Source organism: Oncorhynchus nerka, linkage group LG10 (assembly GCF_034236695.1).
Source record: "Oncorhynchus nerka isolate Pitt River linkage group LG10, Oner_Uvic_2.0, whole genome shotgun sequence".
NCBI lineage: Eukaryota > Metazoa > Chordata > Actinopteri > Salmoniformes > Salmonidae > Oncorhynchus > Oncorhynchus nerka.
In genome coordinates, this window is record NC_088405.1 from 36,755,667 (window position 1) to 36,814,597 (window position 58,931).

The window sequence follows — 58,931 nt, forward strand, 5'->3', positions numbered from 1 at the left end:
GCTGTATTGTACTCCACTGTACTCCACTGTACTCTGCTGTATTGTACTCCACTGTGCTCTGCTTTATTGTACTGCACTGTACTCCACTGTGCTCTGCTGTATTATACTGCACTGTACTCCACTGTGCTCTGCTGTATTGTACTGCACTGTACTCCACTGTGCTCTGCTGTACTCTACTGCACTGCACTGTACTCCATTGTGCTCTGCTGTACTCTACTGTACTGCACTGTTCTCCACTGTGCTCTGCTGTACTGCACTGTACTCCACTGTGCTCTGCTGTATTGTACTGCACTGTACTCCACTGTGCTCTGCTGTACTCTACTGTACTGCACTGTACTCCACTGTGCTCTGCTGTACTCTACTGTACTGCACTGTACTCCACTGTGCTCTGCTGTATTGTACTGCACTGTTCTCTGCTGTATTGTACTGCACTGTACTCCACTGTGCTCTGCTGTATTGTACTGCACTGTACTCCACTGTGCTCTGCTGTACTCTACTGTACTGTACTGCACTGCACTCCACTGTGCTCTGCTGTATTGTACTGCACTGTACTCCACTGTGCTCTGCTGTATTGTACTGCACTGTACTCCACTGTGCTCTGCTGTACTCTACTGTACAGCACTGTACTTCACTGTGCTCTGCTGCACTGTAATGTCCAAAGTTGTGAAACATGAGGAGAATGACATTTATTTGCATAATTCATCATTTCTGTGTAGTACAATCAGGCACCCATGATGTAATTTTGTTCCCATAATTCCGTTACCAGGTGTAAATCCACTTCACTTACTGTAGTTCAATAACCAAAATAGATGTTTTCAAACTCAAGATGCCATGTCATAGCTGAATATCTGACCTCCCATTCTTTCTGCAGACATCTGTGAATCTTAATTCAGAGCAGATATTCAACAGTTTTGGGAAAATATGGTCGCATAAAAACCTGAGGGAGATTTTACAATATTTCTCTTACATATGTTCTGTGTTGGACTGTGATGTTATTCCTTTCATAAACTCCTGGTATGTCTGCACCCTGACACAAGGCCATTTTGTTCCTGAACTGTTGCTTGTATAAAATAACAATATGATTGTATGATCACCTCCCACTATATAAGGGACATGTGACCATTTACTCTTGGAGTTCTTCCCTGTGAAACCAGAGATACTGTGGATCTCCCTCGTAGCTGCCTGATTTAAAGAGTTTTCTACTATGCAATTAAATAGTCTCTTCCTTAATCTTTCAAGTTTTTTTTTTTTTGTTAAAAGTAGTCCTTTGTTTGGTGTACATTTTAAATTTGAAGAAAAAAAACGGAGTCAAAGTGTAATTCTGTTACCGTGGAATTGCCCATAAACTTTTCTCTCACATTGCTCTGTTTGACTACCAGTTGTGTCCAGTCCAGCCTAGTCAAGCCAAGCCTTGGAACAGTTGAGGGGTGCCAGATGGGGGAAATACAGTTACAGTTTCAAAACAACAGCTACTCTGTGTCTATCCGTCTCAGCTGCATGCATCTCATCCACCCTCTTATCAGAATTCCCAAGTAACAATACTAAATAGACGTGACCGCACCATTGTCATTCATGTATCTTTCTCTTGTTTTCCACAGGGGCTGGAGGGGGCAGGGACAGGGGCCATGGCAGAGGCAGAGGAGGCTCTGGGACAGGAGGACTGGAAGGAGAAGTGTTTCGTCCTGGAAGCCCTGCTCATGAAGTTCCGGGTGCAGATCATCAAGATCAGAGAGCTAACGGCAGACAAGGTTGGTCCTAAGTAACAAGTTGTATCAAATGAAATGTTAAATGATCCCAAGTAGCCTTACATCCCAGGCTCTCCTATCGGAAGCAAACTAAAGCAAACACACCAGCAGTAACGCATCGGCTAAAGAAGACCGTAACACTCTCAACCCCCCCAAAACAGTCATCTGGAATATCATCCTTTACCATTCCAAGCAGCCAGTCCTTCATCCTTTCTCATTAGCACACTTAACTGACCGTTTCACAGCGTATCTCATGCTGACTGAGCAAAATATTCCATCTCAACCACATTCCCTCATTTGGAGCTGTTATTAACTGTTACTGTTACAGAACAAGGAAGTGGTTTTATCCACGGGTTTCCTCCCACGTTGGAGAGGCACATCCTCTTGCCCGAGGATCTCTGTTCGGAGCCTGACTCTAAATGAACTGCCATCTCTATTAAAGTCAGTCAGACTTGAAGCGTCTGTTGAGTGTCTGCTGTGGGGAAAGGTCAGTTGGGAGAGCTGTTCTTTCCTAGGCTCTCTCTCTCTCTCGTACACAAACACACTCTCTCCATCTCTCTCTCTCTTTGTGTTGAAGTGCAGGATCTTCTTAAACACCAGTCCATGTATGGTGTGGAATAGTGTTCTACTATCTAGGTTATGGAGTGGTGGGGTATGGTTTATGTGTGCTTGTGTGTGTGCAGTAATGTAGAACTGTGAGAAAGGTAGAGGGAGAGAGAGCAAGAATGAGGTAGGATGACGAAGACTTGGCTATGTGACAGGCGGCAAGGCTGCGTGTGTGTGTGTGTGTGTGTGTGTGTGTGTGTGTGTGTGTGTGTGTGTGTGTGTGTGTGTGTGTCATTCCAGGAAGCTATGACAACCACCATCTCAGAATGTTCTGAAATTGTTTCTATAGTTAGAAACAGATAAGATTAGCATTCCTGCGACATTATTTTGTTGAAATATAATTTAATATCTGAGATTGGTTGGAGCCAAATTGGCCATTTTTAATTCATAGGATTCATATTATAGTCAAATATTTTAACATCTGATTTGGACCAAACTTTTTCTTACAATGAGTAAGACACAAGGAATTCAAAGAAGTTGTAAAAAGCCACCCACGGAAACCCCCCACGTCAAACCAACAGCAACCTCCCAAACCAACAGCAACAGCAACCTCCCAAACCAACAGCAACTAGACCGCATCAATTCTCTATGTCTGACTAGTAGTATGGAGCTGTGTCTCGGAATATTGTTTGTTCATCCTATGTAATGTAGTGAATTTGGTGATGTTTTTTTCCCCCACCTGTTCAGAGAAATTTGTCATTGAGGTTGTTAGGTTTATGTCCCATTCTACATGCTGATATTACCAGGTTCTGAGCACTAAATGGTGATGTTCCTGCTATTATGTGTTTATTTGTTTTAAGAAACCCCCCCCAACGTTAAAGGGATAGTGTACCCAAATTGGTTTCCTTCAAATGCTAACCTTTTAGCCTTTATCTAATCTAATTGTATTTGTCACATGCTTCATTAACAACAGACGGTAACAGTGAAATGCTTACTTACTGGTCCTTTTCCAAAAATGGGGTCACTTAGAAATGTCCTTGTTTTTGAAAGAGAAGCACATTTTTTGTCCATTAAAATAACATAAAATTGATCCAAAATACAGTGTAAACATTGTTAATGTTGTAAATGACTATTGTAGCTGGAAACTGCAGATTTAAAAAAATATATGGAATATCTACATGGGCGTACAGAGGCCCATTATCAGCAACCATCACTCCTGTGTTCCAATGGCATGTAGTGTCCAAGTTGATCATTTTAAAAGGATAATTGATCATTAGAAAACCCTTTTGCAATTATGTTAGCACAGCTGAAAACGGTTGTTCTGATTAAAGAAGCAATAAAACTGTCCTTCTTTAGACTAGTTGAGTATCTGGAGCATCAGCATTTGTGGGTTCGATTTCAGGCTCAAAATGGCCAGATACAAATTACTTTCTTCTGAAACTCGTCAGTCTATTCTTGTTCTGAGAAATGAAGGCAATTCCATGCCAGAAATTGCCAAGAAACTGAAGATCTCGTACAATGTTGTGTACTACTCCCTTCACAGAACAGCACAAACTGGCTCTAACCAGAATAAAAATGGGAGTGGGAGGCCCCGGTGCACAACTGAGAAAGAGGACAAGTACATTAGAGTGTCTAGTTTGAGAAACAGACGCCTCACATGTCCTCAACTGGCAGCTTCATTAAGTAGTATCCGCAAAACACCAGTCTCAACGTCAACAGTGAAGAGGCGACTCTGGGATGCTGGCCTTCTAGGCAGAGTTGCAAAGAAAAAGTTGTATCTCTGTCTAGTGTCTGTTCTTTTGCCCATCTTAATCTTTTATTTTTATTGGCCAGTCTGAGATATGGCTTTTTCTTTGCAGCTCTGCCTATAAGGACATAAACCTATCAACTTCAATGAGTAATTTTTCTGAACAAAAAACATGACCAAATTCACTGAGAATACATTACAGAGGATAAGGAAACAATACTCTGAGCTGCATCTCCATACTACTTGTCAGACAGAGAACTGATACTATATACTTGTTGTTGGGGTGGGATATGCGTGGGGGGGGGTCAGTGTTTTTTTTTTTGACCATTCCTTATGTCTAACTCATTGTTAGAAAAATGTTAGGAACATTAGGAACACCTGGGTCCAGGTGAAAGCTATGATCCCTTATTTGATGTTGCTTGTTGAATCCACTTTAATCAGTGTAGAGCAGGGTTGCCCAACCCTCTTCCTGGAGATCTAAAGTCTTGTGGGTTTTCAGCGCAACCCTCTTCTTTGAGATCTACTGTCCTGTGGGTTTTCAGTGCAATCCTCTTCTTTGAGATCTACTGTCCTGTGGGTTTTCAGTGCAACCCTCTTCCTGGAGATCTACTGTCCTGTGGGTTTTCAGTGCAACCCTCTTCTTTGAGATCTACTGTCCTGTGGGTTTTCAGTGCAACCCTCTTCCTGGAAATCTACTGTCCTGTGGGTTTTCAGTGCAACCCTCTTCTTGGAGATCTACTGTCCTGTGGGTTTTCAGTGCAACCCTCTTCCTGGAGATCTACTGTCCTGTGGGTTTTCAGTGCAACCCTCTTCCTGGAAATCTACTGTCCTGTGGGTTTTCAGTGCAACCCTCTTCTTGGAGATCTACTGTCCTGTGGGTTTTCAGTGCAACCCTCTTCCTGGAGATCTACTGTCCTGTGGGTTTTCAGTGCAACCCTCTTCTTGGAGATCTACTGTCCTGTGGGTTTTCAGTGCAACCCTCTTCCTGGAGATCTACTGTCCTGTGGGTTTTCAGTGCAACCCTCTTCCTGGAGATCTACTGTCCTGTGGGTTTTCAGTGCAACCCTCTTCCTGGAGATCTACCGTCCTGTGGGTTTTCAGTCCAACCCTAATTTAGCACACCCGATTCTACTAATTAGCTACTCAATAAGACGTTAACTAGCTGAATCAAATATGCTAAATTAGGGTTGAACTGAAAACCTACAGGACAGTAGATCTCCAGGAAGAGGGTTGGGCAGCCCTGGTGTATATGAAGGGGAGGATGCAGTTTGAAGAAGGTTTTTTTTTTTTTTTACGTTACAGCCTTATTCTAAAATTGATTAAATCGTTTTTTCCCTCGTCAATCTACACACAATACCCCATAATGACAAAGCAAAAACAGGTTTTTATTTTTGGGGGCATATTTATAAAAAATTAAAAATGAAATATTACCTTTACATAAGTATTCAGACCCTTTACTCAGTACTTTGTTGAAGCACCTTTGGCAACGATTACAGCCTCAAGTCTTCTTGGGTATGACACTACAAACTTGGCACACATGTATTTGGGGAGTTTCTCCCATTCTTCTCTGCAGATCCTCTCAAGGTCTGTCAGGTTGGATGGGGAACGTGGCTGCACAGCTATTTTCAGGTCTCTTCAGATATGTTAGATCGGGTTTAAGTCCGGGCTCTGGCTGGGCCACTCAAGGACATTCAGAGACTTGTCCCAAAGCCACTCCTGCATTGTCTTGGCTGTGTGCTTAGGGTCGTTGTCCTGTTGGAAGGTGAACCTTCGCCCCAGTCAGAGGTCCTGAGCACTCTGGAGCCGGGTTTTCATCAAGGGTCTCTGTACTTTTCTCCGTTCATCTTTCCCTCGATCCTGACTGGTCTTCACCGTAGGAATGGTGCCAGGTTTCCTCCCGACGCTTGGAATTCAGGCCTCAGTTTGTCCGGGCGGCCAGCTCTAGGAAGAGTCTTGTTGGTTCCAAACTTCTTCCATTTAAGAATGATGGAGGCCATTGTGCTCTTGGGAACCTTCAATGCTGCAGAAATGTTTTGGTACCCTTCCCCAGATCTGTGTCTCGACACAATCCTGTCTCAGATCTCTAAGGACAATTCCTTCGACCTCAGGGCTTGGTTTTTGCTCTGACACTGTCAACTGTGGGAGCTTATCTAGACAGATACGTGCTTTTCCAAATCATGTCCAATCAATTTAATTTACCACAGGTGGACTCCAATCAAGTTGTAGAAACATCTCAAGGATGACAAATGGATGGAAACAGGATGCACCTGAGCTCAATTCCGAGTCTCATAGCAAAGGGACTAAATACTTATGTGAATAAGGACTCTGTTTTTTTTATTTGAAAAAATTCTAAAAACCTGTTTTCGCTTTGTCATTATGGGGTAGATTGATGAGGAAAACATTTAATCTAATCAATTTTAGAATAAGGCTGTAACTTAGCAAAATGTGGGAAAAGGGAAGGGGTCTGAATACTTTCCGAATGCACTGTAAGTGCCTTTTGAACTGGGAATGGTAGTAGCTGCCAGGCCCACTGGTTTGAGTGTGGGTTTTTCACACTCAACAGTTTCCCGTGTGTATCAAGACTGGTCCACCACCCAAAGGACATCCAGCCAACTTGACACAACTGTGGGAAGCGTTGGAGTCGACATGGGCCAGCATCCCTGTGGAACGCTTTAGACACCTTGTAGAGTCCACGCCCTGACGAAATGAGGCTGTTCTGAGGGCAAAAGAGGGTGCAACACAATATTAGGACACTCAGTGTACTTATTGAATAACCTGTAAATTAAAATGGCCAATTTGGATGCAATCTATTTGCTTCATTTCTCAGAGATCAAATTATATTTCAACAAAATAATGTTGAAGGAATGCTAGCTAATCTTATCCGTTTCTAAGAACAGAAACTATTTCAGAACAATAGATGGTAGAGATGGTGGGTGTCGAAATTCTCTTTCTTGTGCTTTTGAGGTGGAACGACCCAGAGAGATACAGAGTGAGCGAAAGAGAGAGACGGCCCAAGACATGGTCTGGTCTGGCCTGCATGGTGGGGTGGGCCAGCTTGGCCCCTGTAGTTCGCTGGCCTAGTTCTGAGGCCTGAGGTCTCCAGGGAGGCCTGATTAGAGGTTAATGTAAACAGCAGCCTGACCACAGGGCTCCATCACGCAATGCATTCTGGGATGCCACTGACTTTATTGAATTACAGTTACCGCTCAGTTGTTGAGCCAAACAATCTTTAGGAAAATGATTGTGCTTTTGTTTAGGCCTGGTGTATTGAAGTTGATTGGGTGCATTTTGAACAATTTAACTATTTGAAAGAATGATATGTTTCCCATATTTCATCATTAACCATGTAATATACAGTGGCCTGCGAAAGTATTCACCCCCTTGGCATTTTTCCTATTTTGTTGCCTTACAACCTGGAATTAAAATTAAGGGGGGTTTGTATAATTTGATTTACACAACATGCCTACCACTTTGAAGATGCTTTGTGACATTTTTTAAGATTTTAAGATTTTTAGTGAAAACAGACAAGAAATAAAAAGGTTAAAAAAAAGAACATTTTAACCTTCATAACTATTCACCCCCCCAAAGTCAATAGTTTGTAGAGCCACCTTTTGCAGCAATTACAGCTGCAAGTTTCTTGGGCTATGTCTCTATAAGCTTGGCACATCTAGCCACTGGGATCTTTGCCCATTTTTCAAGGCAAAACTGCTCCAGTTGGATGCGTCCTGGTGATGTACAGCAATTTTAAGTGATACCACAGATTCTCAATTGGATTGAGGTCTGGGCTTTGACTAGGCCATTCCAAGACATTTAAATGTTTCCCCTTAAACCACTTGAGTGTTGCTTTAGCAGTATGCTTAGGGTCATAGTCCTGCTGGAAGGTGAACCTCCGTCCCAGTCTCAAATCTCTGGAAGACTGAAACAGGTTTCCCTCAAGATTTTCCCTTTATTTAGCGCCATCCATCATTCCTTCAATTCTGACCAGTTTCCCAGTCCCTGCCGATGAAAAACATCCCCATAGCATGATGCTGCCACCACCATGCTTCCCTTTGGGCATGGTCTTCTCGGGGTGATGAGAGGTGTTGGGTTAATGCCAGACATAGTGTTTTCCTTGATTGCCAAAAGCTCAATTTTAGTCTCATCTGATCAGAGTACCTTCTTCCATATGTTTGGGGAGTCTCCCACATGCCTTTTGGCAAACACCAAACGTGTTAGCTTTTTTTTTCTTGAAGCAATTACTTTTTTTCTGGACACTCTTCCGTAAAGCCCAACTCTGTGGAGTGTACGGCTTAAAGTGATCCTATGGACAGAAACTCCAATCTCCGCTGTGGAGCTTTGCAGCTCCTTCAGGGTTATCTTTGGTCTCTTTGTTGCCTCTTTGATTAATGCCCTCCTTGCCTGATCCATGAGTTTTGGTGGGCGACCCTCTCTTGGTAGGTTTGTTGTGATGCCATATTCTTTCAATTTTTTAATAATGGATTTAATGGTGCTCTGTGGGATGTTCAAAGTTTCTGATACTTTTTTATAATCCAACCCTGATCTGTACTTCTCCACAACTTTGTCCCTGACTTATATGGCAAGCTCCTTGGTCTTCGTGGTACCCCTTGCTTAGTGGTGTTGCAGACTTTGGGGGCCTTTCAGAACAGGTGTATATATACTGAGATCATGTGACAGATCATGTGACACTTAGATTGCACACAGGTGGACTTTAACTAATTATGTGACTTCTGAAGGTAATTGGCTGCACCAGATCTTATTTAGGAGCTTCATAACACCACTTTTCCGTTAGATTATTTTTTTGAAGTTATTTTTTTTATTTCGCCAATTTGGACTATTTTGTATGTCATGAAATCCTAATAAAAATCCATTTAAATTACAGGTGCAACAATTGCATTACAATGCAACAAAATATGAAAAACGCCAAGGGGGATGAATACTTTTGCAAGGCACTGTACATGTAATGTAGGCCTCATAACAATGTAGGCCTCATAACTTCTAAATTGTAAATAAGATTATTTTTTTAACTGACTTGCCTAGTTAAGTAAAGGTTAAATAAAAATGTAAAATGAAAACACCATAAACGTACGCCAGGGTTCAGGGGTAGGGTTGAATAATATCGGATAACAGGTTAACGAGATATATCAATATTTCCCGCCCAAAACCCACTCCCCTTTCCCCGGGATAAATAACAGCGAGAAACTGGTAAATTACAATAAATTATTTCTATGAACAGCATGATGTGAAATGGAACTGTTAAATTATATAAAATGTCTAAATCTGGCCTCTCTACAGCCTTCTCTCTGCATGATCAATCACAACGCTGAGGGCGGGACAGACTGCTCATCTCAGGCGGAGCGCAGTTCACAATGCATGTTTCATCTCATGTTTTTTTCTTGTGACAGGTGGGCCTATATTTGCTGCAGCATAGCCTATGATACCGTAATATAATGACTGAATGCGCGTCTAATTTACACATCTCCATCTGCTTATCGGGAGCCAAGTACTTTTTTTTTTTTTTTCACTCGAATATAGTTGCTTTAAATCAGTGCATACGGTATTTGGTATTTTATTAGGGGGTCCACACAAAACATGACATAATACAGAACATTAATAGACAACAACAGCTCAAGGACAAAACTACGTAGATTTACGGGAGCACGCTCTTGCAGTCTCTCTCTCACTCCAACAATTCCATTCAAAATAGATCATGCTTTTCATATAGATGTCCTAGCCTACCCCTTTCAGGTAATTCATTCAATGCGGTATTAGCCATATATCGAATGAATTATGGGCTATGCATAGGTGTATAGCCTCTGTCTCTTGTGCAATACGCATCTGTGCACCGCTGGCCTTAAAAAAAATGCTCCTTAGCTCTTAGTTCCACGACAAGCTAGACGAGAATAGTTTGCTGGAATTTGTTTGTGTGCCTTTCTTATATCCTACTAAAATGCTATTCGAAAAAGGATGCAAGCTCTTGTTTTCAGCAGCCAGTAGAACTCATCGGGAGAAGAGCGAATGCGTGATGGCTGTGTCAGTTATTTATTTAGACCCGTCACCCATAAAAATGCAATCTTCGTGAAGAGAAGTGAAAGCCGTCTGCATCTGGTTCTAGTCCTTAATTATTCAAGCATGTCATTACGACGATGAAGATGAGGACCACGAAACTTATTTCATTTAACTGTTAAAAGCGATGTCGCACAGTAGGGGAAATATTATGAAAGGTGCCCTGGATATGCGTCAGCCTACTAATTATACAAATGTAAAATAGGCCCTATTATATTTCCAAATGAAATCACATTTTCTAGCCTTATAATTGTAACTTTGTAGGCTGCATGTCCTGCGCCATCTTTGCATGTTCTCTCCCAGCTTGATGGTTTGGACAAGGTAGTAATTTCAGTCATATAATACAGCACAGTAATACAGTTCACCTTCAAAAAGATTAGCCTACTGGAGCTTGTATCATTTATTTACCCAAGAGAGCATAGCTACATCTATGGGCTTCTATGTTTTTCTGTTGTATCTTGTGTGTGAAGTGTGGTAGCCTACATATTATAGGCAATGTAGGCCTATTGGATAATGGCACAATCTTTTGGGCTTGGGCTCCTAAAATGTCTTTCATGTAGGGCTCATAAAACGTATTTAAATGTATGGCTCATCAGGATCCGGTAGCATCAGGCTTGAATTTTCAAGCCGACAAAAGCTCAAATCAAAACCCATATATTTATATGCTTTAGAATGACACTTGTGGTTTTGGTGGGAAATACCGGGTTACCCGGGGGGAGTGATTTATTCTCGGGATGGAACATTTGTAAATTATCAGGGAAATATTCAATCAGCCCTAGTCAGGGCTGACAGGTCACTCTCACTAGTAGAGTCTGACCTCATTATCCTCCTTCCCTCCCTCTGTGGTCTGGCCCTGAGTGGAGTCAGCCTGGTTTTCCTCTTGTGACCTTTGACCCCAGTCCTACTGGATTTCCTACTGTGGCGAGATGAGCTCATCAAGTGAAAATCCCCATGCAGTCATCCCAGTGTGTTTTTGTTCCTCTGTACTGGGCTCGCGGTGCGTCAGCGCCTGTTGTTTTAAACCATGCATCAGTGTGTGGGGGTGCACGTATACCTCAAAGAATCTCATTAATCTCCCACTTTCTCATCTGTTTGGTGAATTGCAGGCACCTAAATGGTGTGTGTGTGGATCTACATTTTTATATTTAGCAGACACTCTTATCCAGAGCGACTTACAGGAACAATTAGGGTTAAGTGCCTTGCTCAAGGGCACATCGACAGATTTTTTTCACCTTGTCAGCTCGGAGACTCTTATCCTGTGACCTTTCGGTTACTGGCTCTAACCGCTAGACAAGGACAGGTTGTGTGTGTGTGGGGGGGGGTGGGAGCTAGTTTGCTGAGTGGGCAGTGCAGTATTAATGTGACCCAGGCCGAAGGTGTGTTTCTTTTTGTGGTACAGTGCTCTACAGTTGTGTTAGCGAGACGCGAGTAGAGTGGAGCTTTTCTCTCGTTTAATAGAGGACTTGAGATCCGGAGTGGTGTGCTGGGTAGGTGAAACGAGATGAAGCATCAAGATAAAGAAAGACCACCAACCACACTGATGTCATCACCGCTACCAGAAAGCTCTGAGTATCTCACTAAGGGAATAGAGAGAAGGTACAAATGTGTAGGAAAACCTGGGACATTGGTCAAGTAGTAGAGAGTGAAGGTAAAGAAAGAGGGAACGGAGAGACGGAGTAGAAATAAACGCTCTTGTAATCATTTGGCGGCCCAGGGGAGGAAATTCCTGGGTTTGTAAACAGAGAGCGTGTTGCACAGGAAGTGACCGAGGCAGAGAGAGAGAGACAGTCTACACTTCTCCATGTTTGGAACGATGGAAGGATGTGGGTCACAACTAGTTTTTCTCTCTCTGTCTCTCTCTCTCACCCTCGCACACTTATGTTTTCTTCTCACTCTATTTTGACTCAACTTTCCCTCACTCTCTCCCTTCTCTCACTCTCTGTAATGGTTTCCTTTCACCCACACCTTGCCTGTGGTATTTTGGGGAGGTAGTGGAGGGCTAGGTGGGGCGTTGGTTTTGGCCCCTGAACTAGCCAGCTGGAACAGTGGTCCACACAGCTCATACTGGAGACAAAGAGACCATGTGTGTTTTATTTTCCCAGGATGCTGCTTTGCACCCTCTCTCCCTACCCCCTTCAGTCTCTCTCGCTCTCCGCTTCTCTCTTGCTCTCTCTCTGTTCCAGACTATTTTCCTCTCATTCTCTCGCTCTCTGTCTCCTATACTCAGTCTCACTCTCACTCACAGGCCCTTTTAATACTACTGCTGTCGCCTTTTTACTGAGTAAATCCACTCACCACTACAGTAGAACCCTGAGCAGTAGAGTCGACACAGAAAGGGAGGATGAAGTATTTGGGACCTGGACGTTCAGTGGCCTACTTTTATGGTCCAGATCCCCACACACACATGTTAAAAGACAGGAACCACATTTGGGGTGGAGAAATGTGCTCTGGTTTTAGCGTTCCCCCCACTTCCTGCCTTTCACTCCCAGATTGATTCCACATTTATGTGGGTGGTGGCCTCCTGTGGGGGTGTTGGGGTTAAATGTCACGTGGACCAATCATCTCTCTGACAAGGGCATGTCAATCACACTCAAGGCTGTGAAGTAAGTAGAGTGGACCACCATAGTTTTACCTTACCGATGGCCAGACTGTTGTACTTACAGTAGGATGGCAATAGCATCCGCAAACTCAGTGGCAAAAGAGTAGTCTGTTATCGTAGGCACACACATACACACACACACATATAAACAAACACTCAGAGAGAAAAGCCAGTTGTATCTCTTTAGTAAGACTGTGCTGCCTCTCCACACCCCCTGCAGTGTTCACACAGACATATGCTTCTGATTTCAGAGCAGGCCCAGCCGCCACCAATCTCAAGATGGGATTCCGCCTACGTCTCTAACCTTGAGATATTTGCTTGGTTCTCCACCGGTTTCCTCCCCATGACAGACGTGTGTGTGTGTGTGCGTGTCTATGCATGTGTGTATGTCTATGCATGTGTGTGTGTGTGTGTGCTCGAATGTGTGCGTGTGCAGGCATATACTGCATGTGAGCGCGGGCGAATATATGAGCGTGTGTGTGCAAGTGTGTTTGTGTGAGCATATGACGTGTGTGTTTGTGTAGGTGACTCAAAGGGGCTCTGTGTCTGCTGTAATCACTGAGATGTGTGTGAGGGCTACAGTTCTATCCCCTCAGCACAAGTCTCCCTCTCACCAGTAGTCAAGTGTCTGCTGTGTGGAAGGACTCTGATGGAGCCACTGCACGGAAATCAGTTATTACCATTGCTTTACTGTAGTGTTCAGCTGCTATGATGTTGAGCTACTGCGGAGTAAATATGTAGGCCTGGTGTCTACAGAGGGAGGCTTTGTGAGCTGGCTAGGCTGTGGATGGAGGGTTGTGTGTGTGTGTGTGTGTGTGTGTGTGAGTGGGGAGGGTGTGTGGGGTGCTGGTTGGCTGGCCACAATGAGGCAGTCCCGGAATTCCAGGAATGGTAGGCAAACTGGAGTTTGGATCCAGTGAGGATGTAGAAGGGTGGAATGATGGAGAGATGTTAGGGGTTATGTGCATTGACATGGCTTCTGTTGAGTCCTTTTTTGTGTGTGTGTTTCAAGTGTGTAAACATTGTGTGTTCATGTTATTTCGACGTTGTCATTCTAGCTGTCTGACTGGGAGTTTATTTCAGGGACTTGGTAATGGACCATAACACAGATTACCACAGTGTAAATTCCAGTAACAAAGTCCCATTAGAGCTGCTCAGGAAATGATGGACAGTGATGTATCCTTACACACAAGTTTGTGTGTGTGTGTGTGTGTGTGTGTGTGTGTGTGTGTGTGTGTGTGTGTGTGTGTGTGTGTGTGTGTGTGTGTGTGTGCGTATATGTGTGTGCGTATATGTGTGTACAGCTGTACTCGCTATATGGCCTGGGCACATGAAATTTTGTGTCAATCAAAAAAAAACACACAGAAAAGAAGCTAAGAATATATATTTTTTAAGGCATATATAAACCATGTTCCAACCATGTTCCATCCTACAGAAATCTGTAACAGAGTGACTGCAACTGAATTGACTACAATGGGGAGTCATAGTAGTCACAAACCAAAGTTAGTTCACCTGCTACCAGTGTTGTAGGAGTCCGGTCTCGAGACCACTTTTGAGGGTCTTGTCTGGGAGCCATGCGTGTTGGGGCAGCCCAACCAACCCACAGAGAAAAGGAGTCACCATCGTATGTTCGAGTCTAGGGTGAGATGGTGGGTGGAAGAGCGCGCTTTTTTTTTAAATGGAAAAGCGTCGCAGTAGCTTCTGGAAAAAGAAGAACCTCAAGACAAAGCATCTGCGTTATAAGTGGGATGCCCTGTTGAGCGCTATATCCCAAAGGGTTCGTTCTGATTGTACAGAGATTGTGACAAGCCGGTTAAATGGTGTCCCTTGAGAAGCCCAGAACAAGATTTATCACAGGAGAGGTGCAGTATTATCATAAGGAGATGTGTACATGGAGTACAGTGGAGGAATGGACGGGTAAAAGAGAGGCAGAGGAGGTCTAAGAGAGAGAGGGAGGAAGAGAGAGTGAGCTTGAGTCGGTTCAAAATGGTGGGGGGAAAAAGCTAGGTGTTTGTTAAAGAGGAATGGTAGAAAGTGTAAGCTGAGTGAGTGAAGACAGGAGGAGAAATGGAAGTGAATGAGGTTTAAGTATCGGACGTGGTAGGTGTGAGGAAGTTCTCGAGCACGAGGCTTGTACCGAGGGTCAGGATAAAGATGAGTCAGTGACAGTAGGAGTGAAGTTTTTTGGAAAAAGTGGACTCTTGGCTTTTGGCTGATCCATTTGTGGTTTCAGGGTGGGTGAAAACAGAGTTGGACGCTGTGGAATCGGGGACGGTAACCAGAAGTGGTCTTGTAATAATTGTTTGCGTTTCTGCTGGTCAGAGGAAGAAGGCGCTCTGCGTTAAACGAATGCGGGCAAGAAATGTGAATTGTTTTGCGCTCAAGAAAATGGCACCATTGAAAGAAGTGATTACTGGGGGTAGCGGTAAATGTAGAAGTTGACCAACTGAAGGAGAAGATTCCCTGTGTTTGTTTTGCTCGTTGTTTGGTGTGGAGCAGACAGGATGGCGTGAGTGGTGAAACAGAAGAGTCATTGTCTGTTCTTTTGAGTTTTGATGTTCTTAGGATATATAAGTTATCCTGTACGAGCTTTTGTGCCGAATACATTACATTGTTACAGGTGTCAAGCTTATGTAGGAGGGAGGTTCCTAGGTGTGAGAAGTGTGCAGAAGGGCATGAGACAAAGGAATGTGTAGCATTGGGGAAAATAGTGGTGTGTTAATTGTAGAGGTGCCCATGTGGCTGGTGATCAGATATGTTCCGTGTGAGAGAGGCAGGTTGAGGTTTCCACGGTTAGAGCAGTGCAGAAGTTGTCATATGCTGAGGCAGTGAATTTAAAAATAATAATAATTGTACCTTTTATTTAGGCAAGTCAGTTAAGAACAAATTTTTATTTACAATGACAGCCTACCGAAAGGCAAAAGGCCTCCTGCGGGGACGGGGGCCTGGGAATACAAATACAATATAAATATAGGTCAAAACACACATCACAACAATAGATACAACACAACATAAAGAGAGACCTAAGACCGCAACACAACATTTTTTTAACCTTTATTTAACTAGGCAAGTCAGTTAAGTGTTAAGAACAAATTCTTATTTTCAATGACGGCCTAAGAACAGTGGGTTAACTGCCTGTTCAGGGGCAGAATGACAGATTTGTACCTTGTCAGCTCGGGGATTAGAACTTGCAACCTTCCCGGTTACTAGTCCAACACTCTAACCACTAGGCTACGCTGCTGCCCCATAACAACAACATGGTAGCAGCACAAACATTATTAGGCACAGTCAACAGCACAAAGGGCAAGAAGGTAGAGACAACAGTACAACACACAAAGCAGCCACAACTGTCAGTAAGAGTGTCCATGATTAAGTCTTTGAATGAAGAGATTGAGATAAAACTGTCCAGTTTATTGAAGAAAGTAGAGGAAGATGGGTCAAGGGGGAGGGATCCTGAGAGGAGTGGTGTGAGAAGTAGATCTGTACCAGTACAGCGGGATAAACCAACAAGTGATAGATGTTCCAATAAGATTGGATTTTTAGCATTTATAGCAATGGTTATCAACTGTACTGCAGGGATGGAATGTAGATCGCAGAAAGTTTAGGTTGTGGTGGCAGCAGCAGAGAGATATTTGGGTGTGCGAGACTTAGAATAGTTACAGGGTGTGTTGAGTGGTGGTGTCCCTTCCTTTCAGGTTGTTGGCCTGTGGTAGGTCTACGTAGATTTAAATAGTGGAGTAGGATGGTGTTATTTTCTATTATTTAAATGTTTTTGAGAGTGTGTTGTTAGATGGTAGTAGTATTTGTACAAAATAAAAATAAAAATTGTATAATGGAGTTGTACTCCAGGCTAGTAGGTGGCGGTAATGCAACATCTATTGGATGTTAACCGCCGTTAAAACTCATCGAAGAAGAAGATGTCCGCGTGTCAGATACATTTTTACTTGGTCTTGACTCGGCATCGGACAGTGAGGACTCCTAACATCTTCCCGAGACCAGCGGATTAAAAAACTCAATTTTATCAGCTTCCAAGCGCATAAAAGAGCATCACCAGGACAAATATATACACTCCTTTCTTGAAACATTCATGTGTTATGGCCTATTGAAACCTGGGATTCCTACTTTACTCGTAACATTACTGTCCTTTACTTTCATTGAAAAATATCCTCTTTGTCCGAATTTCCTTGACTTGCTGAAAGGGAAGAGTGGGGGAAAGTTGCACGCTTACTAACAGTAAACGGGGAAATTGTAGCTCTTTATATCTATTATAGACATGTATTGTTATGCAGGTGAGTGAGGACCCAAAAGCGATTTAGCAGAAACAGAGTCTTTTAATGTCCAAACAGGGAAAACATAAATCCTCAATCTTTACAGGAGATGTCCAAACAGGGAAAACATAAATCCTCTATCTTTACAGGAGAGTCCCACTTCTAGTAGTCGAGGAGAATAGCAGGGCTAGCGGCAACAGACTGCTGGTACCTCCGGGTAGGCGCGGGCCGTAGAGGACAGAGACACCTGCTCACACGCAGTATCTGATGAAGAGGCAGATTAGGACAGGACGGGACAAGGGCAAAGCAAACAAGAATCCGATAAGGACAGAAGCAGAAACAGAGAGAGAAATAGAGACTTAATCAGAGGGCAAAAGAGGGGACAGGTGTGAGAGAGTAAACGAGGTCGTTAGGAGAATGAGGAACAGCTGGGAGCAGGAACGGAACGATAGAGAGAGAGATAGAGAGAGAGAAAGTAACCTAATACGACCAGCAGGGGGAAACGAAGAGAAGGGAAAGCACAGGGACAAGACATAACATGACAATACATGACATGTATGTGCAGTGGCGAACCTATTGGACATCGGCCTTCAGCGTGTGATGCTAAAAGGACACCAACCGTAAAAACCAGCGCACTCTTGTAGTGAGGACTGGCCACACTTCAGAGCCTGGTTCCTCTCTAGGTTTCTTCCTAGGTTCCTGCCTTTCTGAAGAGTTTTTCCTAGCCACCGTGCTTCTACATCTACATTGCTTGCTGTTTGGGATATTAGGCTGGGTTTCTGTATGGCACTTTGTGACATCGGCTGATGTATAAAGGGCTTTATAAATGTGATTGATTGATGTAGGAGAGTGCACTTATTTGTAAAACAAAGGAAGTGGAGGCTATACACAGGTATACACCGTATACCCACTTTTTTTCAGTGGGGATTGCTATACTCACTTCTTAATCCCTTATGTTGCGTATCAAAGTAGTGTAGTGGAGGCATACAACTTATTAATTATGTAGTATAATTAGGGTTGGAAACTTTATGGTAAATCTACAGTTTTTTCAGAGATTTTCCATGGGAAGTTAAGCCCTGGAATTTGGGGAATTTAGCTTAAATTCATCAAATAAATTAGCTTAACAGTGAACCTTTTTTGTGGGATACACAAATGGCAATTCTAGGTTTTGTGGCATATTTTGGTTAAACTATCCCCAATTCAACGGAATTGCAAATGCAAAGTGCATTCGTCCATCGCATGAGCAGTGCACTCTTTCATCACATGTACAGCTGATTCTCAAGATCTTGCACATTAATGAGATGCTATTGAGCCAACACTACTACACTGTCTGAGCCAAGGACGACATGCTTTCTGGTAAGATTGGATTACAATACTGGGTGGGGTGAATATATTTTATATGACAATATTTTTTGTTAACTAGTAAATAGTAGCCTACAGCAAAGTGTGTTTAATGTCTAACTTGTTAACAGTTTCTGCTAGTTAGTTTTTGCTACCATGTTGGTTTTAGCTTGCTTGAGCCTGCTAACTGAGGAGTGTTAATTCACCTGTTTCCAAACATGTTTCATTTAAAAAAATCTATCTTACAAATGAGTTGATTAATCTAACTGCTTAACTATTTATTTGTACATGGGATTGTATTTAATTTTGTTTTACAAAATTGTTTCTAATCTTTACAGAAAAATGCCACGGGTATTATCTGATGTGTGGAGACATTTCACTGCAACTAATGTAGAAGGAAATGCTGTGCACCTTTGCAAATACTGCGCCAAATCGCATGTGAAGAATGCAAAGACGCAGAATCATCTGGCCAAGTGCACAAAGTTCCCTCAGTGCTCACAACAAGCAACCCCTGACAAAAGTCCCTCTACTTCTATTCGAGGTGAAAATGATGAATCAGACACCTTATCGATAGCAACAGCTCATGGTCCTCCTGGAATCAGAAGTTTTTTTGACACAATGGAGGAACGTAGTCAGAGAAATGCTGATGAATGTCTTGCTCGAGCTGTGCATGCAACTGGTTCACCTCTGATGCTCACAGGCAATGTGTATTGGAAGAGATTTCTGAATGTTCTTCTCCCAGCATACACCCCTCCAACCAGTCATGCTTTATCTACTCATTTGCAGGATGCAGAGTTCAAGTGAAGGTCAAGCAAATCATAGAGAAAGCAGACTGTATTGGAATCATCTGATGAGTGGTCGAATGTTTCGTGAGCAAGGAATAATTAACTACATCATCTCCACCCCTCAACCAGTACTCTACAAGAGCACAGACACAAGGGACAACAGACACACCGGTCTCTACATTGCAGATGAGCTGAAGGCAGTCATCAATTACCTTGGACAACAGAAGGTATTTGCACTGGTGACAGACAATGTTGAGAACATGAAGGCTGCTTGGTCTAAAGTGGAGGAGTCCTACCCTCACATCACACCCATTGGCTGTGCTGCTCATGCCTTGAATCTGCTCCTCAAGGACATCATGCAACTGAAAACAATGGATACACTCTACAATAGAGCCAAGGAAATGGTTAGGTTTGTGAAGGATCATCAAGTTATAGCAGCAATCTACCTCACCAAGCAAAGTGAGAAGAATAAGAGCACCACATTGAAGCTGACCAGCAGCACCCGTTGGGGTGGTGTTATCATCATGTTTGACAGTCTCCTGGAGGGGAAGGAGTCTCTCCAAGAAATGGCCATATCACAGTCTGCCCCATCAAGAGGATCCTCCTGGATGATGTATTTTGGGAGAGAGTGGTAAGCAGCCTGACACTCCTGAAACCTATAGCTGTGGCCATTGCACAGATTGAGGGAAACAATGCCATCCTGTCTGATGTTCCCACTTACACGCCGCAGCGTACATGTTGGACCCCAAGTATGCTGGCAAGATCATCCTGTCTGGTGCAGAGATCAACAAGGCCTATGGTATCATCACTACCGTGTCTCGCCACCTTGGCCTGGATGAGGGCAAGGTTCTTGGCAGTCTGGCGAAGTACACTTCCAAGCAAGGGCTTTGGGATGGAGATGCAATATGGCAGTCGTGCCAACATGTCTCATCAGCCACCTGGTGGAAGGGACTTTGTGGATCTGAGGCTCTTTCCCATGTTGCCTTCATCATCCTCCAAATCCCACCAACATCAGCCCCCTCAGAACGCAACTGGTCCTTGTTTGGGAACACACACACCAAAGCACGCAACAGGCTGACCAATACAAGGGTGGAAAATTGATGGCCATCCGGGCTAATTTGAGGCTTTTTGAGCGTGACAATGAGCCATCCTCAACAAGGTTGGAAAGTGACAGTGAAGATGAGGCCTCAGAGTCTGTTGTTTAAGAGGTGGACATTGAGGAGGAATCATAGAATCCTGAGAGGGAGACAACCAAAAGCTTTAGTTTTTTAGACTATCATATTGCAGATGTATGTTGAAAACATTTTTGAGAGTTGCGATGGATCATTGGGGATCATTCAATATTCTCTTTCTTTTGTTGTTCAGTGAAATCATCCCATGTGAAGAGTCAACTCATTTAATTAAAGATCAATTCATAAATAATTCTTAACTTTTTTTTCTTTTGGAAGGATTTAATAATTTGCAATGATCTACTTATGAGAAGGTGAAATGTTTATGTTTGTCTCCATATGATATGGTAAATATATCCAATGCAAATAAAATCTACATTTAAAATGGTATTACTATTCATGTGCATATATTTCCGTTAATTCCCATATATTCCCGTTAATTCCCACGGAAAGTTTCCACCTCTGAATATTCCCCAAAATGTACAACCCTAAGTATAATAGAGAAATCATGCACAAAGTAGCCTACACAATCGCAAAGCACGTGAAATATATTCAAATGCGTTCAGCACACACAGTCTAGTTTCAGCGGCATGTCATCTGCCGGCAGCAATAGTGCGCAGCGCTCAACTGTTTTGTCGAATTTAGCAGCTCACAGAAGAATGACATCGGTAGGAAAGACGTTTCACCCTATGATATCTACCAGTAAATGCTAACTAAGGCAACAATGGCTATGCAAACCAGGTATTGAAAAATATTAGTCCTTAGTCTTGGCTGGTAGGCTATTTGCAATGTGCAATCCAGTCATCATGCCCTGTTTGCATGAACATTTCTAAAAGCTTTCCCAAAAAACCTTCCCAATGAAATGTTGACTGCAATGTAGGCCTACCTGTCAGAATGATATAATGCTGATTTGTATCCATGGGGAGGGAATTTGTTTTGCTCAATTGACATTTCTTCTTTTTGTTCTCCCCCAGACGGTCTGCTGATGTGGTTTTAGCATGGTTGTGGACTTAGAACTTAACATTTTAGTATATTTTTTAAAGTGTGATTTTGAGAGTGGAAATCTGACAAATCTAAAGGAAAACAGCATTTTTCACACAGGGTGCCATTCCTTCACACAGGACCCAGTTCCCCAGGCACCACTACAACACTGTATAGGTCCGATGGAAAGACATCAGTCCATTAACTCTGACATAATAAGCCAGTAGGTCCCTATCAGAAGAATACAAAAACACAACCAATAGGCTAAGCATTTCCCAATCGAAATGTACAACTATTACTTCCCGTTGTAAAAAAAAACATTTAACGTTTAGCACACAAAGTAACCGGTGATCTAGAGTTTAAATGCAACAATGTTTCACACACAAGTTATTTTCAAAGAGATGTGAGCTGCAATAAGAAATTACAGTTCTACTCACCAGATGATGATCATTTGAAACGTAACTTTTTGTTGAAAGTTATTCTTGAAAAGGGAGAAGCTAACAAATTAGCAACAAGATCCTCTTCGATAACACCTGCTACAGCCGCTGCAAACTAGCCTACAACAAAAGCTAGCTAGCTGGACCGTGGGAAAACTACTGCTCCCAATTGCACAATGACTTTTTGGCCTTCGACCTGTTGGCCATTAGAAGTCAATGTGATTGGTTGATTCCACTGTCGCTCTAAAATTTTCCCCATATACAGTTGAACGATAGATGCCTTCTATCAAGCTTCTGATGGCCTAGCCAATGGCTAACTTAGCTAGCTAAATGTATCTACCCAGAGACTGCCAAATAAAAATTCTGGTTGAATATTTTTTGTCTTCAACGTTGACCTTTTCCTTTCTAACAAAAACTGAAGAGATTAAATCAGAACATAATTGAAACTAATAATATATAATTCTAATTATTTGTATTATTTTATAAATCCTTAGCCTTTCTCTGAAATTGTAGAAGGCCCTCATTGTTCCCCACTGTGTTTGGGTTTGCATGCACTTTTTACACCATTCTGAATGTCTAGAGAATCCATCTGTTCTTCTGAAATATGAACACAGAAATACCGGTCATGATCTTGAGTTGGACTCGCATTTGTCTGGTATCGGTCTTGACTCTGACACGGTCTCGCCCCCCTCCCCTCCGGTCTTGGTCTTGAATCGGTCTCACTTTAGATGGTCTCGAACACAACACTGCATCCTACTGTCCTGCCTTCCACAGGGATTCTGTTATTTTCAGCTCATAACGGTTTTCTTTCTCTTTCTGTCGCGTGGTGGTCAAAGAAAGTGTGTGAAAACAGTTTGAACAACCCCTCCCTCTCTCTCTCTCCCTGTCTCTCTTCTCTTCAGTTAATGTCACCTCCCCCGGCTCTTACTGGCACCTACCCATGAACCCTCTCTCTTTCCATTCACGGTAACCAGCCCTGTCACCCACTGAGCACCAACCAAAACCAGACGTCCATGGACATTGAAAAGTAGTTGACATTTGGTCAACCCAAATCTGAACCAATCCAAGACTTCTTTTTCACAAGTTTGGACAGCGCAGTACAATAGAGTAAATAAAATGATAGCTTAGTACAGTATAGTACAGTACACTAGAGTAGAGTACAGTATAATTTATTGTACAGTACTGAACTATACTCTACTGTGATGTGCTGTACTGTACTTTACTGTGCTGTACTGTGATGTCCAAGCTTGTGAAACGTAGACGTCTATGATTGGTACAGATTTGATGCCGTCCGGACCAACCAGATTTGGTCTTGTTTTGGGGGAGAATAACACCAAAACATGCAAAGGAGGATATTGCATTTTTCTATGTTTGTGTACCCATTCAGGATACATCACCATGAAGAGACATGAATTGACATTCATAATTATGCATTTGTGTATGGTATAGATCAGGGACCCATGGTGTCATTTTGTTACCAGGTGTTAATCCACTTCTCTTACTGTAGTTCAACCAAAATACATTTTTAGAAACTTATGGTGTCATGTCATAGCTGACACCCCATTCTTTCTGCATCTTTGAATCTTAATTCGGTGTAGATATTTAACAGTTCTTGGAAAACGTGGTCACATAAACAACTGAGGGAGATTTTCACTGGAAATTGTTAAAAGCAGTGCTTGTGCATGGAGTTGTGTGGCTCGTGCATGGAGTTGTGTGGCTCGTGCATGGAGTTGTATGGCTAGTGTAGCCCTTTATACTCATACCCATATACGGCTTGAAAATGGCAGATTTGGGCTCTGATAAACGCCTAAATTAGAACGCAGTGGCTGTACAGTAACCTGCTATACATGACACCAGTGCTCTGATTGCGCTTCACAGCGCTGGATGGGTTTTGACTGACAGCTGTTCTGAACTTGAGCACCTCGCGCGTCAAGACGTTGCCACCATCCCTCCCGCTAATTGGGCAACTTTTGCACGTTTTGTTGTCTGAGTGAGGAAAATGCTGTAAATTATGAGGACTCTATATATTTTAAAAGATGAGACATTGAGGATCAATAAATACCGATTTGAAGTCATGCAAGCAAGCCAAACACCTGTGAGTCCAAATGTGCACTTCACATTTCCATATCATAAAACTAATGTTATATACAGTGTCGACGTTTATAATCACCATGTGTGATGTAGAGTTACAAGATGACATGGCGTCATACCCTGCGTTGTTCTGAACAGAATGAGCCTATGTTTGTCTATTTGCGAAGGACATTTGCTGAATGCAGTCACGTCTTCATTCTATATGCACCAACATGTTGATCTGTTTCCCTGAATTGCATTGTGAAAGCTTAACACTTTGACATAGTTTTTAAAAATAAATTGACAATAGAACAGGCTTTTTGGAGAGGTGTGTGACCACTTGGAGACACCAATTAGTCCTCTCACTGAGAACCCTTGTAATTATTTTGTCTTTTGTTGCACCTACCCCACATTTTCCAGGAATATCCTTATCATGTTACTGAATGTATCCAGATTATTTTCTGATTTCTTTATCAACAAATGCAACGAAGGGTACAGTAAAATTGTCAAATGAACAAAATCAAAAGTGTAATTTTTGGATTCGATCTTGTGTCAGGTGAACTGTTGTGTTCTCACCTTTTGGTCAAATAATTTTCCTATAATCTCGAAACTGTTCCTTTTCAATTGCTACCATGTTTATGCATATGCTTTTTATATTTCTTCTGTAAGAAGCATCTCAATTTAGCCCTTTGCATATCGGCCAATTCCCACGAGTGTAAAGGGTTAACTTTGCAATCGATGGTTTTTGTTTGGCATACTTTTAAAGTGAAAAATCGGAGTCTCGGCCTCATTATGCCATCATGGAATTGCCTGCCTGTAATTACAGTTCTATTCTCTGCCTGATGCTATATCTGTGCATTGAGATAAAGCTGTGGGTTGTCATTTGTGGACGGCCTTGGGCTCTGGAGAATCCTTCCTAAGAAGATGTGTGTGTGTGTGTGTGTGTTCGTGAGTGCTTGCCTGCCTGCCCCTTTGTGTGCATGTGCGTGTGTCCATTTGTATGTGTGTGCAAGGCTGACCCTAAGCGAGATTTGGTTGGGGGGCCCCCACCAAATGTATAACTCATTTCATGCAATCATACTCTCTATATACTTTGCCATGGCGCGGAGAGATAAATTAGCAGTTTTACATCCAATTTCCTGCACATTTTGCCATGGGGTGGGGAGAAACTGTTGAAGTTTTAAAGCTAATTTCCTGAAATTTTGCCATATCTTATGCCATATTAATGTGATATCGGAGTGAGAATGACTAACAAAATCATTCAGGGCCCTTGGAGATCAGGGCCCCTGAGCACGTGCCCGGTCTGTAAATCTGCCATGATTACTTTTAGATAGCTGGCTAGATTAATTTATCTATCTAAAAATGAGTTGAAACCCTGACTGAGTAAAAAATAAGTAACAAAAAAAGGATGTCGCTTATGCCCTGTGTGTGTGTGTATGGTGCCGTATTGGAAAGGGGAAAGGGTTCAGTTGCACAACTCAATGCATTCAACCGAAATGTATCTTCCACATTTAACCCAACCCCTCTGCAGGTTTCATGTGTGTTTTTGATCTGAACACACCCTTTGGTCCAGCTGGCACACCACTGGCCACAGTTAGGGTAGTGTGTGTGTACAATTGTGTACAGTCTGCCCCTGCTGTGAATAGGCTCCAGGCCTTCCTTCCCTCAGCCGGAGTTGGAAGACAGAGCGGACCCGACTGGTTCAGACAGGATTTGCTGTGTACCACTGGCTTCACTGACTGCCCTTTTTAAAATATTTCACTGGGCTTTTAGGTCTACTGAAATATCCATAAAACAACGTCCTTGGTTCTTGCTCCCTATGTACACACACACACACACAAACACACACACACACACACACACACACACACACACAGAAAACCCATACATTACAGTTTTGATCCACATGGCGAGTCTTCCAAACGTATTATTCTCCTGCAATGGAAACTCTGAGTGTGTGTGTGTGTGTGTGTGTGTGTGTGTGTGTGTGTGTGTGTAAGGGCATAGCATCAGCTAACCTCTGGGCACGGCTGGGCTGGGTCCATTTCCCAGTTACTAGAACTAAAGGGAAACACATTGCTGAGTAGAACCAATGCCAGAGCAATGAGAGTCCAGCAGCAACTCTGGAGCCAGCTCTCCAGTCTATACAGGCTCCACTATAGCCTCACCATGATGTCATGATCCCAGAATACTGGACTGTGTGTGTGTGTGTGTGTGTGTGTGTGTGTGTGTGTGTGTGTGTGTGTTTTGGATAGAATGCCGCTGCTGTAATGGGACTTTGTTGCGGCACATTCAAAGGCCGTGTTTGTCAGAGGGCTTGGGATTCTTCGTGTGCCTCCTCAGAAGACATTGGTTTCTCTGCCACTTCCGCCACTTTGAGCTGAGGCATTTGACAGGAATGCTACTCATAAGTTCTTCCACATTCCCCGTTCCCACAAAGCTGTGTCTGTGTGCGCGTCAGTGCGGTCTTTCCTTTGTGTGTGTGTGTGTGTGTGTGTGTGTGTGTGTGTGTATGTATGCGTGCCCGTGCGTGCGTGTTTCCACTGTAATTGTAACCAAGTGGCGTGCGAAGTGCACTAGATCTGTTAGGCGTCTCGTTGCAGTGTAAACAGTGGTGTTCTCTGGTATTAATGGCGCTCTCTGTGTCTCTGTGGTTTAACACGAGCCTGACAGCTTTCTTAGAGTCCTCTCTGGACAGGGCACACAAAGGACCGGCTGTAACCGTGAGACTTGTCACCCGTACACTTTCACGTCCAACCAGACTTCCGTGTAACACACTGTAGCCGTAACCAAGAGGGGCAGTACAACAGGAGTCGAGTCTCACATAAGTAGGCAAAGAGTTAGTCTTTACTATACAGGTTTAGTGATGACATAGATGCATTTTTGTTATTAGTCACATTTTTAAAAAATCTAATACAAAATATATTTGACAATGGATGCTCAAGGCAAGAGCATTTGGGGAATGTAACGGTTCCCTTTTCCATTTAGGAACATAAATCAGGAAGTGTTATCAGTAATGACACTCACTATGTCTAGTATGCACCACCTCCCATTCTTTATTTGGATGTAGTTGTTGCATTTGGGCTTGAGTGGAGGTTGATATTTCTCCTCTAAATCTGTATAAATATTGTTTTAATGTGCTAGACCAAGAGGGGAATGAAAGGTCTCGTTCACATCATTCAGTGCAAGTGAGGGGAGTGGGACTGAGGATGTAGTCAGTGACTGTGTATGTAAACATGGAACATAAACATCGTCCATCATTCTCCCCCTTACAGATTCAGCAGCTGGAGACGCAGGTGGTAGAGGCAGACAAACGTGCCTTCAAAGCTCACCAGCAGGTAAATGAGGTGTGTGTGTGTGTGTGTGTGTGTGTGTGTGTGTGTGTGTGTGTGTGTGTGTGTGTGTGTGTGTGTGTGTGTGTGTGTGTGTGTGTGTGTGTGTGTGTGTGTTTGTGTGTTTGTTACACGTACAGGTAAATGCCCAAATAAAGGCAACACCAACAAAGTGTCTTCATAGGGTGTTGGGTCACCACTAGTTAGAACCGCTTCAATGCACCTTGGCATAGATTCTACACATGTCTGGAACTCTACTGGAGGGATGCAACGCCATTCTTGCCTGAGAAATTCCATCATTTGGTGTTTTGATGGTGGTGGAAACTGTCTTCTCAGCCGCCACTCCAGAACCTCCCATAAGTGTTCAGTTGGGTTGAGATCCGGTGACTGAGACATGGCATATGGTTTACACGTTTTCATGCTCGTCAAACCATTCAGTGACCACTCGTGCCCTGTGGATGGGGGCTTTTTCATCCTATGGGGCCATAGCCATGGTAGCCAAAATAATGGCCTGCCCACCATTTTTATACATGACCCTAAGCATGATGGGATGTTAATTGCTTAATTAACTCAGGAGCCACACCTGTCCTTTTGACATACTTTGACATACACCTCATTTACTCAGGTGTTTCCTTTATTTGGGAAGTGACCTGTATATTTCTTGAGCTCATTCTATTATGTGTGATGTGTGCGTATGCATACTCTTTGTAACAGTATGTGTGTGTGTCTCTCTCAGGTGCAGTGGATGGAGGAGAAGGCGAAGGCTCCAGACGGTCAGTCAGGTGACTCTGAGGTGCGGTTGTTCAAACGCTGTCAGGACCTACAGTCTCTCCTACAGGAGAAGGATGATGTCATCACCCTGCTGGAGACACAGCTGGAGGAGCAGGTAAACAGTTGTTTAGGATTGGTGGAGGGTAAGCTGATCCTAGAACAGTGTTTGTGACTACAGCTGGAGGAGTAGGTAAAGAGCTGCCACTAGACAGTGATCTAAGGTCAGTTTTGTTCTTTCCCCCCGTAATGGTTAAGGTTAGGATTGTGGGGAGGGTATACTGATCCTAGATCAGTGTTGATATCTGTCTCACTCCCTTACCAGAAACAGATCCGAGCCCAGGATGCTAAGACTGTGGAGGAGAAAGCAGCGAAGATCAAAGAGTGGGTGATGCTGAAGCTGTGTGAGGTACAGTACATAAAGTGCATGTCCTCACAAGGATAACAAAACAAGGAAAACATTTTGCCAGTCCCCACGAGGAAAAATTATATTTTAGGCTTAGGGTTGCAATTAGGGTCAGGGAAATAGGACTTTCAATGGGAATCAATTGTTTGGCCACCACAAGGAAAGTAAATCAAGCGTGTGTGTATTTGTATAGTATTAGTGTTGATGCTTTTTGGTGTTACAAGTGTTTGTGTTGTTCCCAGTTTGAGGTGGAGAATGCTGCTCTGAGAGAGACCAACATTCAGCAGGAGGCTCAGATCCAGGAGATACAGAAACAGATGCAGGGTAAGGACCACAGGAAAGACACACACACACACCCAAGTCCCCTGGCTAGACATTTTAAAGTCTCCGTTTCATGTATGTGTTCCAGCCCTGGAGCAAAAGCGAGGAGTTGGTGTCCAGTCTAAGCCCGGGGAAGCCCAGCGTCTCAGCAGCCTGACGTTTGGCTGTTTCCAGGTACGAGGGAAGAACCCCCAGGTCCTAACAGGCCCCGAGCCCGTCCAGAGGACCCTCAGAACCCAGCCCGAGGCCGAAGGGGGGAACAACACTGGTCAGTCCCTACCTCCTCATATCTACTGGATGACCATCACTGATCATTTCTATGACTCAATGTCGTACTACAGATGTAGGATCTTCATTTCAGCCTGTTTTCTACAGCAGGAAAATTGTCCTGCAGCAACAGGAAATGTGAATTATAATTCATGGAGATTTTTGTAGGTGTTGATACATTTTTTGTTAAGGCAAATCATGTCTGACATTTAAGTGGAAATTACAAAGTTTTAAAAACGTTTTAAACTTTGAATATACTACACGTTTGCATTTCCTGCTCCACAGGACAATTCTTAGCATCAGAAGACTGATCAAATTAAGATCCTACATCGTATGTTCTTCACTTCTGGTCCAGGAGAACCACTAGTCCAGTGTATAGGTGAAATGATTGTTCCATTTTATGATACAAGTATCAAACTTGGTACATTAATACTAGATATCTTAAGGAATATTTTAAAAATTGAGGCTGTCTGTGAAGCCTGTCAGTCAATCAGGGTGGCCATTTTAATCAAATGACTGCCATGTGGATTTCCTGGTAGAAGAAAATATGGTAATATCATGCCAAACTAATGTTATCTACCAACTAAAAAAAACACAGATAATATAGACAATTCTGATTGTGACCTTAATAGTGGTCATTTTGACCATAGTCCAGCGGCTACATATTGTTATTTGTCATGGAGCCACCAAATTTAACACATCTGTCAGCACTCTGACAATGGCGTCGGAGGGGATGGCTGCCGTTTTACAGGCTCCTAACCAATTGTGCTATTTTGTGTGTTTTTTGGCCATTGTTTGTAACTTCTTTTTTTTACTTCTTTTGTACATAATGTTGATGCTCTTATGACCGAAAAGAGCTTCTGGATATCCGAACAGCGAATAACTCACCTCGAACTGGACGAAGGTATTTTCTTTAATGAGTCGGACGCAAAGGATATAATGGCCTTAATCCCCATCATTCACATGAAGGAAATAAAGGGGGCGGAGATCAGGGTGCCTTGTGAGAATTTGTTGGCGAGTGGGTAACCCACCTCTACCGTCCGTTCTATTGCTAGCACAGACTAGAATATGGCATTGAGGAGTCACCGGCTTCATCAATAAATGCATCGACGACGTTGTCCCCACAGTGACCGTACGTACATATCCCAACCAGAAGCCAACATTCACACGGCCCCGTGTTTACTCCCCTGTTCACCAACGACTGCGTGGCCAAGCACGACTCCGACACCATCATTAAGTTTGCTGACGACACAACGGTGGTAGGCTTGATCACCGACAACAATGAGACAGCCTATAGGGAGGAGGTAAGAGACCTGGCAGTGTGGTGGCAGGACAAGAACCTCTCCCTCAACGTGAGCAAGACAAATGAGATGATCGTGGACTACAGGAAAAGGAGGGCCGAACAGCCCCCTTCACATCGCCAGGGCTGTAGTGGAGGGGGTTCAGAGTTTCAAGTTCCTTGGTGGCCACATCACCAACAAACTATCATGGTTAAACACATCAAGAAAGTCATGAAGAGGGCATGACAACACCTTTTCCCCCTCAGGAGACTTGATTTGTCATGAATCTCCAGATCCTCAGAAGTTTCTACAGCTGCACCATCGAGAGCATCCTGACCAGTCGCATCTCTGCCTGGTATGGCAACTGCTCGAGTATCCGACCATAAGGCACTACAGAGGGTAGTGCATACAGCCCAGTACATCACTGGGGCCATCCAGGACCTATATAGTAGGCTGTGTCAGAAAAAGGCCCAAAAAATTGTCAATGATTCCAGTCACCCAAGTCATAGACTGTTCTCTAATGCTACCGCACAGCAAGCGATACCGGTGCACCAAGTCTAGGTTCAATAGGCTCCTTAACAGCTTCTACCCCCAAGCCATAAGACTGCTGAACAATGAATCAAAGGGCCACCTGGACTATTTGCAATTACACTCTGCTGCTACTCGCTGTTTATTATCTATGCATAGTCACTTTACCCCTACCTATATGTACAAATTACCTCGACGAATCTATATCCCTGCACATTGACTCATATTGTGATTTTATTGTGGTACTTTTTTTGTTTTTGTTCCAGCACAGATTTTGTCCATATTTATTAAATTACTTGTGGTTGGGCATGGTAAAGTTGCATTTGTGTGTGGATCTGCAACAAAGGAGAGACCTTGTAAGCAGGTTGCATAACGTAAAGGTGATGAGGATGAATCTATTAAACCAATATATCTCAAATAAGGAAATTACATGACCTCTTAATGTTATAACTTAACTAAAATAGACATGGAAAATAGGAAACAAACGTACTCTTAACTTGGACGCACACAACTGGAAAGAAACCTGAGGAATGGCTTGACAGGATTTAAATACCAACTGAAGGTGGATGAGCCTATCAGGGCAGGCCTGATAATTAGTGACAGGTGTGTGGCATTGAGAGAGAGTCAACAGGAGAAATCGACTTGGTTGTTCAAGTTCATCTCAGTAGTATGCTGCTCCACTCAGGGCTTGTGTACAGCTGCCAACCAGCTGCATTTGGCCGTATTGGAAAATATTCACAAAGCCATATCTCCATAAAACTCTACTCAGAAAACTGGATGTAGTCTCTCACAGTGCCATCCGTTTTGTCACCAAAGCCTCATTTACTACCCACCACTGCGACCTGTATGCTCTCGTTGGCTGGCCGTCACTACATATTCGTCGCCAAACCCACTGGCTCCAGGTCATCTATAAGTCTTTTCTAGGTAAAGCCCCGACTTATCTTAGCTCACTGGTCACCCAGCAACATCCGTAGCACACGCTCCAGCAGGTATATTTCACTGGTCATCCCCAAAGCCAACACTTCCTTCGGCCGACCTTTCCTTTCAGTTCTCTGCTGCCAATGACTGGAACGAATTGCAAAAATCACTGAAGCTGGACTCTTATTTCTCCCTCTCTAACTTTAAGCATCAGCTGTCGGAGCAGCTTTCCAATGGCTGTGTACAGGTACAGTGAATCTGTAAATAGCACACCCAACTACCTCATCCCCATATTGTTATTTATCCTATTGCTCTTTTGCACCCCAGTATCTCTACTTGCACATCATCATCTGCACATCTATCACTCCAGTGTTAATGCTAAATTGTAATTATTTCGCCTCTATGGCCTATTTATTTCCTTACCTCCCTAATCTTCTACATTTGCACACACTGTACATATATTTTTCTATTGTGTTATTGACTGTACGTTTGTTTGTGTGTAACTCTGTGTTGTTTTTTTGTCGCACTGCATTGCTTTATCTTGGCCAGGTCGACGTTGTAAATTAGAACTTGTTCTCAACTGGCTTACCTGGTTAAATAAAGGTGGAAAAATAATAATAATAATATTTGGTTCCTAAAGCCCAATGATGGCTTAAAATGTTTGAGGGGGTCTGGAAAACACAATAAAATGGCCCAAAGATGCCATATATACATATCCTTTATTTATTTTGTTGAAAAGTAGTGAAAACGTGGTTTTCATGGATAGTTCCAATAGTTTACAGGTTAACACTCTAAAAGTAATATGTGAAATCTACTAAATCTACTGAATGCAATGATATATAATATGATATTCTGTTTAGTGTACATCTTAAGTAATTTGACTGGAAACCTGCCCTGTACACGTCACTTTAAGTAAAATCCCATAGGAATGCATTATGTCCAGCTGAGAGACAGGTAACTTTCACAAAGTGAGTCAACTACTACATAAAGATGTATAGTGCCATTGCAGATTGAATCATCTATTATACTCTGAAAGAGCCCATTTCCAAAATGACCGCCAGCCAGCTACTTTGGTTCTAGTTGGACAGGATTCACATGGCCATATGGAATAAATGATTGGTACATATACAGCCCAATGATTGCTTAAAATATTTGGGGTGGAGAACACAATCAAATGAACCAAGTGTCCCTTATGTATGTTTTCTTTAAACGTATGCAGAAATGTGGTGGAAATTGAGAGGATCAAATTTCAGCATGCTCCTAATGATAAAAAAATATTGTGTGATATCTGAGGATTAGAATGATATATGTATATACAGTGGGGCAAAAAAAGTGTTTAGTCAGCCACCAATTGTGCAAGTTCTCCCACTTAAAAAGATGAGAGGCCTGTAATTTTCATTATAGGTACACTTCAACTATGACACACAGAATGAGAAAAAAAATCCAGATAATCACATTGTAGGATTTTTAATGAATTTATTTGCAAATTATGGTGGAAAATAAGTATTTGGTCAATAACAAAGTTTATCTCAATACTTTGTTATATACCCTTTGCTGGCAATGACAGAGGTCAAACGTTTTCTGTAAGTCTTCACAAGGTTTTCACACACTGTTGCTGGTATTTTGGCCCATTCCTCCATGCAGATCTCCTCTAGAGCATTGATGTTTTGGGGCTGTTGCTGGGCAACACGGACTTTCAACTCCCTCCAAAGATTTTCTATGGGGTTGAGATCTGGAGACTGGCTAGGCCACTCCAGGACCTTGAAATGCTTCTTACGAAGCCACTCCTTTGTTGCCCGGGCGGTGTGTTTGGGATCATTGTCATGCTGAAAGACCCAGCCATGTTTCATCTTCAATGCCCTTGCTGATGGAAGGAGGTTTTCACTCAAAATCTCACGATACATGGCCCCATTCATTCTTTTACACGGATCAGTCGTCCTGGTCCCTTTGCAGAAAAACAGCCCCAAATCATGATGTTTCCACCCCCATGTTTCACAGTAGGTATGGTGTTATTTGGATGCAACTCAGCATTCTTTGTCCACTAAACACGAGTTGAGTTTTTACCAAAAAGTTATATTTTGGTTTCATCTGACCAAATGACATTCTCCCAATCTTCTTGTGGATCATCCAAATGCTCTCTAGCAAACTTCAGACGGGCCTGGACATGTACTGGCTTAAGCAGGGGGACACGTCTGGCACTGCAGGATTTGAGTCCCTGGCGGCGAGTCCCTGGCGGCGTAGTGTGTTACTGATGGTAGGCTTTGTTACTTTGGTCCCAGCTCTCTGCAGGTCATTCACTAGGTCCCCCTGTGTGGTTCTGGGATTTTTGCTCACCGTTCTTGTGATCATTTTGACCCCACGGGGTGAGATCTTGCGTGGAGCCCCAGATCGAGGGAGATTATCAGTGGTCTTGTATGTCTTCCATTTCCTAATAATTGCTCCCACAGTTGATTTCTTCAAACCAAGCTGCTTACCTATTGCAGATTCAGTCTTCCCAGCTTGGTGCAGGTCTACAATTTTGTTTCTGGTGTTCTTTGACAGCTCTTTGGTCTTGGCCATAGTGGAGTTTGGAGTGTGGCTGTTTGAGGTTGTGGACAGGTGTCTTTTATACTGATAACAAGTTCAAACAGGTGCCATTAATACAGGTAACGAGTGGAGGAAAGAGGAGCCTCTTAAAGAAGAAGTTACAGGTTTGTGAGAGCCAGAAATCTTGCTTGTTTGTAATTGACCAAATACTTATTTTCTACCATAATTTGAAAATAAAATCATTAAAAATCCTACAATGAGATTTTCTGGATTTTCTTTTCTCATTTTGTGTGTCATAGTTTAAGTGTACCTATGATGAAAATTACAGGCCTCTCTCATCTGTTTAAGTGGGAGAACTTGCACAATTGGTGGCTGACTAAATACTTTTTTGCCCCACTGTATATATAATTTGTACCAAAACAGTGCTTGTATGATAAGTAATGGTAGCCTTAGTATCGTGTCCCATACATTCCATTCAAAAAGGTAGAGTTCTATTAGAATGGCTTCATGTCAAAAGTTTGGGCACACCTACTCATTCAAGGTTTTTTCTTTATTTTATATCATTTTCTACATTGTACAGTTGAAGTCGGAACTTTACATACACCTTAGCCAAGTACATTTAAACTCAGTTTTCACAATTCCTGACATTCAATCCTAGTAAACATTCCCTGCCTTAGGCCAGTTAGGATCACCACTTTATTTTAAGAATGTGAAATGTCAGAATAATCGTGGAAAGAATGATTTATTTCAGCTTTTATTTCTTTCATCGCATTCCCAGTGGGTCAGAAGTGTACATACACTCAATTAGTATTTGGTAGCATTGCCTTTAAATTGCTTAACTTGGGTCAAACGTTTCAGGTAGCCTTCCACAAGCTTCCCACAATAAGTTTGTTGAATTTTGGCCCATTCCTCCTGACAAAGCTGGTGTAAATGAGTCAGGTTTGTTGGCCTTCTTGCTCGCACATGCTTTTTCAGTTCTGCCCACAAATGTTCTATAGGATTGAGGTCAGGGCTTTCTGATGGCCACTCCAATACCTTGACTGTTGTCCTTAAGCCATTTTTCCACAACTTTGGAAGTATGCTTGGGGTCATTGTCCATTTGGAAGACCCATTTGCGACCAGGCTTTAACTTCCTGACTGATGTCTTGAGATGTTGCTTCAATATATCCACATAATTGTCCGTCCTCATGATGCAATCTATTTTGTGAAGTGCACCAGTCCCTCCTGCAGCAAAGCACCCCACAACATGATGCTGCCACCCCCATGCTTCACAGTTGGGATGCTGTTCTTCAGCTTGCAAGCCTCCCCCTTTTTCCTCCAAACATAACGATTGTCATTATGGTCAAACAGTTCTATTTTTGTTTCATCAGACCAGAGGACATTTCCCCAAAAAGTACGATCTTTGTCCCCATGTGCAGTTGCAAACCGTAGTCTGTTTTTTTATGGCGGTTTTGGAGCAGTGGCTTCTTCCTTGCTGAGGGGCCTTTCAGGTTATGTCGATATTGGACTCGTTTTACTGTGAATATAGATACTTTTATACCTGTTTCCTCCAGCATCTTCACAAGGTCCTTTGCTGTTGTTCTGGAATTGATTTGCACTTTTCGCACCAAAGTACGTTCATCTCTAGGAGAGCGTCTCCTTGCTGCGTGGTCCCATGGCGTTTATACTTGCGTACTATTGTTTGTACAGATTAAAGTGGTACCTTCAGGCGTTTGGAAATTGCTCCCAAGGATGAACCAGATTTGTGGAGGTCTACAAAAACAATTCTGTTTTGATTTCTTTTGATTTTCCTATGATGTCAAGCAAAGAGGCACTGAGTTTGAAGGTAGGCCTTGAAACACATCCACAGGTACATCAAATTGACTCAAATTATGTCAATTAGCCTAACAGAAGCTTCTAAAGCCATGACATCATTTTCTGGAATTTTCTAAGCAGTTTAAAGGCACAGTCAACTTAGTGTATGTAAACTTCTGACCCACTGGAATTGTGATACAGTGAATTATAAGTGAAACACTCTGCCTGTAAACAATTGTTGGAAAAATGACTTGTGTAATGCACAAAGTAGATATCCTAACCAACTTGCCAATACTATAGTTTGTTAACAAGACATTTGTGGAATGGTTGAAAACGAGTTTTAATGACTCCAACCTAAGTGTACTGACTTCAACTGTAGAATAATAGTGAAGACATCAAAACTATGAAATAACACATATGGAATTATGTAGTAACCAAAGCTGACATCAAGGAAAGGATGGCTACTTTGAAGAATCTCAAATATAAAATATATTTGATTTGTTTAACACATTTTTCGGTTACTACATTATTCCATGTGTGTTATTTCATAGTTTTGTGCTAACAAACCTTATGAAGCTTAACTAATCAAAATTCAAAAGCCTGCACAGCATCGTCTGTGGGTCCCCAGTACCAGGGTTGAAGAACATTGATTTGGTATGTTATTTGGTACATGATATTGACATGGAGTGTGTTTGTTTACTTTGACAGATAACGGCACTAACCAGACATCATACTCCTCCGGGGCAGAGAGTGGAGGCCTCAGAGCAGCGGATGCTACCTCAGAGGAGGAGTCTGAGAGTGTGTGTGAGAGCGCAGGAGGGCCAGAGTTGCACTGTGTGTCCTCTGTGCTCTCAATGCTGCTTCAGAGGGTGAGGGTGGACGTTTCAGTGAGGGAGGGGGGTGTCCTCTGAAGTACAGCCGTCCCGGCAGCGATACCTACCTCACGGCATCCGATGACAGCAGCTCTCTGTTCGATGATGACATGGAGCGTACTAAGCGCCCCCACTTCCACCTGCCGGGGTCCGGGGAGGGGGGGCTAGCGGAGAAGGACGGGGTCAGGGAGAGGAAACTTGAGGACTGCTCCTCGGACGAACTCAACAAACGCTTCCAGTCCCAGAGACTAGACTCTTCGTCCTCCTCCAGTGACCCCTCCAACACCCCTAGCCCCATCCTCACCCCCACCCTCACCCCCAAGCGCCCCACCTCCACCCAGGACTCCAGAGACCTCCCTGCCTCCCCCAAGCAGCCCCGCCTGCGGACGACCGCTGGATTTGGAGTGATGAGCGTGGCCCTGGCCAAGAGACACCTGAGCCAGCCGCCAATCAGCACGGAGGCGGCTCATGGACGGACACGCAATGCCATCAGCATGCTCCGCCCCCTTAGGCCCCAGGAGACCGACCTGGATCAGGAACAGGAGGTCAGCATGGAGACAAGTAGAGACACTCCGCCTCAGCCAGCCACCAAGCCGACCTTGAGCACCTCACCAGCCTCACTCGCCACGGACGAAGAGGAGCCCCCAGAGATCCCAGACCCCCCTCCCACGGTGCCAGGGAGCAAACCACCAACACCCCCTCTACACAGGTTCCCCTCCTGGGTGAGCACTAAGTTCTATCTACCTATTATTGTACATACTTTGAGTGTTTTATGCTTTGCTTGTGTTGACTGTTACTTTAGGAAAGCCGGATATATGCAGTGGCTAAGTCTGGCATCAGGCTGTCAGAGACCTCATGTACAGACCAGACAAGCAAAGGTGAGCGAGAGAAGACGAAATTACTGGGTCAGTACCGTTCTGCCATTGGTCCTGTGTTTTGTAGAAGGTTCTGTGATTGGCTGATTGAACTGTCATTTCTGTTCCAGACCCCTCCCTCCAGTCCTCGTACCCTGCTTTTGTGCTCTACACATCCCTCATCTATAAGAACATGACCACGCCTGTTTACACTACGCTGAAGGGGGTAGGTGTGTGCATGTGTAGGTGTGTACGTGTGAGTGTGCAAATATACTGTGTGTGTGTGTCACCCACAGAAGTCCTGTTTTTAATGTGACCCTCTAGTGTGTGTGTGTGTGTGTGTGTGTCAAGCTGATGGTGTGTATTACCTTCTCTAGAAAGCCACTCTGCTGAGCAGTAGTCCATTCTCAGAGTCGTGCAGCTCAGAGTCGTCGTCCAGCTCAGAGGAGTCGTCCAGCTCAGAAGTAGAGGAAGCATCTAAATGTAGCTCACACCCCTCTAGATCCGGCTCCCGCAAGAACAGCAACCCCGGCAGCCCCCGCTCCCTCAAGAGAGGTACTGAGCACACACACAGACTCTTCATAAATACAGACACACACGGTCAGACACCTCACACATATACACACACACACACTACAAGAAAACTCACACAAGAGTACGCATCTCACATTGCTTCATATTAAAACCAAATCCAAACGTGTTTATTACCATGTTCTCATGACTGTTTGTGTTGCCCCTGCTTGTCCAGCAGTGTCCATGTCGTCCATGACATCAGAGAGTGACTATGCCATTCCTCCTGATGCCTACTCTACTGACACAGAGTGTTCTGAGCCAGAGCAGAAACTGCCCAAGACCTGCTCCAGCACCCGCGACAACGGCAAGAGTGTAAGAACATTGTCTTTTTTGTTGAGCACAAGCCACGTTTCTCTCTCTATAGCTAGGTTTCCATCCAACTGGCGACAGATTTTCATTCCAATATTCTAAAATCTGCATGATACAATATGCCACCAGAGGGGTGTTTCCATCAAACTGACTCGTTGCGGATAAAAAGGCGCTGCGTGATGACGTACTGCACATAAAAAACACTTTAGCAGTTAAGTTCCCATGTATGTACCAAATTAAAAAATCAAAGTTATATGTGTTTCCATTGCATTTTCAACTCTACCGATGGTTTTGTCTCATCAACTGTTCCAATAATACAGCGAACTTGCCCAATCTGGTTTTGGCGCACGCTCTCTTGACAAGAGTTTGCTGATAACGTGGACAGGTTATATGATGAAATTGTGGATAATCATTTTATTTGATAATTGGCAACCAAGCACCGATCATCATGTCACCAGCAATCAAATAATAGCCTATCCTCGATATTTAGTCTATTGAAGATTTGTATGATCAACTATAGTTAATCACCATGTGAAGTCCATGACTTTTTTTCATCTGCTGATAAACTTTTCATGCGTTTCCACGTCATGGTGGTAGGCCGACTCCTTGTGGCGGGCCGACACATTGGTGCAGCTGGTTTCCGGGTTAAGCGAGCGGGTGTTAAGAAGCGCGACTTGGCGGGTTATGTTTCGAGAGACGCATGACTCGACCTTCACCTCTCCCGAGCCCGTTGGGGAGTTAGAGCGATGAGAAATTGGGGAGAAAAGTTTTTTTTCTGTACAAAATAGAAATGTAAATAATTTTTATTTTATTTTATATATATAAGTATTCAGACCCTTTGCTATGAGACCTGAAATTGAGCTCAGGTGCATCCTGTTTCCATTGATCATCCTTGAGATGTTTCTAACAACTTGATTGGAGTCCACCTGTGGTAAATTCAATTGATTGGACATGATTTGGAAAGGCACACACCTGTCTATATAAGGTCTATATAGCTGAAAATCGATGGAATTGACCCTTCTTGATGGTAATATTATTTAAACCCCGGTAATCGATACAGGGACGTAATCCCCCATCCTTCTTCCCAACAAAGAAAAAACCCGCTCCTGCAGGTGAAGTGGACAGCTGAATAAAATCAGCCGCCAGCACCTCCTCAATATAACTGTTCATGGCTGCAGTCTCTGGACCTGAGAGAGAATACAGCTCTCCTCTCTGAGGAGTGGTGGCGGACAGGAGGTAGATGGCACAATCATAGGGCCTGTGAGGAGGCAGTTCGCTGGCCCTCTGTTTGCTGAAGACCTGACCAAGTTCCCAGTAATCCTGAGGTACGCGGGAAAGATCAGGCATGTCATCCCCAGCCAGAGGAACAGGAGGATCGGAAGTCTCCAGACGAGCAGGACCGGAAAGGTGTGGAGAGAGTTGCTGGCAGGTGAACTGGCATGAAGGATTCCATCCCAGAACTCTTCCCGAAGGCCAGTCAATTTGAAGATTATGGGTGGAAAGCCATGGATGTCCAAGAACCAGGGGAAGCTCAGGAGAGTCCACCAGATGTAACTGGATAAGCACCACATGGTCATCCAGAACTTGTAGCTGAATAGGCATGGTGAGTTGTTTCACCTTCCCAGGCTCTAGGGGTTGACCATCTAGCGCAGTGACCGACAACGGAGTGTCCAGCTTAGTGAGTGGCAGCCTCTTTTGGCGAGCTAATGTGTGAGGTGCGTACCGTATCAGTTGTAGGAGACTGTATCTGACTCTCCAGAGCGGAAAGTGTGGTGCCTCCCAATTGCATCGGCTCCTCTGAAGGAGAACCATAGCCAAATTGAGAACCCTGACGGTGGACAGGCTCATACGGCAGTGGAACAAATTAAGAATCGACTCCCTCAGCGGAGCCCGAAACACTGGAACCAACTCGGGACCCCTCCATCCGCTCATGACGACATTCCCGAAGCCGGTTGTCAATCCGGATGGCCAGAACGATAAGCTCCTGTCACAAGTCAGGTTTTCTCCCTTGTATCCAGGTGACCCTGATTGGGATCACCTGCTGGATGACTATTTAGATTCCTATGTGGACTGGGCCAGTGGCTCAGGTCTACTGTGATATTAGTGCTAGTATGAACTTGACCCAGGCGCAGAGAAACACTGCAGGCAGAGGTAAGGGTAAATCCAGAATATTTACTTAAGGTCTTCATAGCAAAACAACAAAGCAAGGGCACATGAGAACATTGAACAAAACATGAGAACTGAGCAATTGGCACAGTCCACAGAGGAACCTAAATAGTCATCCAGCTGGTGATCCCAATAAGCCCAATCAGGGTCACCTGGATACTAGAATAAACCCAAGGGTGCTCTTCAGTGGCAACCACAGGTAGTCCACTCAAGGGAGAAAACCTGACCTGTGACAATCTGGGGAAGGGTACCAACACATTTCTTCAGCATTGAAGGTCCCCAAGAACACAGTGGCCTTCATCATCCTTAAATGGAAGACTGAGCAATCGGGGGAGAAGGGCCTTGGTCAGGGAGGTGACCAAGAACCCAATGGTCACTCTCACAGAGCTCCAGAGTTTCTCTGTGGATATGGGAGAACCTTCCAGAGAGTGGTCAGGCAGAAGCCACTCCTCAGTAAAATGCACATGATAGCCCACTTGGAGTTTTCCAAAAGGCACCCAATGGACTTTCAGATTATGAGAAACAAGATTCTCTGACCTAATGAAGATTGAACTCTTTGACCTGAATGCCAAGTGTCATTTCTGGAGGAAACCTTGCACCATCCCTACGGTGAAGCATGGTGGTGGCAGCATCATGCTGTGGGGATGTTTTTCAGAGGCAGGGACTGGGAGACTAGTTACGCTTGGCATTCAGGAGACTAGTTACGCCGGGAGACTAGTTACGCTTCTAAAAACCTGTTTTTGCTTTGTCTTTATGGGGTATTCTGTTGATTGAGGGGGAGAAACGATTTAATCAATTTTAGAATAAGGCTATAACATAACAAAATGTAGAATAAGTCAAGGGGTTTGAATACTTTCCGAATGCACTGTATACCCTACAGCTGATACTATACTCACACACCACTCCCCGCCTTGTGGGTTTCTAGGAGCCCATGGAGAAGTCAGGGTACCTCCTGAAGATGGTGAAGACGTGGAAGAAGACGTGGAAGAGGCGCTGGTTTGTCCTCAAAGATGGAGAGCTGCTCTATTACAAGTCACCGGTCAGTTAAAGAAAGTCACACAGTCACACACACACACACACTCGCTCAAATCATGTATACCAACTGTCCTCAAGAGTTTGCTTTGAAATGAATGTGGACTGACACTGTTTGGATCTGTTATTTATGGGTTTATATATAGCTGAGGTTATATTTAGTGTGTGCTTCTCTGCCATGTCTCCTTGTACAGGCTCAAGTCTACAGAAAACGGATCTTAATTTGAGCCAGTTTGCTCAAATAAACCTGTAGCAACAGGAAATGTGAATTATTATGTGGATTATAATTAATATACATTTTTTGTTGAAGTCTGACATTTTAAAGTGGAAATTACAAACTTTAGAAGTCTTTTTATTAAACCTTGAATACAATACACGTCAACAAAAGAGTGATCAAATGAAGCTCTACGTCTGTAGCTCTCGTGACTGCTCTGATGATTTGGTTTAGTGAACTGTAACACTCACTTATGTCATTTACTGAACAAGCCCATGTGATTGGTCTTCCCAGAGTGATGTCATCCGGAGACCACAGGGTCAGATTGAGGTCAACGCCACCAGTAGCATCGCCCGTGGTGACGGGAAGCAAGTGCTCCAGGTACTTGTGCGTGCGACAGAGAGAGCAAGAGTGTGTTCATGTGGATATGTGCCTGCACATTTTTTGCATTAACTATCATTTCCTGTATGTGTTTGTGTGCGTGCCGTGCGCGTGTGATCTCAGATTGTTACAGGGAAGAGGATATACTATCTGAAGGCAGACTCTCCCAACCTGCTAGAGGAGTGGCTGAGGGTTCTACAGAGTGTTCTGAGGGTCAAAACAGCCAGCCCACTTTTTGCTCAGCCTGAGATACGACCCGGGATGAAGGGCCACCTCATCAAGGTTCTGACTTACATCACTAAATATCCCTGATAGCCATGAACTTTAAAGGGGCTACATCCGTTTTGTTACTTTTTAAAATTCATAATATATATCTATTGGTTCTTGAGGAATATAACTTATAAATGCCTCATGAGCTTAGTTCAACTGTCTAACCCAATCAGAACCCGAAATATAAGCTTTTTTTACTCCTTTGTTTATAAACAATGTCATTGTAAACAAACCTTGTACAGCCTCAAAATGTTGTTTAAACTAGCATTTTAATATCATGGATGATCCTCCCTTGCATCCACAGCTCTGTCTATACATTTTAGAGTGGTTACATTTCTTCAGCCCTACCCCTCATTTCTGCATCGCTGTTTACCAAAACAGTGGCCAGGTGCAAGGCTTTGTTATTGTTTGAACTGCAGATTGACCCTTAAACTCTCTATTTGAACTATGACTCTATGAGTTGACTGTTGACATTTGGTTGACTACGGTGGTTACCAATGACCAGCGCCTCATTGAAGTGAAAGTAACTTTTTTTTGTATCTCTGTCAGGTGAAACATGGCTACTCCAAGCGGGTGTGGTGTGCCCTCATCGGTAAAACACTCTACTACTTCCGCAGTCAGGAAGACAAGGTACACAACTCATTCACTAATACTCACACAGTCTGCTCTCATCTATCTTCCCATTCACCATACCAACGCGCAGTGTGCATGTGTGCGTGCTTATGTGCCCCATCAGTTCCCCCTAGGTCAGATCAAGCTGTGGGAGGCTCGGGTGGAGGAGGTGGACAGGTCACATGACTCGGATGAGGAGCTGAAGTCATGCGGGAGGGGCTTAGAGGCCCCGCCCCACACCATAGCTGTCCATCCCCAGGAGCAGGGCCCCACCTACCTGCTCATTGAATCCCGACATGAGAAGGTATGAGAGGAGCCAAAATGAGTATGGATGCATGGTAGAGAACTTCCCATGATAAAAAGCCAGTACAGTATGGTCACACAGACACAAACATTACCTACAGTGAATACATTTTAGTACGTGTTCCACATGCTACAATCAAACCCACAACGGAGGTGTTGCAAGCACCATGCTTTACCTAAGTGGTAGATACTGCTAATACTGCCGTATTTAGCCAATATACTGTACAGTGCCTATCATAAGTCCCCCCCCGCCCAGTTTTCTGAACATTTCATTGTGTTACAAAGTGGAATTTAAATGTATTTAATAGGGACAAAATGGTCAAAGATCTACACAAAACACTCTGTAATGTCAAAGTTTGATTTTTTTTGATTTTTTATAAAACACACATTTAAATAGGTATTCATCCCCTAAGTCAATACATGTTAGAGACATCTTTTTCAGCAATTACAGCTGTGAGTATTTTGGGTAGCTAAGTCGCTAAAATCTTTGCACACCTGGATTGTGCAATATTTGAGCATTGTTCTTTTCAAATTCTTCAAGCTCTGTCAAGTTGGTTGTTGATTATTGCTAGACAGCCATCTTCAAGTCTTGCCATAGATTTTCAAGCGGATTTAAGTCAAAACTGTAACTAGACCACTCAGGAACATTCACTGTCTTCTTGGTAAGCAACGCCAGTGTAGATTTGACCTTGTGTTTTAGGTTACTGTCACCAGACCTTGCCGATGACAAGCATACCCATAACATGATGCAGCCACCATGCTTGAAAATATGGAGAGTGGTACTCTATGGTGCTGTGTTGGATTTGCCCCAAACATAATGCTTTGTTTTCAGGACAGAAAGTGTCTGTTTTTTTTTCTTACCCGTCTACCAATCGTTGCCCTTCTTTGCCAGGCATTGGAAAAGCTCCCGGCTCTTTGTGGTTGACTCTGTGCTTGTAATTCATTAATCAACTGAGGGACCTTACAGATAATTGTATGGGTGGGGGGTACAGAGATGGGGTAGTCATTCAGAAATCATGTTAACCACTATTATTGCACACAGAATGAGTCCATGCAACTTATGTTGCTCCCAAGTGGCGCAGTGGTCTAAGACACTGCAGCTCAGTGCTAGAGGCGTCACTACTACAGACAACAGACAACCTGGTTCGAATCCAGGCTGTAAAACAACCGGCCGTGATAGGGCGTTTGGCCGGTGGGCCGTCATTGTAAATAAGAATTTGTTCTTAACTGACTTGCCTAGTTAAATAAAGGTAAAAAAAAATATTTTAAAAAGTGATTTGTTAAGCACATTTTTACTCCTGAACTTATTTAGGTTTGGGTTAATAAATTTCATTTTTTATAAATTTGTAAACATTTATATAATTTTCTTTTCACTTTGACGTTATGAAGTATTTTGTGTAGATTTAGTGTGAAAAAAATCCAACTGGGATGAACACTTGATAGCCACACCGCTAAAGCTACTGTCCTGTCTTCTGGTTTCTTTAGGATGCTTGGCTGTATCACCTGTCGGTGGCAGCGGGCACCACTTTGGGCAAGGTGGGCACAGAGTTTGAGCAGTTGGTGGGCAAACTGCTCAATGTGGAGGGAGAACCAAGTGAGTGTCATACTGCTCTTCCTGACTTTTGTCTGATTCAGTATCTCAACAGTTAGTCACTTTCAACAGCTGAAGAGCCTGTAAGTCGGGCGTGCAAGACTTCTCCTCAGTATGTCAATAGTTTGGACTGCGCTTTCCTAACTTGCTATTTGTCTCTTGCTCTTTCGTTCAGACTCTCAGAGCTGGAGACACCCCATGCTGTGTTTCAGTAAAGAGGGTCTGGTCTCTGCCCTCACCACCCTGCCCTCTCAGGCCCTGCAGACTGAGGCCATCAAGTTGTTTAAGGTAGGATACACACACACACGCACACAAACACTCACGCACACACACCAACAGACATGTACGCGCAAAGAGAGTTGGTTAGCATTGCAGTCGTTTGACAATAAATGATATTCAAAGAGCTATGTCTGTTTTTTCCGAGGACTCTCCTCCTTTCTCTTTCTATCTCCTCTCTCTCTCTTTCTGTCCCCCTCTCTCCCACTCCTCCAGACATGCCAGCTCTTCATCAACGTGGCCATCGATGCTCCAGCTATTGACTACCACGTGTCCCTGGCCCAGAGTGCTTTGCAGGTGTGCCTGACCCACCCAGAGCTACAGAATGAGTTATTCTGTCAGCTCATCAAACAGACAACCAAGAGACAGCCCCAAGGGCAGCCCTGGCCCTTACAGGTACACATACACACTCTTACACCATCCGGGGGCAGCAGGAGTACATGAAAAGCTGCATACAGTCCACACCTGACAAACACAATGGCTTGTGGCGGCCATGAATAGATTGTTGCGAATGCGTTAAACTGTAGCATGCAGAGTATTTATTTGAATATGAACTAGTGAACTGCAATGGATTTAAACAGAGTTTGCCCTTATCCACTGAGTGTACAAAACATTAAGAACACCGGCTCTTTCCGTGACATAGACTGACCAGGTGAACGTTTTCATCCCTTATTGATGGCACTTGTTAAATCCACTTCAATCAGTGTAGATGAAGGGGAGGAGAAGGGTTAATGAAGGATTTTTAGGCCTTGAGACAGTTGAGATTGTGTATGTGTGCCATTCAGAGAGTGAATAGGCAAGACAAAAGATTTAAGTGCCTTTGAACTGCGTATGGTAGTAGGTGCCAGGCGTACCGGTTTGTGTCAAGAACTACAATGCAATATTAGGAAGGTGTTCCGGATGTTTAGTATACAGAGCTAACAAATCGGAGTGTATGTGTGTATGGTCTTCTACAGGGCTGGCAGTTCCTGGCTCTGTGTGTGGGTCTCTTTCTGCCCCAGCACCCCTTCCTTTGGCTGCTGCAGGTACACCTTAAGAGGCATGGAGACTCAAGGTGAGCATCCACACACGCCCACACACGCACACATGCAAATTGTCCCTAGTCTGACTTCCTAGTCGCTCATTTGCTCACCCAACCCTGTGTTTACCTGCAATTTGACTGTACTTTCCCCTGTGTCTCTCTCAGAACAGAGGTGGGTAAATACGCCATCTACTGTCAGAGGTCGGTAGAGCGGACACAGCAGAAGGGTGAGCGCCAGGCCAGGGCGTCCCGTATGGAGATCCTGTCTATCCTTCTCAGGAACCCATACCACCACTCACTGCCCTTCAGTGTACCTGTTCACTTCCTCAACAACACATACCAGGTACAACACATACTCTCTCTACCAGTTGGTGTACACAGGGAGAGAGAGGCACGGGTGTGCATGCTAGGGTTGCCGAGCTAACCGGTAATTTACCAAAGTTAACGGAATCATATATGGCAGTCTATGGTGGCTTTGGTCATTTATACTTAAATCACTTTTTAAACTCTGCAACACTTTCAACTATTTACTTTTTTTCACAACGGCCACCAGTTTGGTATCACAACATTTACAACAAAGAAATTTGACATGGTAAAATATATCAAATATATTTCCTGTTGAAACCCTCATATTAAACACCAGTGGTATTCACAAAATAATCTTATTTGATTATTTTATATATTCTACATGTGATAAGGCCACACAGTGAGATAATTACAGACACCTGTGATAATCTGAAGTACCCAAAAGGCAACTAGATGTAATCTGATTTTAAAAAATAAAGTTTCAAGTAATATGCAACCCTAGTGCACACACACACACACACACATTTACAGTGTATTTACAGTGTATTGTACCCCATACAGGTAGTGGGCTTTGATGCCTCTACCACAGTGGAGGAATTTCAGTGCAGACTGAACCAGGACACAGGCATGAGGAAAACTGGTCAATCAGGCTTCAGCCTCTACACGGACGACCCTACTGGACGAGAGCTGGAGCACTGTCTACAGGGGGGCATCAAGGTCAGACTGAATAGCTGGCCACGTTCACAGAATCAACACACAAATTAAATGAAGGAGTTTTCTCCACTTAAACATGTGGGACAATATCTGCTGTGTTTATTAGAAAAGCACTTAAAGGGCAATTCCGACACTTTTCAACCACATATTCATTGTCTTCAGCACCATACCAGTGTCTACATATGTAAAAAATGGCGTGTTTCTATGATCGGTGGTTAAAAAGATGAGATTAAAGGTCCTATAAAATGCTTCTCTATGGTTTTCTCCAGAGTTTCTAGACGGAGGGAGGGTATTTTCTTGCTCCTCACGTCAACGCGAATCTCATTGCGTTTGAAAATCACAGTTTTTACAATGTTTCAACTTTTGATAATGTCATCGGGCAGAACTTCTTAACCGGATATTTGTTTGTACAAAATGTAAAAATGTGCCGTTTTCACATATGTAGACACTGCTATTGTGCTGAACAAATTGGTGGAATTGCCTTTTCAGGGTTCTTTATTCATTTTTTTTCCAACAAAGCCATCACAAAAGTTGCGTGTCTTCCTCTCTCGCAGATCTGTGACATCATCTCCAAATGGGAGCAGGCTTCCAAGGAGCAGCACACGGGCAAATCTGAGAACACCAGGACTGTCAGGCTCACCTACAAGAACAGGTAGATTTGACACTTTACATTCACATACTGTTTGTATGTAGAGATCTCATTCGCCACCAGTCAACCTTTTGTAACACTCTACCTGTGTCTGGGTGTGTGTTTGCAGGCTCTACTTCTCTCCTCAGGTGAGAGGTGAGTCCGAGAGAGAGAGGCTGCTCCTGGTCTATCAGGCCAACGAGGCCATCGCAGCAGGACACTTCCCTGTCAACAAGGAGCTGGCTCTGGAGATGTCTGCCCTGCTTGCCCAGGTCTGTGACGTCCATATGCCTACTGTATATCATCACATAATGTACACACATCATTGGTGTCTTTTCTCTCTCCTCACTGTCTGCCCATTGTAAATGAAGTATCATCTATTCTGCCTTTGTCTATGTGTTGAATGGGGATTTTGCAATTGTATTGAATGCCATTGCAGTACCCCTAGCCTGGGTGTGAGCAGTTTGCCAACTTGTCATTGTCTCACCTTGTTTTGAAAGTCAACAGTGTATTCAGAGTTGTAGAATATAGACAGGTTTAATGGGAACCTTTTAAAGTATTCCCTGTCAGTCGTGGACATTAGACGGTATCGCACTGTAAAGCCCAATGTCCCCTTTTTTTAATGTTAATGTCATTGTTTTTGGTCTCAGGTGGAGTTTGGAGATTTTGAGCGTCCGTTCTCCACCCCAGCCAGCCCCAACTCAGCCCAGACCAAGTCCAACCAGACCCTGAAACAGGTACTGGAGAGGTTCTACCCAAAACACTACCGCAGGACATCCACTGAGGAACAACTCAGGTAAGCTGCTAGAATGTGTTACATTATACAGACCTGGGTTCAAAAACGTTTGTCTGGACTTGATTGACGCAAAGGAACCAATAGAATAGTTTTAAAAGTGCAAAGCCCGACCATATAACACTCAGGGCACGCTAAAGCAAATGCTAAAAGTATTTGAAAGATTTCAAATAGTATTTGGACCCAGGTATGATATTATTTCCTTCTTTACCCAAGTTTCACACACCTCCGAAGGGTAATTATTACTCTCTCTTGGTCTGATTCAAATACTTTCAGTTATTTATTCATCCCCCTCACACACACTCTGTCATTGATAAACTACCCTCTCCTACCCCCCAGGCAACTGCGCCAGCGTCTGTCCACCCGATGGGCATCACTCAGGGGTCGAAGTTCATCCGAGTGTGTACGCATCTACCTGACTGTGGCTAGGAAGTGGCCCTTCTTCGGGGCCAAGCTGTTTGAAGCAGAGGTGTGTGTGTGTTTATGTACTGGACAAAGACTAATGATTTTATTTAAAAATACTTCCACATACACATTTACCTATTTGTTGACATTTCAGATGACCTCATCATTGGCCACACTGAGCATTGGGTTTTTTCTATGACCTGCACCACGCGCAGAGACAATGTGGTGGTGCACACATTAATATTGGCTCTTTTAGAAACAAAAAAACACTGCAGAAATATGTGTGTGTGTGTGTGTGTGTATGTGTGTGTGTGTGTGTGTGTGTGTGTGTGTGTGTGTGTGTGTGTGTGTGTGTGTGTGAACCAGCTGGACAATATACTGCAGGTACACACTTAGCCTTACATAGTACAAGTTAGCCTTTATAAAAAGCCATGATTTAGTCAGCAGTGTGTTTTATCGTCCAATATCAAAATCTAACTTTATTTATCACATGCTCCAAATACAACAAGTGTAGACCTTACCGTGAAATGCTTACTTACAAGCCCTTAACCAACAGTGCAGTTCAAGAAAGAGTTCATAACATTTTTACCAAATGAGCTAAAGTAAAAAAATAAAATAAAAAGTAACACATTAAAAGGCTCCTTAACAGCTTCTACCTCCAAGCCATAAGGCTGCTGAACAATTAATCAAATGGCCACCAGACTATTTACATTGACCCCCCCCCCCCCCCCCATCTGTTTTATACACTGTTGCTACTCCCTGTTTATTATCTATACATATAATCACTTCACCCCTACCTACATGTACAAATGACCTTGACTAACCTGTATCCCCGCACATTGACTCGGTACCGATACCAAATAAACAAAAAATGATAAAAAGTAACACAATAACGGAACAATAACGAGGCTATGTATTGCCTTGTGGTAGCAGAGAGAACAGTCTATGACTTGAGTGACTGAAGTCTTTGACAATTTTTTGGGCCTTCCTCTGACACCGTATATAGAGGTCCTGAATGGCAGGAAGCTTGGCCCCAGTGATGTACTGGGCCGTACGCACTACCCTCTGTAGCGCCTTATAGTCAGATGCCGAGCAGTTGCCATACCAGGCGGTGATGCAACCGGTCAGGATGCTCTCGATGGTGCAGCTGTAGAACTTTTTGAGGGTCTAGGGACCCATAGCAAATCTTTTCAGTCTCCTGAGGGGGAAAAGGTTTTGTCGTGCCCTCTTCACGACTGTCTTGGTGTGTTTGGACCATGTTAGTTTGTTGGTGATGTGGACACCAAGGAACTTGAAGCTCTCAACCTGCTCCACTACAGCCCCGTCAATGTTAATGGGGGCCTGTTCGGCCCACCTTTTCCTGTAGTCCACAATCATCTCCTTTGTCTTGATCACATTGAGGGAGAGGTTGTTGTCCTGGCACCACAAGGCCAGGTCTCTGACCTCCCCCCTATAGGCTGTCTCATCATTGTCGGTAATCAGGCATATATATGTGTTCCTTGCATTGAATGAAGATGTTAACCACCTATCACTCTTTCTCTGTGCTCTCCCCTGATTTGTCTCTCTGACCCTGTGATCGTTCAGTCCATCACGCCCTCTCCTGAGCAGGGTGCCCACCTGTGGCTGGCAGTGCATGAGGATGGCATCAGCGTGCTGGAGCACAACTCCATTGTAAGCATTTCTACTAGCATCTTTTCATCTTTTGGTTTATGCATGCATTTCCTGTGGTTTCCCACTAGTCTCTCCGCTCACTACACCCATCACTCTCCATGTTCCCCTTTACTGTGTAGAAACTGCTGGTGTCCCACCCTTATAAGAACCTGATGACGTTTGGAGGCTGCAGGCAGGACTTTATGCTGGTGGTAAGCCAGAGCATTGGCAGTAATGCTGCCAAAGACAAGCCCACAGAGAAACACCTGTTCACTATGGCCACCTCCAAGGTTAGTGTGTGAGGCACACAAGAACACACTCTCCCTATCCTCCTCTCTCTCTCTTCTTTCTCTCCCTCGCTCTCTCTCTCTCACTCAATTGTGCACTCTCACTCTCCTACTCTCTCTCTCAACAGCCATTTCCGATTTCAGAGGCTCAGGTGAACTATGTGCAGGTAGATTTGCACTTATGTAAAGAGGTGAAAAGGTTCTGTTTTGTTTTGCAGAACAGGGAGATGACCCTTCTCATCTCCAGTTACATCAACAGTGCCCATCAACAGAAAGCCGCCACCCACCACCTCTCTGCCCCTGCCTTGTTGGTGGCTCAGCCTGTCAATCTCAAGAGCAAAGAGCTAAGGAGTAAATCACCCCCAGCGGCGGGCAGACCTAGCAAGGCACCTACTCTCCTGTGATCGCCCTTTTACAAGCTGCAAGAACCGCTACATACATTTATATCAGGCCAGGGGATCAGCGGAGTAGGTGGAATCAGGGTTGTGTTCAGTAGGTACGAAATGGAGTGAAACAGTGGGGGGTACAATCTTAACCTGTCCAATAAGAAACAACCATTTACTTTTCCCATTGCAAAACGTTTTGACACGTTGTGGCATAATGACGCCACCCAGTCTCGTCTCTGATCACTTGACAGGGGACTGACGAACTCCAGTGCAGAGACTTATGGCATGGTACAGTGGGTACAGTGGGTACATGGTACAATGGTCCATAGTGAGCTTTTTCTCATCCCTGTGCACTTTAATTCATCCGCTGTAGATCCTTCTGTTCGCTCACCAAAGAGCAAGGTCAGTGTTATTTATTGACAGACAGCCTTAAACTCTAAAGCCTTCTCTAGTTTAAGCTTTTCAGTATTTTCTATTGCTTGTTTTATATTTTTTGTAACTTTGTACACAGTTTACTTCCTGCCTTTAAACTTTTGTACCTCTATTACTATAAAAATAATTTTGGGGGTGCTTATATTTGTCCTGTTACACACTAGTGTGTACTCCAAATGTTTTTTGTTTGTTGCATATCCCAACTCCCCATTAGACACCCACGAGGAGTGGGGTCACGGATAGCGCCTCTAGATATTTTTCTTCTGTTTTTACTGCGACCTATAATGCCAGTTTCCAACAGAGGACCTTTTTTTGTTGTTCATATTCCTGGGTGTGAAATAAGGTAAAGGAAACCAACACGATCAGCCTATGATATAGCCTTAAGTACAAGTGCCATGTAGAACAGGATTATTGAAAGGATATAGGATGATGTTGGGGTTGCTGTTTTAGCCAACTGGCCCACTATGGTTGGAGTGAAGAGATGAATAAGCTTCCTTCGTGCAAAGTTGGTTGCATGGACAGTACAGAGATTGAGGAAAGGGAGTGGTGTAAGTGGCTAGTTTGTGGAGACGTTGGAAAGAATGCAATGGAAGTGATTGATGCACATGATTGGGTAAGTGGAAGTGACACAGTACAGGATTGAGAAAGACCGCTTTTATGAGTAGTTGGTATGTTAAAAGTCCAATGCAGCCATTTAAAAAAAATCTCAATTCCCATTTCTGGGTAACAATTAAGTACCTTACTGTGATTGTTTTCAATTCAAATGGTCAAAAGGGAACAACAGCAGCTTCTTAGAAAAATGATATTTCTCCAGCAAGAATGTTGCTAGGACTGTCTGAGAGTGGCCTGAGTGAGGGGCCTAATCGGAGGAGCCTAATGGGAGGGAAGTGTAACCTTAAAACCAGCTTTTATTGACAGAGATGAGGGCAAACTCTCTTTGTTATTGGTCTATTAGCTTATCTCGCTTGGTGATGTCGATTGGCGGTCCAAAATTCCACCCAGTCAAACAAGCTGAAATGTCAGGCACCCTTTTTAAAACAGCCCTTACACTAAAAGGGCATTTTCACAATTTCACAGTATTATTCCAACCTTTATAGTGTGGAAATATATATCAAACACAGGCAAATCATGTTTTAGACTGCACTGCCCCTTTAAAAGATGGTCGAGCCCTAGGAAGTGGTGAGGAAATACTGCATCAACTTCAAAACTCCCTTGCTAGTTATACAATCATGTAACTAAGAAATTTGCTGGAAAGTAACTTCAAAATGATTTATTGTTTTGTTGAATAGTCATGACTGGTTTAAGATATCTGTCTTAAGATGGCGGTGACGAAGGATATCATTGCTGCATTCCAGTGAATTTCTCAATTAAATGATTGTATAACTAGCAAAGGGATTCTGAAGTTGCATTATTTATGGGCTCCCGAGTGGCGCAGCGGTCTAAGGCACTGCATCTCAGTGTTAGAGGCATCACTACAGACACCCTGGTTTGAATCCAGGCTGTATCACAACCGGCCGTGATTGGGAGTCCCATAGAGTGGCGTACAATTGGCCCAGCGTCGGCCGGGTTGGGCCGTCATTGTAAATAAGAATTTGTTCTTAACTGACTTGCCTAGTTAAAATAAAATGTATTTATTCTGAAGTTTGGCAATGAGGATGAAAACTAGCATAGTTTAGCCAGGGAAAACCAGCTCGGGCCAGTTGCACATGTGCGCCAATGCACACTATTCAGTATATGTGTTGTGGGCCTGGGGGGGTTTAAAGGAGTGCCATTTTTGGAAGGAGTTTGGGAGGGTGTGACAGTTGACAAATGGAATTTAAAGCAAAGCACGACCCATTTGTTCCATTTTGCATCACGTTACTATAAAGATGAACTGGAAAGCATATTTTTGGATCAGAATGATCATTCATTAGAATCTGAACCCATTTTGAGCTGTATGTTCCTTGTTTCTCGTGCGTGTTTTGCTGTTCATGCTGCGTGTCATTCAAAAATACAAGCTTATACTGTATGACTTAGGTATTTATTTTGATATGCCATACATTTTTATAAATATATGTAGAATGCATCTTTTAAAATGGTCATTATTTGTACAAATATTTAAATAAACGCCATTGGCACACGAACACCCTTGGAGTTGTGCTTCAGACAGGCATTTGGAATCCCCACAGAGATGGTCCAGGGTTAACCGACTGCCTGCAGCTATTTAAACAGTGTAATTATCCTATTAAAACAGATGTATTAAAAAAAAAAAAAAAACTGTTCCAAAATATATCTCCCAGTAGTATTGACTGTTGTTCTCTCTTTGGCTGATGCTGTGGAGCTTTCAATAGGGCCTGTCGGGGAACTGACACACCCTCATTCCAGGAACAGTGGGCGGAAGGGGAATATCTGACACCCAAACCTGTCTAAACTAGTTAGAGAGGCACTTTGTGTTGCTTAGGAGAGGAGGAAAACAGTAGAAGGAAGACGAGTTTGAATGGGAAACATAGGGAAAACAATTTGTCATGACTATTGAAAATAGCAATTATTAATTTTTAAGGCTATATTTCTGTAGTATTTTAGTTTTTGTTTTAAGGAGTAAGAGAAATTCCAGTGAGAAAGGAAATCCTGTCAATAAGTAATGTACCAAATGCATGATTATAACACTTAGACAGGTGTCCAATTCATTGGTTAATCGATGTTGACACCTGGAAACATCCAAAAATGCGAATTATTTGTAGCCATACTGCTAGTAAAAGAAGAATCTCCAGAACCAAACACCAAACCCAACAATGTGAGAAAGCTGAGACAGGTTTTCAATAGTTAGCTTCTGGTGTTCATAATGTGGAAATGATCTCTTGCCCTGCACCTTTCAAATGCAACAATCGTAACCCTTGTCAATTTGGCTAATAATCTCTCTCTCAGATGTAGATATACTATTCAAATCAGATGTTATTTGTCACATGCGATGAATACAACAGGTGTACTAGATCTTACAGTGAAATGCTTACTTACCCACAATCCAGTTTTAAGAAAAGTACAAAAATATAAATAAATGAACAAATAATTAAAGTGCAGCAGTAAAATAATAACGAGGCTATTTACAGGGGGTGCTGGTACCGAGTCAAGGTGCGGGGGGACTGGTTAGTTGCGGTAATTGAGGTAATATATACATGTGGGTAGAGTTATTAAAGTGACTATGCATATATAATAGAGAGTAACAGCAGCGTAAAGGGGGGGTGGGGCAGGCAATGCAAATAGCCTGGGTAGCCATTTGATTGGATGTTCAGGAGTCTTATGGCTTGGGGGTAGAAGCTGTTTAGAAGCCTCTTGGACCTAGACTTGGCATTCCGGTACTGCTTGCCATGCGGTTGCAGAGAGAACAGTGTATGACATGGGTGGCTGGAGTCTTTGACAACTTTTAGGGCCTTCCTCTGACACCACCTGGTATAGAGGTCCTGGAAGGCAAAAAACTTGGCCCCAGTGATGTGCTGCAACCCGTCAGGATGGTGCAGCTGTAGAACCTTTTGAGGATCTGAGGACCCATGCCAAATCTTTTCGGTCTCCTGAGGGGGAATAGGTTGTGTCGTGCTCTCTTCGCAACTGTCTTGGTGTGCTTGGACCATGTTAGTTTTAGTGATGTGGAAGCCAAGGAACTTGAAGCTCTCAACCTGCTCCACTACAGCCCCTTCGATGAGAATGGGGGTGTGCTCGGTCCTCCTTTTCCTGTAGTCCACAATAATTTCCTTTGTCTTGATCACATTGAGGGAGAGGTTGTTGTCCTTGCACCACACGATCAGGTCTCTGACCTCCTCCCTATAGGCTGTCTCGTCGTTGTCGGTGATCAGGCCTACCACTGTTGTGTCATCGGCAAACTTAATGATGGTATTGGAGTCATGCCTGGCTGTGCAGGGAGTACAGGTGGGGACTGAGCACGCACCCCTGAGGGGCCCCTGTGTTGAGGATCAGCGTGGCGGATGTGTTGTTATCTACCCTTACCACCTGGGGGCGGCCCATCAGGAAGTCCAGGATGCAGAGGGAGGTGTTTAGTCCCAGGGGCTGCGGTCCAAACACTTAAAAGACACACCCTCGTCCACTTACCCTCGCCTTATTCCCTTGGGGGAATCCCCGTCGCCATCTTGGAGGGCGGTCCAAATGATTAGCCATGATTAGCCCTCGTTTTTAGTCGGCTTTGCTCGTGTAGAATTATATTCGCTCTGGGGCCTGAAACTACCCATCGCGACGATCGTACATCTGCTAAGAAAAGTCTGCGAAAACTTAAAAACATCAATGGAGAAGTCAACATACAAGTGTAAGTAAAAATGAATGCAAGTAAGTTCGAAATTGTGCTACTAATGCACATGATGGCACAAACACATCTCGTAAAAAGAAAATATGTTTTTGTTAGTCATCTTTTGGAAATGGTAGAAATAAAAAAAAATCCTTCAGAAGTTGGCTAGGCGAGCTGACCTTAGTTAGATAATTAATTTGCTAGCAATCATACAGTAGGGATATCTTAATAATGATATATTTAATATAAATAGACATGCACTCATAATTGACTGTAGCGCATATAAAGCACCCACAAGCTACCGATGGCTGAAAACACAACGCGAGATGAACGAGTGACGAATATCCAACCAAGGGTGGTCCATTTAAATATCATTCCTTCCTCCCTCGCCCTGCAAGTGTATACTCGTCATGATACGACATCAGAAGTGTCCACTTAATTTGTGGGCTGAAGGGATAAGTCGTTTAAGTGTTTGCACCGCAGACCGGGTCCTGAGTTTTTAGGACACCATGGTGCATAGAGAGACTGGTTACCTACAATTCTACTGATGTGCTATGACCTTAAGGTGTTTGACTTGACATTCTGACACCAACAGCTCTGATAAGAGAGCAGTAAATACAGTTTACCATCCTGAGATGGCATGCCTCACACAAACTCAGTCCACCTCTTGGTTAGGAATAGCATAGAGAATTATGTGGACCTAAACTTAACAAACAGGGCTGATGTGATGCCAAACAGTTTCAGAGCCGAGGTTGACTAACCACATCCATTTTATCCAGAGCAATAAGGGTTAAATGCCTTGCTCAAGATCAGACAGATTTTTTTTTTACCTATTCGGCTTGGGGATTCGAACCAGCAGCCTTTCCGTTACTAGCCCAATGCGCTTAACCGCTAAGCTACCGAGTGCCCCATGAAACAGGTGGTGTCATATCTACACATAGGCCATTCTCAATAGACTGGCATGAAAATACATTCTCAATTTAAAGCAATTTATGTTCATATTAACACAAGCTCAGAGATAATAGATCTTTCATAAACAATTCACATTCAAGCATTCATGGTCATAGCTCATCTGTATGTATTGAATATACCTGGAAAAAATACAGGCATACTTTCAAAAGCCCCCACAAAAAGTATCCATGATCCCATGATAGTAAGGTCTATAGAGACCAGACACTCAGTGGCATTTCTAACAGAGTATAAACAGATACTGAACGTGTGACTCACATGGAGCAGAGACCAGAGGTGACCACGCCCTATTGAGTCTTTTCACCTGGGGAGAATAACAAAACTGTCTCTGAATGTAAACAAAGTGAAATCAAACCATAGTTGACTTTTCTACTGGATTGACTGACATACTCGGGACTTGTGGGCAGTGGGGTCAGAAAGAGAAATACGGGCACTACAGAGAAACTATAGAGAAGATGGAAGCCATTTCCACATAACATGGATTAACAGTCCTATTTGGCAACATATCAAAATACACACCCAGACAATTAGTTTGTACAGTGTTCAAACATGTCTGAAGTACACAATGTGTGTGAACATGCTCAGTGGTTCCCGTTTCTTCACTGCCTGAGCTCAGCTGGGATCAAGTCAGAGATGTGTAAATGGGCATGGCTGAGGTTCAGTGAAGTGCCATGACCAATACTAGCCATACTATTATGTTTAGGGGTAACAATGTTTACATATACTTAATAATATAAATGCCTACATGCAACAATTTCTACGATTTTAGTGAGTTACAGTTCATATAAGGAAAAAAGTCAAATTAAATAAATTAAGCCTTTATCTATGGATTTCACATGATGGGAATACAGATATGCATCTGTTGGTCACAGATACCTTAAAATAAATGGACCTCATGATCTCGTCATGGTAGTTCAGTGCATTCAAATTGCCATCGATAAAATGCAATTGTGTTTGAAGCTTGTCTGCCCATACCATAACTCCACCGCGGGCAACTCTGTTCAAAATGTTGACATCAGCAAACCGCTCACACCCATGAAGCTACACACAAGGTCTGTGGTTGTGAGGCCGGTTGGACATACTGCCAAATTCTCTAAAATGGTGGCTTACGGAAGAGAAATGAACATCAATTCTCTGGCAACAGCCCTGGTGGAAATTCCTGTAGTCAGCATACCAATTGCATGCTCCCTTAACTTGAGACATTGTGGCATTGTGTTGTGACAATTGTATATTTGATCAAATAGAAGTTTCGTAATATTTAGCTTGTGTACTGATACAGGACACTCGACATCCTGGCAACTTTGAAAAGATTAGAGTTGTCGAGATGCCTATGCATATTCACGTGGCCAGTAGCTCTCCACTGAATACAGGCAGCTAACACCCCTCAAATATTTCAACAAGATGTATCCACCAATCCAAAGAGGAATAGGCAGGCGCTTGACAGCCCGCCATTCTGCTCTGGACAACAAATCCCTATTGATAGGGTGGCGACAGACAGCATTAAATACAGTTGAAGTCGGAAGTTTACACACTTAGGTTGGAGTCATTAAAACTCGTTTTCAACCACTCAAGTTTTGTTAAATTATAGTTTTGGAAAGTTGGGTAGGACATCTACTTTGTGCATAAGTCATTTTTCCAACAATTGTTGAGTATTTCACTATGACAATTCCAGTGGGTTAGAAGTTTACATACACTAAGTTGACTGTGCCTTAAACTGCTTGGATAA

At 43.4% G+C, this 58,931-nt stretch overlaps 1 protein-coding gene across 1 annotated transcript; it reads left to right on the forward strand.

Moving 5' to 3' along the window:
• The first annotated feature begins 1,276 nt into the window (after nt 1-1,276).
• On the forward strand, nt 1,277-54,091 carry plekhh2 (pleckstrin homology domain containing, family H (with MyTH4 domain) member 2). Its single transcript, XM_029669735.2, is given in 30 exon segments — nt 1,277-1,748; nt 27,027-27,089; nt 27,820-27,969; nt 28,177-28,260; nt 28,500-28,581; nt 28,667-28,846; nt 36,600-36,736; nt 36,739-37,485; nt 37,566-37,641; nt 37,749-37,843; nt 37,995-38,172; nt 38,366-38,502; nt 41,591-41,704; nt 42,206-42,292; nt 42,416-42,574; nt 43,112-43,192; nt 43,299-43,478; nt 44,963-45,071; nt 45,244-45,356; nt 45,561-45,740; nt 46,301-46,398; nt 46,531-46,708; nt 47,233-47,388; nt 47,940-48,037; nt 48,144-48,285; nt 48,664-48,809; nt 49,146-49,275; nt 50,796-50,882; nt 51,002-51,151; nt 51,367-54,091. Coding segments are annotated over 30 exon segments (4,446 nt in total). The 5' UTR covers nt 1,277-1,625; the 3' UTR covers nt 51,553-54,091.
• Nucleotides 54,092-58,931: the final 4,840 nt, after the last annotated feature.